This window comes from Solea senegalensis, linkage group LG9 (assembly GCF_019176455.1).
Source record: "Solea senegalensis isolate Sse05_10M linkage group LG9, IFAPA_SoseM_1, whole genome shotgun sequence".
NCBI lineage: Eukaryota > Metazoa > Chordata > Actinopteri > Pleuronectiformes > Soleidae > Solea > Solea senegalensis.
In genome coordinates this window covers 3,942,908-4,006,039 of record NC_058029.1, presented here as the reverse complement: position 1 = coordinate 4,006,039, position 63,132 = coordinate 3,942,908, and the positions used below count along the sequence as shown (strand labels likewise).

The 63,132-nt window shown below is 40.6% G+C and overlaps 3 protein-coding genes and 1 long non-coding RNA gene across 5 annotated transcripts in view; all 4 read left to right on the top strand.

Moving 5' to 3' along the window:
* The first annotated feature begins 4,405 nt into the window (after positions 1–4,405).
* On the top strand, positions 4,406–10,863 carry LOC122774640 (globoside alpha-1,3-N-acetylgalactosaminyltransferase 1-like). The gene is made up of 10 exons (XM_044034098.1): positions 4,406–4,746; positions 5,747–5,773; positions 6,092–6,130; positions 7,267–7,323; positions 7,495–7,527; positions 7,601–7,735; positions 7,834–7,966; positions 8,057–8,252; positions 8,460–8,679; positions 9,093–10,863. Exons 1-10 carry the CDS (start codon positions 4,667–4,669, stop codon positions 9,232–9,234), a joined length of 1,062 nt encoding a protein of 353 aa, XP_043890033.1. The 5' UTR covers positions 4,406–4,666; the 3' UTR covers positions 9,235–10,863.
* Positions 10,864–13,282: 2,419 nt separating this feature from the next.
* Positions 13,283–14,897, top strand: LOC122774994 (type-4 ice-structuring protein-like). Its single transcript, XM_044034653.1, has 4 exons — positions 13,283–13,365; positions 13,477–13,551; positions 14,029–14,179; positions 14,367–14,897. Exons 2-4 carry the CDS (start codon positions 13,500–13,502, stop codon positions 14,593–14,595), a joined length of 432 nt encoding a protein of 143 aa, XP_043890588.1. The 5' UTR covers positions 13,283–13,365; positions 13,477–13,499; the 3' UTR covers positions 14,596–14,897.
* Positions 14,898–16,073: 1,176 nt separating this feature from the next.
* Positions 16,074–22,692, top strand: LOC122775186. Its single transcript, XR_006361071.1, has 3 exons — positions 16,074–16,140; positions 21,368–21,457; positions 21,982–22,692. It is a non-coding gene; the product is annotated as an uncharacterized LOC122775186 (long non-coding RNA).
* Positions 22,693–49,851: 27,159 nt separating this feature from the next.
* ntrk1 (neurotrophic tyrosine kinase, receptor, type 1) overlaps positions 49,852–63,132 on the top strand; it is a 37,259-nt gene continuing 23,978 nt past the window's right edge. For both annotated transcript variants that reach the window (XM_044034983.1, XM_044034982.1), the window contains exons 1-4: positions 49,852–51,873; positions 58,988–59,062; positions 59,740–59,811; positions 62,932–63,000. In XM_044034983.1, coding sequence (XP_043890918.1) covers positions 51,677–51,873; positions 58,988–59,062; positions 59,740–59,811; positions 62,932–63,000 — 413 coding nt within the window. In that variant the 5' untranslated portion in view covers positions 49,852–51,676. The remainder of the gene's footprint in view (positions 51,874–58,987; positions 59,063–59,739; positions 59,812–62,931; positions 63,001–63,132) is intronic.

Genomic DNA, 63,132 nt, shown 5'->3' with positions numbered 1-63,132 from the left:
CACACTCTGAGAGGAGAGTGTGGAGTTCTCCACCTGCAGTTTTGCCGTTTGTGTGAGTAAGCCTGAATTCTGTTCCTGTAGGGTGGTGGTGTGTCGCTGCAGTGCCACCATCTGGTTGTTAAGAGAAGTGTTCTGGTTCTCCAACTGCTTGATCTGGTCCTTCACTTTTACCTCACGGACCCTCGCCTCACTGTTAGACTGAGCACGCTCCTGAAGAGACGCCACTGCCTCAGACAGGTGCTGCTTCTCATTTAACTCATAGCTGTACTGCTTGACCAGCATTTCTTCGAGCTTGCACACAGAGATCCTGTTCACCATCGCCAAGGGCAGCTCCACCTCCGAAGCACCACTGTTTCCATTCAGTGGTCCGTTAACAACCCATCCAAGCACTGTCTTTATAGCATATGGGCCATTCCCGCTACTGTTAATGACCTCCCAGGGTTCTAAAATCCTGGGAGCGTTGGTTCCAATTAACAGGTCGACGTTTGCTTTTATGTTTGGGATGTTTACCTTGGACAAATATGGCCACTTTGCCAGTTCTTCAGATGTTACCATGTTATTAATATTGACTGGCATTTGTGTCTGTGTGAGAACCTCTGGGAGAATATGAAAGTCATTGCTGTCCAGAGTAGATACCTCCAAGCCAATTAATGAATATGCTGGAACCACTTTTTTCTGCCCCATCGTGGTCAACAGGAAGTTGTTTTTTCTCCCTGTGATGTTTAGCTTCCGCATTAGTTGTTCTGAGCAGAATGTGGCTGAACTTCCTGGATCCAAAAAGGCATACGTTTTTATTATGTGATTTCCCTTTGCACTTTTGACCTTCACAGGCAGGATGGATAACACACACCGGTCCTTACCGGCCCCTGTATATCCACATGTTTTAGGTGAAGTTGGCTGGTGAGATGTTTCAGACTTTTCCGGGGCTGGTTGCCTTTTAATATGAAGCACAGTGGGGTGGGTTTGACTACATATTTTACATGTCAAGCGATCCTCACAGTCACGACTCATGTGTCCCACACATAAACATGCAAAACAAACCCCCCTTTGCCTCAGAATCTGAATCTTTTCCTTGTGCTTCCAACCATTGAACTGTTTGCAGTCCTCCAAAGAGTGGCTACGAGCACAGCAAAGGCATTCAGTCTTTTCTGGGCCTGCTGTGGGCTCCTCAACCTTTTCCAGCGCTTCCATAGATGTTATAGTGGTGGCCATGACATTTCCTTTCATATTATATCGAGGTTGTGCTTTAAACCCAGTGACAGACTTTATCCCAGCAACACCAGATGACTCCTGTATCTCACCAAACAAAGGGTCAGAAAGAATACTGACACGACGCTCAATGAACATAACCATATCCATGAAGCAAGCTGGTTGATTGGTTGTCTCCATTATGTCATGGGCTATGGTCCTCCATTGCTCCCTCATTCTGAATGGCAGCTTTGACACAATGGCTCTTATATTTACTGGCATATTCAGTTCCTGCATGTACTGAAGCTCTTCCATTACATTGCAGCATCCACGCAGAAATAATGAATAGGCTTGCAGAGTTCTTACGTCCTCAGATTTAATTGTCTGCCAGGCCAGAGCCTTTTCCATATAAGCACTTGCAATTTTGTACTGATTTCCAAAATGTTTCTGGAGAAGTTCCTTTGCTACTGCATAACCACGCTCTGGAGCCATATGCTGGCAGCTTCGCACCAGTTCACGTGGCTGTCCTCTTGTGAACTGTTCCAGATAGTATAAACAATCCGCTTGTCCTGCCTTTTCCTCTACTCCTTGCTCAAAGGCTTTGATGAACGTCCTGTAATGGAGAGGGTCCCCCTCAAATGTGGGAATATCTCGTGGTGGTAGTGTCATCATATGCTGTTGCTGTACCAGAGCTGCTGTTATTTCATTTTGCCTTTGCATTATGGTAAGTATGTCAGGTGGACTTTGGCCAATGTGGTGTTGTTGCATAGGTTGAGCAGTTGATGACTGGTGTTGAAAATGCAGCGATGTTTCAGATATATTGACCTGTTGCTGCTGTTTTTGGCTGCACTGATGCATTGAAGCAGCTTGGACCCATTGCTCAGTTTCCTTGGGTTGCACATCCTTTAATATGGTTTCCTTGGGTGGTAGTGACCATTTTGACAATCCATTTTGTGTTGATTTCCATCCAACAGGACGGTACATCTTTGCCATAGGGTTCAACGTGGTGACAGAGTTTTCAAGCCTTTTCTTTTTCTCCTTTTCCAAATAGGAATTCATGCCATTGCTGTGTGCTTGAGAAGAACCTCTCCACTCTGAAGCCTGTAATACAGCCAGCTTAGCAGTGGATGCAGCTATTTCAGCTTGTAAATCAAGCTGTTCTCTTTTTCTTTTCAGCTGCTGTTCCTGTTCCTCCAAGTCATGCCTTTCTTTTAAAGCTGCAGCCAGAGCAACAAGCGCTGCCCTTTCTGCTTCAACCTTTATGGCTGCAGAGGATACAGTACTTGATCTTACACTACTACGGCTCCTATGGCTCGAGTGCTTACTAATATTTGAAACACTGTCATTAGGATTAATTTCGTCCACAACATTACCATTTTCATTTGCAACACTGTCATCATTTGATACCCACATTTTTGTGTTAGCAATACACTCATTAATAGGCAACATTTTTGCCTTGAACCATATTTCATGTTTTTCCTTTTCCTCACAAGGCAAAGAATCCAACAAATTATTATGCATGTATTTTGCTTCATGACAGACTTCCAACAATTCATCAAGAGCATCCTGTACCTTTGTTTTATCATGCTTTAGCATCAAATCTTGTATTGATTTTCTTATGATGGCTGTTTGATTTAACTTAGCTTTTCTGCCAGACTGCAACCTGTCTAATTCATTAGCAAGGGCCTTTGCAGTGAGTTTAACCACACGTTTTTGGGTTTGCGTTTCAATACCGCCAGCCATACTACTAGATGTAATAACATTTTGCACATTAGTCCCAGCAGCTTCAATTGTGTCCGACATAGCGCTGCTTCTTCTCATGATGAATAGTCAGTTCATAAACAGCCAGCAGCAATCAACGGATGCGACGCAAAGTTTATTGTCCCCCTCGCTTCGGCGACCAATGCATTGGGTTTATGCCCGGCGATGTGTGCACACAATTTCAATGGCCATTTACCGGTGTAGCGCTACACATACCTCCGTGCGTTGGGCGCCATGCGGTAGTTCCATGGTCTGATGGTCCGATGGTAATGGTCCGATGATCCTATGCTCCACAGTCAGGTTCAGCTCCAGCACCGCTCTCCGGCGTCTCGATATCCACGTCCAGACGCTCTCCAAATCCCTCAAAGTCCAAACCGCTTCCAGCAGCTCCCCCCGTCTTGCGCTCTCGTGAGCGGGTGCGATGACGGCGTTCACGGGATCTGGACCTCCGGCGTTCTCTTCGTTCCGTACCAAACGTGCCTTAAGTGTCCCACAAAGTTCCAACTGGTGCAGGTTTTTGACTAATATTATAGCAGCTCAGCCTCAAACTTCCGCTACTGAGGTTTCTGACTCCGGATGACCTGGTTGACGCGCTTTGCCTTGGCGATCGCTCTTTTGTACTCTGATTGAATGTCCAGGCTGTTTGTTTAGTTGCAATATATTGGTTTATTGCTGTGCGTTTCTTTGCATAATGAAATTCCTTCAAATAATCCACAAACATTCACGAGTAGCGCCTCCGCGGTACAGCGGTCAAAAACCGTTTGCCCTTCCGGTTCACAAACCTGACAAGGACAGTGATATTGCCACCTATATACACACCTGAGCTCCCCCTCTGAGAGCACAGCGACCCCACACACACATTGAGTGAATTACACCAAACCCTCATACCACAATTAAACACATTCGGCTTCTATACTCAGAGTTCTGACTTTTTTCTGGCTAAACTCAGAACTCTGACTTTATTCTCAGAATTCTGACTTTATTCTCAGAATTCTGACTTTATTCTGACTTTAAACTCAGAATTCTGACTTTAAACTCAGAATTCAGACTTTAAACTCAGAATTCTGACTTTATTCTGACTTTAAACTCAGAATTCTGACTTTATTCTGGCTAAACTCAGAATTCTGACTTTATTCTCAGATAACACCTATCAGACAGCTCCTCCAATCATCATGCAGAATGCCAGTGTGACATCAGAAAACCTTTTAAGAACAAAAAAGATAAAGCTTGTATATGCTACGTTTGATTTCCCTGTGGATAAAGTATTGATCTCATGTTTTCTTGTTTCCACAGAATGTTGGAGCCCTCTGAGGTGACTACGTCCCGTGGAAATCACAACCTCAAGTAACAGCAGGTTTGTCTGCTTGACAGCTGCTTGTGGTGTTGTGAAATTTGTGATCAACTATGTTGATTTCTTGAGAGTGAAAACTACCTGAAGTCACTTTTGACTGGAGTATATAACCTCAGCTAATGTTTGTTAATGTTTACTGAGTGTTTTGGCTTAAGGTTGTTAAAACATTTTGTGTGCTGAACATATAGGACAGCTTGCATGTAGCCCTTGTTTGAGTGGTCTGCTTTATGACTCTAACATACATTAACTAGGATAGAATGCAAAGACGCAACAGAGTCGTCATGACTCACCTTTTCACAGTCTCCCAGATGATGAAGCAAGCTCTTTACTGGATCGCTGTCTTTGCTCTAAGTGGATCAGGACTCCATGTCCTGGATTAAGACTGAGATGAGTTTTTTGAAAATTCAAACTGCAGCTGTGATTTTGCAGTTATGTCTACTACTGGAGTGAGTACTAATATTACCGTGGGACTGATACATAAGTACTAATACTACTGTTAGTTACAGCTCTCCTACTACTAAATGTTAATACTAATATTATATCTTATATATTATATTGGAAGAATTTTATTTACTGTAACATTATTGTGATCCGCTTTGATTTCATGTATTCTTTGAATTTGTTGTTGTTATGTACATGTACTTTAAAAAGTACAAGTTCAGCACTTTCCAAGCACCAGCATAGTTTTTCAAATTATCAAAAAAACACAGATTAACACTATTTAATACTGTATTATTACTACCATTACTACCATTGCCTGAATTCTAACACTGTAGCACAGCAGTACAAATGCTTCTTACTTACACCTACGAGGAATTTCACTACAAAATTTGAAATAAAAGTAAAATCCTAAGATATTAAAAAACGTATACAGTAATAGAAACACAAGATATGTACATAAGGTGCAGTGGGTTAAAGGGAATTATAATTTACCTTTTTTTTATATGGTTTGCGTTAATATGTGACACATAAATCTGCATTTGTAAACATGAATATAATGTCAGCTGCATTGTGGACTGCTCATGACACTGACCACAGAGAGAAGGAATCTTCATGCACAGGTTATTGTCTCTGGTTTTATGGTTTTCTGCCCCAGATCTGTGCGTAACCAGGCTCAAAATCCATGGAGGACACAAAGGTGGAAAATGCATACAAAGGATTTATTTATCAGCATTACAATCAAGAAAAAAATAAATACTTTGGATTTAGCTCGATTTATCAGTGGCATCAGTAGTGTAACAGTGCATGTGTGTGGAAATATAGTGTTTTGAAGAGTAAAAGTAACAAACAGAAGGCAAATAGGTGTTGGCTCTGGGGAGGGTGACAGCAGGACTGAGAGTGAAACCAATGTCACACCCTCACAGTACACATACACACCCGTTGTACTGCTATACTGATTGTGCCCTCTGAGACGTTGTTGACTCTGTATTTCTGTTTAATTCATAGAGTGATGTATGTCTTCAAGACCTGCAGGTAACACACACACACACACACTGACCTGGGACCAGTTTAGGAAAAATCTGCAAAAGCTTTGTATTATTTGGGGTTTTTATTCACATGGAACAGTTGTTGTTTTGGGATCCCTACAACCCCACTGGGAAAACAATAATGTCATAGCCCCACCTGTCTGTTGCTCTTGCATGTGCTATCGCTATCTCTGTCAACATTAGTGTCTTATGGTGAAAAAAAGTTTGTTCGAAGACAAACAAAAAAACGATTGTATAGGGAAGGTTTTGTTTCCATGTGGATAAAGCGCTGGTCTCATGTTTGGGTTTGTGTCTTTTTGCACAGAATGTTGGAACCCTCTGAGCAGACTGAGAGCAGTCATGGGTCAGTATCTGAGTGCACACAATTAAAATAGTCTCCTGTGGTGATGCCACAAAGGGACAAGTAACAGCAAGTTTGTCTGGTTGACCCCTCTCGGCTGTGATGGACTATAGGTCCTCCTCTTACCTGCTGTTTGCTATTCCTCATATTCATATTCATCACCAGAAACAATGCTAACATGGCCTCTTCCTTTGTCCTTTATCATTTCTCTGGTCCCACAACCACATGTCACACTGTTCACATTCAAGAAGTGATGATACAGAATGAGTGTTTCCATAAGAAAGTATTTGTTAGCTCGGTACAGGTTCAATTCAATCCAATTCAAGTCAAGTCAAGTCAAGTCAATTCAATTCAATTCAATTCAATTCAATTCAATTCAATTCAATTCAATTCAATTTTATTTGTATAGTGCCAAATCATAACATACATTTTCTCAAGGCACTGTACATAGACAACATCAAGGAGAGCAGAGAAACCCAACAGTTCACACAATGAGCAAGCACTAGGCATCAGTGGAGAGAAAAAAACTCCCTCTTAACAAGAAGAAATCTCTGACAGAACCAGGCTCCGATGTGCAGTCATCTGCCTCGACCGGTTGGGGTGAAAGGTGGGGGAGAGAAAGGACAAGAGGGAGATGAGGTAGAGACAGAGAGAGAGACCAGGAGCAGATACACAACAACTGTATCAAGTTACAAGTTTATACAGTCAATGATGACATGTTTATAGCAATACAATCACATTTATTTAAGCAGCAGCAGAGAGTGTTGATAAAGAAATTTCTGATATCGACTTTTAATTATTGCATAATAATAATGGTGATGATATGTATGATAGCAATAGCCTCGAAAACTGGATCTGGATCCTGCAACCTGCAAGATGAGGATACAGAGAGAAAGAGAGGAAAGGAAACAAAGACACAAACTAGGGAGAGAAAGAGACAAGGTTAATGACATATAAAAAGTCATATTCATACCCTGAGTGTGAGAGAGTGAGTCTGAGTGCACCACAGGAAATTCCCCCCGCAGTCTAGATCTATAGCAGCATAACTAACTACAGGTGACTCCTTAGGAAGACTTAGCAGATCAGAGAGCAGATAGATCATCCACTCTGGTTGATGCTGATGTGTGTGTAATCTGCAGATCTGCTGCTGAAAACATCAATATCACCCACGAAGGCCACCTGGAATCTCCTGACCAGTAAGTGTAGTATGCTCATCTTCATCCTTTTCATCTTCTGTAGAGCAAGGAAATGTTTGCAGTAATAATCATTTCAGACTTTTAGGGTCCTAAAACCAAAACCTGATTCTGGAATCACTAATAGATTTGTGTGTTTTTCCTGATTGGCAAACCTTTGTGTTTGTGTTTCAGTGTAAAGTACAAACAGCCCAGCATCATCCATGGGTGAGTATCACTCACTGTCATCCTGACTGCCTGTTTGCTTGTTGATGACATGAGTTTATGTCTTTCGTCATAGTCGTACCGATGTAGTGACGGTGACGCCTTGGTTGGCTCCTGTTGTCTGGGAAGGATCTTTTAATCTGGATCTCTTGGACGCCATCTACAAACCAAAGAACATCAGCATCGCAGCTACTGTGTTCGCTGTGGGAAAGTGTGATGTCACAATGCTCTGCTCTGCATGCAACCATGAATGCAACGCTTCTAGTTTTACCTTTAACCTGGAGGTGACCCCTCTCATCTTCTCCACAGGTACACCATGTTCCTGAAGGATTTCCTGGAAACAGCAGAAGAGCACTTCTTTGTAGGTTTCACTGTCCACATGCACGTCTTTACCGACAAGCCAAAGGAAGTGCCCCAAGTCAAAATGGCTGCCGGCAGAAAGGTAAAGGACTTTAGTTCTGTTTCCAACAGTCTGAGTCCTGTTTGACTCCTCCCATTTGTTTTTTAAAAACATCACCTTCTCCGCCTTCAGTTGTTGGTGCATACCGTACCCAGTGCCGACCGTTGGCAGGAGATCTCTGCTCGTAGGATGGATATCATCCAGAAATTGATAGAGGAGGAGCTTCAAGATAACACCGACTACATCTTCTGTCTGGATGTGGACTCCAAGTTCCATGGCCACTGGGGGACAGAGTCGTTAGGCAGACTAGTTGCTGTGATTCATCCAGGTCAAAAGAGAATCCTTCCTCCTTGTTGCGACAAAGCCCAGGCTACAACCCAGTGGACTGCACCAACAGACTTGATGGTGCTGTCCGCTGGGTTGTTGTTCACAGCCACTAACCCCCGTGACACAATTGCAGCAGTCTGGTGCTTCTTTTTCTTCATCTTCCTGGTTTTAAGAACGTTCCCCTCTCTTTTTTTACATGAATCTACAGGATACTACAAAACCAATCGTGATGTGTTACCCTATGAGCGGCGGCCGTCCTCCAATGCCTACATCAGTCCTGGGGAGGGTGACTTCTACTACTGTGGAGGGGCATATGGAGGCCAAGTAAAGGACGTACATCAACTCACCAAAACTTGCAGTGAAAACTTCAAGGATGATACGAAAAGAGGCACTGAGGCAACCTGGCAGGAGGAGAGTCACCTGAACAGGTAAGAAGAGCCACCAGGACAGGTGCTGACCCTGGCTGTCTTTATGATGACTCTTTTAAATTGACCACATAGAAATAAAGCTTGTTGGATTGTGTCTGGATGTCCACACTGGCACAGACCATCTGGGTGTCTTCCTATCATTTTCAGCTAGCTGGCTAATCCACAATGCCCCAATTTCAGTTTACTTCATCCCTTATCTTCAACTTCATTGAAAGTCACTTATTTCTAACAGAAGGCTGTCATGCCAATCCTTCTTTTCTGTCTGTCCCCCCTCTTGTCGCTGTCTCACCACATTTTCTTTCAAGACACTGATACATTTAACTTTTACTTGACAAGCCTTTAGATCCATTATTTCCATGGCCTATGCTTCTTTAGCCAGTCCATCAAACATTTGTTTTCCTCTACAATTGTAGGTACATGTGGATCAACAAGCCCACTAAGCTTCTATCACCTGAGTACCTCTGGCAGGACTTCAAAGACAAGGAGCCCGAAATTCACATCATCAGGTTCTCTGGAGTCATCAAGAACTACGCTGCGATTCGTCCCAACGCCTAAGAGTGTTGACAGCATGCCAGAAATGCAACTGTTTTTGTTTCATATTAATAGGTCTGATCCAAAAGGACTTAGGCTGCTTAAAATCACCCAGAACGTGAACATGAAGGAAAAAAAGATTAATAAAGACAAATTATTCATTTAGATTAATTAATTTTTATGAAGTTGTTATGAACTTTGAATACTAGCAGCTCTCTAACCCCTGAAGGCCCTGGTATACTTGTGCGTCAGGGTCCTGTAGTATCTGACTTCACCATCGGCCGTACAAGTTCGTACCAAAGAACTACAGAACAATGCTACAGCTTGGACGCGCCTGGTTCGAGCAGCTCATCAGCTGAAAGGTCCATCGGGCAGGGGAGTCATGGTGTCAGCCAGTTCAAGGGTTGCCACGTTGAGGCTTGGATGACTATCCTTGGCGACTACTTCAAAAATAGTTTCTGCTTGGTGAGCTGGGCTTAATACTCGGAAATTAATTTTTTCCATGCGCTATCCACGCGCATCCAACACGCTCTTGGCAACGTGGTCCCAAACTTTGGGCTGCACGTGCAAATTGCATCATGTGCTCAGCGTTGGGTCCGCTGTGTGCAAAAGTATACCAGGGCCTTAACCCTCAAGATGGCAAGCTACCCTCTGAGTGAATACCCTGTACAGCATTAACCACTACCAGTTCTGCCAAAATTGTAGAACATTTACTGCCCACATACCTATTCATTTCCTTGCAACCTTGCTGCCAATATCTCCAAACTTATAACCTGACACCCTGGCAGTCAATGTGTTTACATACATGTTAAATGTCAGATTTAAGACGGGCTAAGAAAATAATTTGGTTTTCTTAATGTCATGTAAACATGCTAATTCAACTGAAATCAAGCTTGTCTTTGTCATGCTAGCATACATGGATCATGCCATTCATAGTCCAATTACTATATACAATATACGCTTAGTCAGACTTGAGTCAGACTTGGCGTTCTATGCATGCACCACAATTTCTTCCCCGGTAGAAGGAGATGATGTGTACACTGCAGTACTGTCGCCGGACATCACATGGACAACACAGCAACCAAAAGAGCCATGGTCCATCTAATTCAAATCACGATTGACACGATTGACACAGCAAATAAATCCATTTTCTCCTTTGCATTCATACTCGGACTCGGTCATCGGATGACGGCCTTAGCTTGATTAAACTGTCCTTGTAAACATATTGACTCACTCTTGCATCTTCCAGTGTTCCAGGAGTTCAGCACTTTCCAAGCACCAGCATAGTTTTTAAAGTTATCAAAAAAACACAGATTAACGCTAGTTAATACTGTATTATTACGACCATTACTACCATTGCCTGAATACTAATGCTGTAACACAGCAGTACAAATGCTTCTTATTTACATCTACGAGGAATTTGACTTGCTGTGTTGGTGCATTTAAATACAATAAAATAAGAAAATAAAAATAAAACCATAAGATATTAAAAAATCTATACAGTAACACAAACACAAGAAATGTACATAAGGTGCAGTGGGTTTAAAGGAATTATTATTGATCTGTTTTTTTGATATGGTTTGATATGTGACTCATAAATCTGCATTTGTTATACATGAATAAAATGTCGGCTGCATTGTGGACTGCTCATGACACTGACCACAGGTTATTGTCTCTGGTTTTATGGTTTTATGCCCCTAATCTGATGCGTAACCAGGCTCAAAGTCCATGTAGGACACGAAGGTGGAAAATGCATACAAAGGATTTATTTATCAGCATTACCATCGAGAAAACAATAAATACTTTGGAGTTAGCTCGATTTATCAGTGGCATCAGTAGTGGAACAGTGCGTGTGTGTGGAAATATAGTGTTTTGAAGAGTAAAAGTAACAAACAGAAGGCAAATAGGTGTTGGCTCTGGGGAGGGTGACAGCAGGAATGAGAGTGAACCCAATGTCACACCTTCACAGTACACATACACACCCATTGTACTGCTGTACTGATTGTGCCCTCTGAGAAGTTGTTGACTCTGTATTTCTGTTTAATCTATAGGGTGATGTCTATCTTCAAAACCTGCAGGACTGAACTGGGGCCCGTACAAACAAAAAACCTGTAGGTGTGCCTTCAAATAAGTTACATTAACACACCAAGAGCACCAAAATGTGCTCGTAAAAATACAAGCTATACAAATTGTATACATTTCACATTTTTTTTTAGACCAGCATCTTATCATAGATACCAAATTATTATTTGTGCAGTAATGAAGAACTTCCATCGGTGGTACTCACTTCTCCTACAGTGATAATATCTAAAAATGATCTGGGGCTTCTTCCCCAAACACCAAAAAAACACATAAAATCAACACAATAAAAGAGGGAAGTGACGGTAAAAACAGGAAGGTTAGAGGGTTTACAGTTATCCAGCTACCTGCTGCTTGACGCGCCCAGGTCAAAATATTAACAGTGGCTCCTCCCCCCTGAGATTCACATTATCACTGACCTGGGCCTTTTTAAATCCCAACTTCATACATATTTTGATATTTTCATGTTTTGATTTTTGAATTTATGTTGTTTTCACATGCTCAGTAATATTAAAAGGTTTAAGGCCGTACTCGCCTTTAACCTTTACTCCGTTTCCATGTGCTGTAAAGAAGTACACTAAAAACACAGATTATTGGATTAAATTAGAATAAATGATGATAAAAATAATGAATAAGTGTATCAGTTGTCAGAAAGTGGACAGATTTTTGGTGAAATGTGACGTTTCCTGTTCGTTTATTGCTTGAAATGAGAAAAAAAAGTTTGCTTTTGAAACCCCTAGAGGTAAGAGAGGGGACACATGATAACTCCAAACATGACTGTATGTGCTGACGTGACTTTATCACTGTGCTGAATGAAGGAAGTGATTGTGTAGAGCAGCTGCTGATAGGACTGAGTGAATTATGAGGCAAAGCTTTGTCGACACAATTGAGCAACTGGGTCTCATCAACTCCCCCTTCTAATAAAGAAAGGGCTCTTTAATAACATTAAAGCTTCATATTCTCACCTTTTTCCCTTCCTTCAATTTGTCTTGAGCAACAGAAAGTACCATTTACTTTATAAGCAGTGCTGTGTACATTAAGTACGCATACATTCATGCACAAATACTTCAAATTAACATATATGTGTATATATATATATACATACTGTATATATATAGTGCTGAACAAATGTATTAGTATTAATGTAATCATAATATATCAATATGTTTTGATAATATATGTATCATTCTATCTATCTATCTATCTATCTATCTATATATATATATATATGTATATATATATATATACACATATACATATATATATATATATATATATATATATATATATATATATATATATGTATAATTTATATATATTATATATATAATTTCTTTAATGGTGAATATGTAGAAGCTCTTTAACCAAAATGACATGACAGCGGCCAAAACCCACATCTGTACGATTCCTCTCATGACAGATGTAAATCACACAATGGCTATAATCTGGTATATAACTATGTTGATTAATGTGCAATGTGTGCACTCAAATAAAAAAAAAACAAGTTTCAATATTCTTTAGGTTTGATATAATATATATATATATATATATATATATATATATATATATGTATATATATATATATATGCATAAATATACAATACCTGTTATTTTGCATACAATACTCATTCACTCATCCTCTTCTACCACTTTATCCTCCACATGAGGGCGCCGGTGCCAATCCCAGCTGACATAGGGCAAAAGGCAGGGTACACAATACTGAGCTATTAAAATAATGGACACATTCATGTTTTTGTTTTGAATTTGCTACAACATGTTGGATTCAAATGCAGTCCGCCGACCCCGTGTTGAAGACCTCTGTTTTAGGGGCACAGGACAGAGGCTCATGAAGAGAACATCTACTGTGTCTCTGAGGACTTTGTTCGTCCCTTGTGACAGTTATCAAGCATCAAGGTTCAGCCAGCACAATGACCGCACTCGTCAGGTGACCTCTCCTCCTTGTGTTGCGGTTGATGAAGTTGTGATGAGTCATGATTGACTCAGCGTGTGGAGCGTCTGTATAAAAGCCAGCATCTCCCTGACAGAAGCCACCGTTCAAGAACCCCAGGAGTTCAGGTACGGTGTGTGTCTGTCCGTCGTCTTTGCACATTTTGCTCTCATTCTGTTGAAACTTTGACGTTTTTATTCTTCTTCTTTACTTTTCTTTTTTTTTTTTACACCCTTTAGGTTGGACTTGCTCAACTGCAGCCATGAAATTCTCCCTCGTCGCCGCTCTTGTTGTAGCACTGGCCGTTGCTCACGGTAAGACTCGATTTGAATTCCCTCAAAATCTCTGTGTTGCTGTCGCTGTCATCTCACAAAAACTAAACACTCTTAGAATTTGGACGGATGTTGTGATAGCAGTATGATTAGTAATGTTGTTGTTGTTTTTTAAACCCCAACTGTCACTTTAAACTAAACAAAAACTAAAATAATGATCATTTTTTTTGCATTATTGTGGCACTGAAGTCTTGCAGCACTGCTACAGTTCATCACAATGTTATTTTTGTCACACATTTATTATTATTTATTAAGTAAATGCAGGGTCTTGAGATTTGAATTGTGGTTCGGTTCGGTTAAGGTTAGGGTTAGATATTAACCGGTTATGGTTAAGGTTAGGGATAATGCTTTGTTCAGGCGGTGCAGTTTCTTTGCATAGATCGACAGATGGATTAGTGTGTTTCTGATCTAGATTAAGTTCTAATAAATACTTGTGTGTGTGTGTGTGTGGTCTCACAGGCTCTGAGGCCAAGTCACTGCTGAAGCAGGACGTCCAGTCCGAGGTGGACAGGGTGACCAAGCTGATCAGAGACATGTCTGCCAGCATCACTGCTGCAACCCAGGACATGGTGGAGAAGGTGAAGGTTCTTGAGTTGACCAACACTGCACAGTAAGTATAAATTGTGATTCATTTTTTGTCGTCAAAAAATGTCATTATACGCAAATATGCTCTACTTCTCATTTACGTTGTGAATTTGGTTGCCGTAGTTTTACCACTTTTAAAATGAGGGCCTCCATCTGGGAAACCCTGCATTAGACCTGACCCTTTTTAACAGAATGTCCTCCGTCTCCCACAGGACTTACATGGAGGACAGCAGGACCAAGATCCAGCCCCTGGTGGACAAAGTCCAGGCTGAAGCCGCCAAGCTCCAGGAGCAGGTCAAGCCCTACATCGCCAACATTGAGGATCAGATGAAGCCTCTGACTGACGACTTCTACGCCCAGGTGCAGCCTCTGACCACCATGATGGAGAAGTTCTTCCAGCAGGTGATGGATCAGACCAAGGCCCTGCTCCCCCCTCAGTAAAGCCTTCCCTTGGTTCGCTCCAGCTCCACCTTGACATCTGAGGAGAAGGTTCTAGCTGCAGCGGCAGCCACTCAGGAAAACACGTCCACTCTTCAGTCTCTTCTGTGACCCAATGGGCATCAAGTGGGCGTGTCTTGCCATGGGTGCGTTTTCCTAAGCGGCTGCAGTCGGACATAAAGCATTAGTACCTGAAGGCTGCAGTGCTCATGTGTCGCCTCCACTCGTGTTTGTCTTTCGCACTCCTTCATCTTTACGACATCTGACATGTGATGATTTAATGTCATTAAAGGGGTTTGAACGTTGCGGTGTTGAGTTGACTCATTCTTTCTTAATCTCAGCCAGATTACATTTGCATTCTGAGTGCAATGCGTTCATTTATTAAAACAAAAAACAAAACAAAAAAACAATCAACAGACGGCTTCACCTCTGACCGTTCACTGGAGTGTTTCATCATTCATGGTTCAATATTGAGAAGAATGGTGTTGAATTGATTACAGTCAAATTTACTGCGTGGATTATGGATGAGATTAACCTAAATCCATCGCTGTATTGACCCTGAGCCAACAATGAATCACTTAATCTGATTGAAATGTTCACAGTGACATTTGTATAAATGGAAGGTGAGATTTGTATACAAAACAAATGGAGTAGGCAATTTATTAAAGGTCAACATTTATTGGTGAAGTTGCAGCTGAATATCCTTAACCTTTCCCTCCAAGTGTGTCGGAGAAAATGTGTAACTTTGAGCCAGCATCAAAACTCAAATCATGTTTAGTTTGTCCACTGTGGGCTACTGTAAAAACATGGTGGTACAAAGTGGCCCCGATATAAATGTAAAAGGCTCATTCTGGAGTCATTTAAAACAACAGTCATAAGTATAATTATCTTTAATTTGAGCCATATTGAACCTCTTCTGTATTTTCTTCTGAAGTCTGCATTTTTGACAAGAGGACAAACACACCTTCAGTGTGTGAAGAAAGGAAAAGGAAGAAAAGGGGGGAAAAGAAACCACATACACGATGAAAATAATGTACAACGGTCAACATTTAATCACAACAGATATTTGTCTTAAGTTCTTCTTTTACTTAAGACAAAATTTCATGCAGAAAGTACATGCAAGGTCTCATTTGGCACTACTTATTTCACTTTTAATATCAATAAAACAGTTTATGGCTTTGTACCAAAGTTCCAGCAGATTTATATATATTTTCCATTCCAAAAACAAACACCAGATGGCGCGATTGAGCCGTGTCTCCCTTTGCTGGCCTGAATCTCAGCGAGCGGTGGGTCTATATGAATGATCGACATCCCATTGGCTTTCTTACAGCCAATAGAAGGACAAACACTTGATTGACAGCTTGATTGTTAGCCAATGAGAAGCAGCAAAATGGCCGAATGTGACACAATGTTGTAATGCTTCCCCTAGGGTCCTTACGTCAGCTAGAGGCGCCCGGAATGTTTTGAGTGTAACACAGGAAGTCCGTCTGACGTGACCGAGTGTTTTTTTTCCATTGAAAAATCCATTTTCACGGTTAAACATCAAAGGTAAGAGCAATTTTACCGTAGTCATTCGGTGAACCGACTTCTGTTGATCTAACGCGCCGACACTTTTTCCAAAACACACTCCATACGGCGAGTGGGTTGACGTGGCGGTTCCGTACGAAGTTTGACATGTAGTCATTCATTTAGTTGTTATTTGAGCTGTGTTTGTCACATTTAAAATATACAGCCTTGTAGCCCAGAGGCTGCTGTTTAATATGATGTCCAGCGTCGATATATTCAGTTTTCTCGCGATTATTGTTCACAGTTCTTTTAAGCAGAACCTCTCAGCCCCGCCCCATTGGGGGGACCTTCGTGTTTAATGGGAGTATCATGTCCACATGTCAAACGTGGGAGAACACTGTGGAAAATGAGATGACATGAAAGGAAAGGGGGTAATTCAGTCTTTGACTCGTGAAGTGAACGCACCGTCTGCCAATATCAGATGCAGTGTCACTCAATAACAAACGCTGAAACAACACTATGAGCGTGATTGTTTCTATGTCTGTAACATAAAGACTATGTGTTATTGGTGACCTGATACAACGTGACGTAGCTCAGTGGTTAAGACCGGTACCCTGTGTGCAAAAGACATCATGGTCGCAAGTTCAACTCCTTGCGTCTGCTAAATGACATGTAATGTAACGTCTGACAACCAAATTCAGGGTAATTTTCCTTCACAAAAGTCAATTTACACTTTTTACACAATTAACCTGAAAACTAATTGGGTTGAGATGAACCAATAAGCCAATAATTCATTACACTGAAGTGAAATCTGTCCCAAAACCTAGGTTTATTTCATGATGACCTTAAAGAAGCAGCTGTAAACTAAACTATCACATTCTCATGCCACAGATTTCGGTAACTGACCCGAAATCAGGGGGTCTCGCGTGAAACACAAATTTCTTCACAGCCCCAGACCCACAAGGTAGCAGCTATAAGATCAAGGCAACAATTGTATTATTTTAGATCCATGGTTCCCAGCCTGGGGTCCGAGGCCCCCTCAGTAGGCGCCGGAGATCACATGTCTGCTCTGAGGTTGTGAGGTTATTAAAATGATATTTGAGCCTATTATATGTGAAAAATCCTAATCACACTCAATTGGATAATCAGATTGCACCGTTTTGGGTCCACCTTTAAATTTATTAAACTATTCATTACCAACACCTCTGTGACCTCTGAACCTAGCAGCTGTACCTGATCACGTTCCTGTTGTCAGTGTCTGCACAATAAAATATCACGTCTGAGAAATGGAAAACTACTCAAGACTCACTGGAATCCCAAAAGAAAACGAGTTACCACGGTTTAGATTTTACGGAAGCACAGGACAGTTTTCTTTTTCATCCATATTCACTATGAGAATTGGAACAAACTGCTGTTTATTTCAGATCCTGTCACAGTAGTTTCAGTATGCCGGGGTTTAAAACACAAACACAAAGCAGTAGCGCTGTTTTGTTTTTAGATTTTGTTCCTAATATCTTGTGACGTAAAAAAACATTGTAAACATATTTGTATAAAATGCTACGACATAGTCTACTGTACCTGGTGTGAAGACGTGGTTGTTTGTACATTTGAAGATTAGCCTTTTGTTATATATTGTATAATTTTGGGAGTATTCAGAACAGTCGGTTTTATTGATCTCCCTGAACTCTCATTTGTTTTCTGTCCACCTTTAAACAAGTGAAGTAAGGACACACACAAGTACTTGGCTGTGTTATTTATTGATTGTTGTTTAACACACTGAAAACGATAAAAATGTTATTATAAAGAGTAATCACCTTCACCACAATAAAAAAAAAAAGGGAAGCAGATTATGAACACATGCAAATTCATGTTTGAACTCACAAGATTCACCTCAAATACAGTTTCACCCGTCAATACATTCATAGTAATTAACCCTTTAAAACCTAAGCCTCAAAATGTCCATCTGAAAATTTAGACTGTGCTTTTGTCCATTTATCCAGAATAACCTTCAATATCTGGCAGTTTTGAAATTAAGAAAACATTTTTATTAGGAAAAAAACATAACATTTGAGTTTTCATCTCAATGTCCAAAGAAATGGAAACTATGTACAAGTTATGAAGAAGTTAGGATTTTATTGTTTTCATAGTCAAGTTTTTGGGTATAAATTTGCATTTTTTTGTCATTATGCTTCACATTTGAACAGAGCTGTGTGACTTGTTCATATAATAATCCAGATTTTACCTAATCTAATCATCCTATTTGTTTTTTTCTTCAATAACAAAACACGTTTTATAATGTTTCTACATTTTTCTTAAATGTAATTCTTTTCCGGGTTCTTTGCGCCATATAAAAATGTGATGTCATCACAGTCATTTTGGTTTGTGGACAAAACAGGACATTTGCGATCATCAGCGTCATCATTTGGTAACGTTTGGAAACATCTTATGGACCGAACAACTCGTCCACTCTGAAAACTGTTACGTTGAAGCTTGTGTATCAGATCAGTGAGGGAGACAATGACTTGTTGTCTGAGTAAACAAAAAACAACAAAATCACTAGTCTTCCACGCTGCTGTGGACGTCATCATCATCATCATCATCATCATCATCATCATGCAGGCAGTTTAGAACCAAGAGATTTGATTCAGAATATAATATAACATTAATATCATACATACAAACACACCTGTGATCCTTTTGAGGTCGTAAAATAATAAATCATCAGTCACATAGTTTAACATGACATACAACATACAACCAGCCAAACAGACAAAAATCAACCATTTAACGAAAAACTTTGAATTAAATTTAAAACACATGTAATTATAACATATGTAATCTATATCTCATCATCCTCTAAAGGTCTACAGGATATATGGAGTCATTATAGGGTTATATTCTTTACTTTTAAATGAAACATATGTGCACACCAGTCCTCTGTCCTCTTTTATAGTTGTTAAAATTCTTAATCACTTTATTTTGGATGCTTAAATAGTTGTGTTTGCTCTGATTGTGAATCGAGCCAATCCTGATTTTGCTGTATTCTCCCGTGCAATGGCACCTTAATATAAAATAGACTAGTCTAGAATGGAGAGAGCCTTTCTCTCTTTTTATATTGTCGTCGTACAAATGAAACAACAAATTTGGGAGTGCTTCTTCAAATCAATGCAGTAAACAAAACAAAAACGTCTTGGGCAAATGGAACAAACGTAAAACCATGTTGGAACAGAAAGAAGAGAATATTGCACAGAATAATAACCTCTCGTTCTAAGTACAAATCAAAGCATTTGAATATAAACGATCTTCTATCTATCTCCTCCTGTTTCCATCCTCCTCCTTCCTGCTCTGTTGCCAGGCTACGCGCCGAACTCAAGATGGCCTCCTTGAGCTGTAATGTAAGATCTGAACCCTTGTTGTGTGTATAAAGACAAGGGAAGGACGGGGGGGTGGGGTGGGGGGGGTTGCTTTCAGGGGAGAAAAAAAAAAGCTACCTCCACAGCTCTCCTTCAAAACCAAACCTTCTCCGGAAACCTTCGCGCTCCTCGTCTGGAGGCCGCCGTTCGTCCCGAGCGACCTCCTCTTTGTGCTCGCGCGCGTTAAACAAAGCTGTCGAGAGAACATCTGTGGAAAAGAGACTCACTTCAATAAAAAAAGTAAAAGGAGCAAGTCGTCGTCCCCAACCCCACCCCAACCCCACCCCCCTCTTTCCATGCAGGTTATTATTTGAATAACTACAATTATCCCTGTGCGACAACTGCAGCCGCTTTGCTTATTTCAAAACCGGAGTCGCACGTAGCCATCGACTGCGCAACTGGGTTGACGACTAATACATTTTTTCCTTCTCCTTTTGCTTTTTGTGATGAGACATTTTCCTAAAAAGATAAATAAATATTAAAAGGTCAGCGGGCTTTAGTCGCCCAGTTAACCCTTCGTGCTTACGGGGCACAGATCTGTGCCGCAGGTGCACCCTCGGTAAACTGCAGTAGAGATTTTCTTTTATCTTTCTTCATAACAATGAGCCACGGTGAACTTTAAACTGTGAAGCTCTAACGAAACTCAAATTTAATCGGATTTCATACATTTGGTGTGAAACTAAAGTTTTCATGTTTGCCTATAGGTTGTGGTAAAAAAGGATATAAGACGCTGTATATTGCACACTCTGTATATACGTTTTAGCAGCAGCCTAAATTCTCTGTGGAAACCTTCTCCTTGTCCTTGAATTTGTATTCTGTCCTGCATTCACCTAAAATATCATTTTGAAAACCTGGAAATGTTCTGTTGTCTGTCTGAGCTAAGTTTGCCGTATGTTTCTAAAACCAGGAACAAACGTGGAGGTGGATTTCTTTCTTTCTTATTATTTGCCAAAAAAAACCAAAAAAAACCCCTGCAGAGAACGTGTCAGGAACATCTTCACTGATGATTCTGCAGGAAGGACAAGGCTGAGGGACGAAGGACGAAGGCAGAGACTGGACGTGAAGACGGGGGGGGGGTCAGCGGCGTGAGGTGGGGGGGTGCGATTATCTGCCTCGGACGAACTGTGAGATCCAAGGCTCCACCAGTGACAACCCTGAGTCCTGGAACAGAGAGAACACACACCAGCTGATAAGCTGTCAGTCACTGCTGCGCCGTTTTTTCGCTGACATCACTGTGATTCAGCTGTCACTCAGAGGCTCTGCTGGAGGGGACGGGACGGGCGGGGATATTTTAGTTTAGACGTTTCCCACATCTAAAATATCGATCGTTTGTTGCTCCTATTCTGTGGTAAATTGAACATTCGGGACTTTTGGGCTGTGTTGAGGCTTACTTGTCTGTCAGTGTGTTTTAAATTGCGTTCATTTGCACTAAATAAGCGCCCACTGTTAGACAGTCGTCATCAAACAATAGGAACACTGACACTCTGGGAACAGGTTTTAAAGCGGCGTCTGCTGAAAACTGCTGCATTCTTTTCACATTCCTGCTCCGTTAATAATTTAACATTAATATTAGTGTTTTGGCTCAGGTCCGCTTTGGAAGTGAAGACGTGCAGTCGGTTGTGTCTCGCTGGCACTCTGCCGCTGAGTTAATGCTTCAGGCTGGACGCGGGTCACAGTGGCGATGGAAACTTACCGCAGTGGACAAATGAAACATTCCATTAAACGCTTGAGTTATGCTTTTAAGTCGTCACTTTTACGTGCTCGAAATACCACCGACGTGTGTCGCGAATGTGTTTCGATATCGACTGCACGACGTTGAGTGAATTAATACTCTTTTTCTTTTTTTTTCTTTCAAGATTAAAAGAGGGAATTTGGTGTTTTCCAGCCAGAAAGTGACAACTCCACGATCCCGTCACGGACCCCCGGCACAGATGACCCCTGCATTGGTGAGTGAGTGAGTCTGAATATGACACAATGAAGTGCGTGCACACGCTCATACATGTGTCAGTGTGGGTGTGTGTCCGTATTTTTGCGCCTTTCTGCTGCTTTCCATCAATTGTTTTAACCCTTTGTGGTCACGCGGCACAGATCTGTGCCGCAGGTGCCACCCATGGTGAATTGCATTGGAAATAATACACAACGCCTTACATGGACATCCTGGGAGGTTGTCCTTTACATGCTCAAAGTTATGATTCATTTTATGTCACGTTTTTTAGTCGTGATATAATAAAGTGGCGATAATTGTGCAGAAGTCACAAAATGAGACAGTTTCTCTTTCTTTTTTGTTCATAAAAACGAGTTCCACATGAACTTTGAACGGCGACGTGTTTCCACAATTCACAAATTTAAACATTTTGAGTACTTTTTGCTCAGGTGTGTTTATATAATTGGTGGACATGTCATTTTTTCTTTCATCAGGTCACCTATAGGTTGTGCTGAAAAAATAATAAGACACTCTACGTTTTTACAGCCTCGCGGCAATGGAAAAAAAAGCAGCCGAAATGCTCTGGCGTTCGTGTGTGCAGCGATCTGATGTGCAGACCACACGAAAAGAAGAAATCGATAAGAGAAAGCAGGTGATGCAGATGTCAGGTATCATGGGGACATTTCTGTGGCCGAGCAGAGCTGCTGCACAACGGGAGAGGAAATGGCACAAATATACAGAAATGTCCCCCGAGTCAAAATGTTTAAGCATAATAATGAGACACACACACACATTTTTCTGATTGTGAAATCGTTGGCACTTACCATGGCGGCGGGGGCGGGGGGGGTCATCCACACACAAGGGCGTCAATTGAAATGCAGGCGCACAAAAAAAAAAAAGAAGAAGACATTTTCAGTGCACGGCGAGAAAGCAAAAAGGAGTCTTAAAATTGAACTCGCACAAAAAGAAAAGGAATTTGGATTTCGTTTGGAGGCCAGATTCTAACAGGTCGCGCTGAAGAGAGCAGAGTGGACGGTGGCCTCGGGGACAGACAGGACACAGTGTGTCCTCACTGGTCAGTGGAGACTCACTGATAGATATGTTTTTGCTGGCGTGGGTTATATTTTTACTCGGAGCTGACAGACAGCCCCCATGCACACAGGTGCTATTCAAAGAAACTGTGTAAAAGTGACGTCACGCAGAAGAATCTAGCCCACAGACGCTTTTTAACACTCCAGAGCTCCGCCCACTACATGTTGCTCTGTACGTGGTTTTTTTCCCTCCTCTCTCTCCCTCTCTCTCTCTCTCTCTCTCTCTCGCCGTGTCTCCACTTCTTTTCTCTCTTTCCCTCCACTCTTTGTTCACCTGTCTTTGTGGGTCTCTCTCTCTCTCTCCCTCGTCCCTCGGTGTCTTCTCAGTCCATCACTGAGTGCATTTCAGCAAACCAAGACGTGACGGCGCGCACACACACACACACGCGCTGAAGAAGAACCTTCACGGCGTTTCTCACTGCCACTTTTCACCTGTCTCCATCTCACACACACACGGTTAAGGCTATAGGTTGAGAACACTAAAAATGGCTCAGTATTTGCTTCTCAAATTGTCGCCGAGGCACCGTCTTCCTCTGTTTTTTTTTTCAAATGCACACCAAATTAAGCTTTTCACCCACTTTTCATAGGCGCTGGTTCCCCTCTTTTTCTCCCCCCCCCTCCCCCGTCTTCTTCTTTTCTCTCTAATGCTGAAACGCCACTTTGTGAAATTACAGTACAATTTTGTAAAAGTAGAAAACAGAGAAACAGGCGGCAGGCAATTCAGGTGCTCAGCCTCAGCAACAATGGAGCGCTGGCCTTGGTGATGGTTGCTAGGCGATGGAGAAAATACAATGGCTTCCTCTGAAACCAAAGGCCCTTAAGTGGACTGACAGGAGTGAAAGCACACACACACACACACACACACACACACACACAAATTGAGTGATGCAGGGAACAGGAGAGTGCAAGTGCAAGCTGTGCACCTTTGTGTGCAGACGTTGGCCCAAAATATCGCAGGTGCTTGGAAGATACTGTGAGGAGAGACCGCACTGAACACTGTAGGTGTGAGTCAGGTTTCTATTTGGGGGGTTAGTGCAAGCAAGACATTTTTAAAAATAACAACAACAATAATAATCATCATTGTAATAATAATAATAATAATAATAATAATTGTTGTTATTATTATTATTAATGTAATAATAATAATAATTTTAAAAAGAGTGTTATCGTGGATACGCAAAGAGCTCCAGTATGTCTGCGGGGTAAGACTTTGCATTACAGAACATAACATGTTAATATTATGGTACAGCTTGGTAATAAGGGTAATATTGTGGTAATATGGAGATGATGTTACAGTAAAGTCATGTCGTTTCCAAATATTTGGAACCAAACGCAGAAGTGTGATTTTGATTTTAAAAATAAAAGTAAAACAAAAACGGTAAAACAGATAAATACTCATGGGAACAGGGACCAAAGTCAAATTTCTGAGAATAAAAAGGGAAAATAGTTGTGGGATTAAAGTCGGATTTTTTAGGGGAAATGGTGAGAGTTGTATGATTAAAGTCAGAATTCTTAGTTGTGGGATTAAAGTCACATTTCTGAGGATATAGTGATTCTTAGAAATAAAAAGTAAATTGTAGGATTAAAGTTGGAATTCTTAGAAAAAAAAGTAAGAGTTGTGGGATTAAAGTCGGAATTCTTAGAAAAAAAAGTAAGAGTTGTGGGATTAAAGTCGGAATTCTTAGAAAAAAAAGTAAGAGTTGTGGGATTAAATTTAGAATTCTTAGAAAAAAAAGTAAGAGTTATGGGATTAAAGTTTGAATTCTTAGGGAAAAGATAAGAGTTGTGGGACTAAAGTCAGAATTCTTGGGAAACAATTTCTCCTAATTCTGGAAAACGGGACAGGAAGTACACACACAAGGAAAACAAATATGTGAATAACTTAAATCGTGACAGTAATATCCAGGTAATGAGGATCACTGTAGCGTCACATGGAAATAATTGGCAGTTACAGTATTATAGTGTTGAAATTCATCCTCCCTCATGTCCCACACACTTTATATGTCGCTTTACGGTAATATTACATTCCACAATATTATAACCATCCCTGTATTTATTATTATTAGCCTTTAGTTTTTTTTTTGTTATCTTTGTTGTTATTTCAGTCAACCTGATAGTGGCAGATAATGTTTCAGACGGAGCAACGTATTGACCGATCACATGATCAATAGAACAACAATCAGAGGCTGCTCACGTCTGGCGGGCTGTCTGCTGCTCCGTCCGTCTGTCCGTCCAGTTCGTCAGTCAAACCCAGTACATGTGCTCCGACTGAAAAATGAAATTATAGTATAATTAATGACGTGCATTTTTCTCTCTCTCTTTCTCTACACGTACATTATACTGCCCTTCATGCAAATGCGCAACACCTTTTATAATTTTTAACCTATCATTTATTCTGCATATTATTGATATAGTATGTATGTGTGTATATATATGTATACATATATATATGTGTACATACATACTATTTTCTCCCTTTTCCTTTTCATTCTCTGTAGACCCTAGAGATGGTTGTGCATGAAAATCCCAGCAGATCTTTCCAACAACCATGCCAACCTCAAAGTCACTTAAATCAGTGGTTCCCAAAGCCTGGGTTGGGTTCCACAGATGGGTCACAGGAGTTTTTGAGTCAACTCAAATTCAACTTTTTCCCCAATGAAATGTCCGCAGTTTTCATTTGATGAACGTAATCTCCTCTGTAGACATATTGTGTAGTTGTGATGTGAGTAGTTGGTTGTGCTGGATGCTGCGTGCCCTCTGTTTCCGATCGGTGGGGCCCTGTCGAGATAATCTCCCAGAGCCTGCAGTGTTGTGTGCTGCTGAAGTGCTGTGTGTGCATGTGTCTGCAGAAGTTCAGGGACCCAGAGCGCTTCTCATTGGCAGATTTGAAGCAAGGGCGGCACTGGTTTGTGCACAGTCTAATTTATTTTTATTCTGACTTGTAATTGATAATGTAGTTTACATATTATAATTATAGTGGAATTTCTGTAATGCGTGAGTGGCGATACGTGTGTGGTGGCTTTGTACATTTGGCGTGTGCGTCGTTCATGCCATAAGTCGTGCATTGTTGTCAAGTTGTTGTTTCGATCTTGAGTATTTGATATTGTGAGATTTTGAACGCTGCCATTTGGTGGCGCTATTGATAAGATAATATGTGTCATCAGATTGGCATTGTATGTGTGATGGCATTATTCAGCTGCAATTTTCTGTCAAAGTTGCTGTGGTACCCTCTCTCACTTGCTGCTGTGTTTTGGTTGTGAGGGGATGAGAGTAATATGTGGTATTTCTGGATTGCGTTTATAATCTGGGACAAATCAGAGTGTATTTTCAAACAATAAGATACAATGTTTTTCAATGATCGATATTTTTTTTGCTACTTAAAAAGTGTGGTTTGATTCGTGAAAAGTGTTTTTTTGAAAAAAAGTTTAATTCCATATTTACATAGTTGTTTTTTTCATCAGATTGCCTAGGTTGTGCTGCATAAAAGGATTTATATCGCACTCTATATTGCACATTCTTATAACCTCTGTATATACTGCCATGGAAAAAAAGCAGCCGAAATGCTCTGTGTTCTTCGGGTTCATTTTTTTTTTACCTTTAAATTGCTACGTTTTTGACACGACGCATTAAAAATAGTGATTTGAACGGGGTTCAATGAGCACATTCATTTTGTGTGCGTGTTAGGTGTGTAAGAGTGAGTATTTTAGTTAACACGGTTTACAATAGACTAAAAATAAATGAAAAGAACGCTCAAAAAATGCGGCACAGGTCACTAAGGGTTAATAATACGTGGTAGAAGTTGAAAAAAATCTGATAGCAAAACAAACTAGCAAACAAATGCCCCTTAGTTAGAGTTTGTAATTAATTGTAAATAATTTCCCTAAGGGGATTAATAAAGTATAAGATTTAGATTTAGATTTATTTTTTGTAGTTCCTTATTTTCACCAACATTGCTGTTTTATCGTGTATTAGTAACCACTAGCACTTGGGGTTAGCATAGGATGCTAGCAGTTGCCGACCACAGCTAATTACTCACTCATTTCATGAATATATCATTATTATGTGTCCGTTATGCTTCTGGAGGTATTATATATATACCGGAGTGAATTTGAGAATTTGAGTGGTTAATTTTGTATTTCTGTGTGAATAATTGTCTGTGCTGGCAGGTGTCCTACAAAGTGCACGGGTGTGTGTGTGCAGTGCCGTGTCTGGCGTTGTTTGGATAAGAAATGACAGAGCTAGCGGTAGAAATGCGACACAGAACAAAGTAATTAAATCCTGTTTAGTGGGACAATAAGTTATAATAATAATAGGACAATAAGTTCAGATCATTATAAAAAGGGACACCCATATCTTTTTGTTATTTAATATTTCATGTTATTAATATTTTCTGTTTGATCTAAAATAATCACTGTGCTCTAGTTTCTGCAATCAGGCAATACAGGGGTGTAGTGGCGCCTTTACGCCACAAGAGGGAGTATCCCGCAAATGAGCAACTCTGTCAAGGGAAAATACAGCCGATGCACACAGGGTATAACCTGCATCCGGCTGGACAGAAACGTAATGATGTGTATTGCCATGTGTATTTCCAGGTAAGCAGAAGAGAAACGGGTAAATTAGACATATCAAAGAGTAACACCACAGAGTTATAAAGGTGGCGAGGAAGTTGGCCGAGTATTCCTGTCATTTTAAAGTCCGTTTTGTTGTAAGTTATCCCTGTAACTCCGAAGCTGACGCTAATGGTAAAGCTAATGCTAACTGTATGATGGGTATGACTGTATGATGTATGATGAGCCACGTTAGCCGCTAAGCCAAGTTACTGGGATAGGTATAGAGGGTGTTGGGTGTTTATATGTTTATACCGAACCATAGATATGGTGCCAATGTAACAGCCAGTGATATGTGTCTGTATATATGTTCAAACTAACATGGAAAACACAGACGATGCACACAGGGTATAACCTGCATCCGGCTGGACAGAAACGTAATGATGTGTATTGCCATGTGTATTTCCAGACTGTCCAGTAAAGAATGTGAATGAAGCCACACTGCGTCTTTATTGAAGTGTGCAACACTTACGTCCACCGTGAGTACAGATATTTAATTCACTTCTTATCCAAACAATGTCAAAGTCGGCGCCGCACACACTGGTGCCTTTAAAGCGGAACGACGCCCTCATGTAACAGCTTCAGAGTCATTGTGATGGTTAAATGTCTTGTTGCCGTGCAGGGAGATTGGGGGCTGTCTCCACTGTCCCCTACTGTCTGTTAGCGGAAAACCACAAGGAGCCACACACACGAGTACATAGCAGACTGGCTCTTTTTTTTCACATGGAACGCAGATTTGCAAATTTCCGCTTACTGTACATAAGTCGGTCACTTACCAAGTGAACCGTCAGACAGTTATGTGATTAATAAACAGATGAATGGAACATCTGTTGGTGCCTATACATCTGGCATTTCTTAGTGCCCTTCGTCACTCACCCACCAAGCCTGTCAAGCAAACTGCTGGACAGGTATGCGATAGACAGACAGAGAGACGGCAGCCGTTCCTTGCATTGATAGACGGATGAAAATCAATCACAAGCTGAGATGGAAAAAAAAAAACCAAACTCTACAGAGAGGAGAGTTGTTACTCCTTCGAGGTTCGGACGCAGCTTTTGTTTGGAGTCAAATCAGAGCGGTTATATCTGCTCGAAGCTGTTTGAGGAAAAATAAAATAATGTAGCATATGAAAAATACATTATGGTAATTTTTAATCTCTCTGATGCGGCGGCACTCTTGGCGGTCGAAAGCTCATTCTGTGGCACGAGTGTAAGTGCGCCGGTGAACGTCGACCTTATTAAACATGCATTGTCCCCGGGCGTACATCAAACATGGAATCCGTGAAATTAGCTGCGCCAAAGCGACAAAAGGCGACAATGCTGATGGTAATGTCTTTATGTCTGTGACAATGGTTAAATGACAATTTAAAGGTGCAGCTAGGGGTAATTACAGCTTGGTGTTTTCTTGGCAACGGCGTAAACACGGCGCAGTGAAACGAGTGGCCATGCAGGCACATGCTGACCTTTGGAGACATTTTTAACAATGGTGAAAATACTCCGAAGGGCAGTATCTCTCTGAAGTACTCCCCCTTCCCCTTCAATCTCATTTCCTCCCTCCACATCTCCCTCATCTGCTAGAGAGAAACTGAAGCACCACTTCAAGCCGGCGCTATTATTTGCTCCTTTTGGGGCCCGGCCCCTGAAGTACTGCACTCAGTTAGGACCTGTAATGTAGATTCCATTTCAGCTGCTATTATGCCTCATTTGTTATATCAGACCTGCCTGTCCGCTATTTCTTCACTACTCTCTCTCTCCATCCTCTACACGTGGCCCCGTACACCCCCCCGCCCTTCCCCTTCTGTTTTCTGCCATCCCTCCACTCGTCCTCTCATTCCTCCTCACTCCCTCCGTCCATCTGTCCCCCCCTATCCCATCGTGTTCTCTCTCCACTCCACCACTCATCTGACCACCCCGGTTTCTTTCCTCCCTCCTCTCCCTCCTCTCCCTCCATCCACTTCACTCCACTCCACTCCCATCACCAGCCTTGCCCCCAGGGGAGCCCTGCAAACTGCTTATTCAACAATCGGCCGCCATAAAGATATGTAATGACATTTTCGAAGGCAAAGAGGCCTGTGTGGTTTTTAATTCATATTTAATGGCCGTCAGGCTAAATAGCCCACTATCCTAAATGGGAGAATGGCTGCTGCTCTTCCACTTAAGACTGAGAGCCGTCTGCTCTCGCATATCTGCTGGATGTCCAGAGATGCTGCTGCTGCTGCTGCTGCTTGTTTGTTCTCCTTTTTGGAAAATCACTCAGTGCAAAACTCTAACTCGTGCTGCAGCAGTAGTGTGGCCCAAAAAAAATTTAAAATCCATTATTTTGTAGCAAAAAAAGTGAAAGTTAAATTGTTTTTAAAACCAAGAGAGTAAGACTAATGGCAGTTCAATACGGCATGCGTCCTTGCCACATCATGATGAGAATTCTTCACTTAGTATGTATTATGTAAAAGCATGGAAGATGATTTTGGAAAACAAAACCATTATCATTTTAATTTTGCTTGCAAAAGCATGTTCACGAAAAGAAAAGATGAAAAGAAAAGGTAAAAAAAGGAAAAGATTATAACACACGTTTGAACATTTTGTTGCAACTACAAAAGTCAGTTGACAATTAAAAGTCAAACATTACAGAGTATTTTAATTGCTCGTCAACGATTAGATCACATTATTTCCTTATATAACTGGATTACATTCACAATAAAAATTACATTACTTTTTTTTATCTTCCTTGGGTCACAAAATACATTTTCTGAATGTTTCGATAAAAGCTTGGTTTGTATTTAATAGTACACTGTGTCTCTCCCATACTAGAGGATTTTCAAATCCGACTTGATTTTAAAAACGTAGGAGACCACAGATACGACAGACTTTGCTACTGATTTTCAATGTTTTAATCTTGAGAAAGCACAGACTAGACGATATAGTCAAGACTCAGGACCACACACTTGGTGTTTAATTTAACGATTTCAGGGAGGAGGAGATTCCAGGGATTTGGGATCTCACAGAAACTCACAGCGTGATTTAACGACGCAATCAAGTTAATAGCTGTTGTGTGCGCGATGTTTTGTGCTGAGAAGCGCTAAAAACTGCCGATGAAGTCATGGCTGAGAAGACGGAATCAGCTTATCTTGTAGCCTGTTAATAATCTGTTCAAATCAGCCTTGGACAACAATGGATATCCTGTCGTACTGAAGAAGCTCTAAAACAAGCGATTTGGAACATAAACATATCAGGAAGGTGTTTTTGAATGTCGCCCCCTGATGGCCATTCAATAGAAAACAGGCTTTCAGGCTCTTCCTCTTCCTAACTTCCTTCCACATTGGCCTCATCTCTGGACCTTTGCTTTTACATATAGTCAGAAAAATCTGATTAACCAACAGAATGCTAACATGCAAACATCAGCGCGTTTATCGATGCGAACATCGTGACATGTCATTGTTGGCTGCCATGAACAGAAAATGCAGTGAAGACAGAGAGTTCACGTTGAAGGATTTGGATTCTTTATGAGGCTGTGCAGCAGATTCCAGGACAAACGGACAGAAGAACTCTGCCTTCATTGCTCTGCTGAACAACTTGTTTGTGATTGTTTTGTGGTTTGCTGTAATGTGTGGGGTTTTTACCGCCGCTGTATGACAAACTGTCCCCTCGGGGATCATAAAGATAACTTAGAACTTAAAACTTGCACAACCGTACTTTTTTCACTGCAGCATTGACACAAACTGTCTGCCCAAGTTCAATGGCTTCCAGCCTCACCGACTACTGAAGTAAAACTACATGTTTTAACTCGAAAAGGGACCATCATTTTTTGGGCATCAGTTTGTACTGCATGGGTTTAGAATTTTAGCTTGAACTAGATGGATTATTTAAGTTTTAATTAAGTCTGGAATTATTAGTTGGATCTATCTACTAAAATAGATAGTCAAAAACAAAATGGGTTGTAATTCAGACTCTTCTGTTAATTAAATAAATAAATAAATAAATAAATAAATAGTACTAAATGTTGGAGATGAACACGTTTTCAGGATTTTTATGTCTTTTTAACTGATTCTGGAATTGTTCAGTTTGATTCTTGTGTCGGACGTCACACACACGTCACTCTCTGTCCAATCAGTGGCCGGCAGTCTGTTGACGTCACATTTTAGTATCGGATCAGCTCGCTTGGAACCTCGTCAGAGCAGGTTCTAAAAAAAAGCACCAGCTACTATCACTGATGTAAAAGCAACAAGTCCAAGTCTAATCAAGCCGAGTAGTCCTTGAACTGTATAATGGGGAAATGACATACAGTATGCTGTTTCAGGATTCTCTGTTCTCTCTTGCGCAGGTCACAGTCAACCTCAGCCATGTCTTAAGACAAGAATTTGGCTCCTGTAAAGCTGAAGGTGTTCCAGCTTCATCCAAGAGTGTTTGAAACTAGCTGATACATGGACTGTTAAAGGAGCAGTCGACCTGACCTTTGGCCTTTTTATCTCGTCACCCTCTATCAAATATACCCAATTTGTAAAGAAACCTTCCTCATCTAGTGATCTTTCACCTTCCTTCAATCATTTCATGGTTTAAACTGTAGGTGGGAACGGTGGTGCTGGTGAAGAGCTCCCAGACCATCTTGAGTCCGACTGAACATAGTCATGCAGTAGTAATTCCACTCCCAATCACAATATCTGGGTGTTCCTCTGTATTTAGCCGCAGACAACTGGACATGAGTTAAGTTCAAAACGTTTGACCTCTCATCCAAGGTTTAGTTCTTTAGTCCTGGAACTGAAGAACCGAAGAGCCAAAGCCAGCTGTCTCCAGCTAAGTAGTGCAGACGACTATGTCCTGGATGACTGTGAAACTTCTCCGACATTCTCTCCTTACTGACATTCTCTGAGAATTTCAGTTAAGCAACAGTTTCAGTTGGTCTAACACAGTAATTGGAGTGGCGAATAATTCATGTGATCCATTACTCGTCTCTCAGCAAGAAGGTTGCCGGTTCACATCCCACTTCGGCCCTTTCTGTGTAGAGTTTGCATATTCTCCCTGCATGTGCTTGGGTTTTCCCTTGTTTTGTCGCATAGTCCAAACATGTAGAGGTTAATTGGACATTCTAAATTGACCGGTTGTTTGTCTCCATATAGTGGCCCTCAGTGGACTGCCGACTTGTCCCCGCCTTTCGCCCTATGTCAGCTAGGATTGGCTCCAGTGGCCCTGCAACCCTCATGTGGAGCATAGACAATGAATGAATGAGACAGTGGGTTGTGTCATTAGATATACATTTTTTAGGAAACAGTGGATTAAAGTTCACACGTGTTTTCCTGCCTTTGTTTCACACACACTATGTCTGAGCTTCCAGACGCATAAACCTCTCTTGTTTTCTCCACCTGCCAGCCAGAGTTCAGTCAAATGCTGCTCCATCCAGACAGGAGCCCAGATGATTCACAGGTGGGACTCTTTGTGTGGAGTAAATTCCCCCGACCGGCTGGAAAATGCGAGTGAGTTGGGAATCGATCTGCTCCTGATAAAGGGTTAGTGTGGTTGTTCTAAAGCGAGATGGTGGAGGGAAGACTTCTGTGGTCAAAGTCATTCAGATGATACTAAAATAGTGGACTTCACTGGTAAGCCTTCCCAGAGGAGAATTAACACTATGCCATTGGTGATGCAGTGTAAACCCTGAGAGAGGCTGTGATTACAGTAGTAGGTAAAAATTAAAACCATGAGGGCCATTTCTTAATTTTTTTTTGATTGCCCATTTGGTTTCAAAGCAGCATGAGTCTTTGAAAGAAAAACAAAAGTGATACCCTGGCCATTTGGAGTGACTTGAAAGTAATCATAGTGGAACAACAAGTGAGAAGTGCTGTAGTGTACTCAACTACCATAATGCAATCATGCCCACAGCAAAGCCATTGATTAAGTGTTAAAGTTAATTAGAGCCCAAAAAGACTTGAACAAATACAGTGAAATTTACTTAATCTTTAAGAAAAACCTTGACTATTATGTTGATAAGAGAATGGTTAATCAAACTGACCCAAGAGGACCAGGCGGTCTGGGTTTGGACAAAATCCAGGAATGATTGTCTGGCTCGAGCACGTTTGCCGACATTGTGATTTCATGTTTTTTTTTGTGGAGTAAAATAGGATGAACTCAAATGCTGGCATGAAAAAAAAAAATGGTGTGAACATTTAAGAAATTACGACGTCGTAATAGGGCGAGTGAGTTTGGAAAAAAATAATAATATGGACCTGGGGGAGGGGAAAATATTAAGAGGAAAAAGCAGATTTATGAGTTTGAAAGAAGCAAATCTACGAGAAAATAAAGTTTCAGATTTATGATATTAAAAGTAGCAAATCTACGAGAAAAAAGTTGCAGATTTATGAGATTGAAAGTGGCAAATCTACAAGAAAAAAGGTAGTAGATTTATGAGAAACATATTTGGAAAAATAGTGTTTTGTTTTTGTCAAGCAACCTCAACACACCACAGACGCCGCTCGGTAAGCAGGGAATGCCACACGGACACATTAGTGTGGGTAGGCTAATCACAGCCACTCTACTGCAGCGAGCATGTTGGACATTCTCAGGACCACCTATACAACAGTCCTCCGCAACTGGGAACCCACTGATTACTACAATCTCCTTTGTATTTCTGGTTCACAGGTGGCCTGCTTGGTTGCTCTTTCATGTGAGCGCAATCTGACGCTGTCTGTGGTGCTGAAAATGCCAACTGTGACTTTATTTTGTTGTGGTTTTGCCACTTTTAATCTCATAAATCTGCAACTTTTTTCTCGAAATATATATATTTATATATATACATATATATAAATATGTATATATAGATGTATATGTGTGTATATATATATATATATATATGTGTATATATTTATATTATTTATTGGGTTTATAATTCTTTTATTAGTTTATAATTATTAGTTTATAATGGGTTTATAAACTGTTATTAGTGGGTAAGAACTGATTGTCATAATCATGAGTCTGTAAATTGAATCGTAATCACAAGTGCTGGCAGTGACTCATGAGGCGTGCGGCTGACTGTGCTGTGTCCAGGTCAGGCTCGGAACAAAAGAAATACACAATGTGTGCCGGGTTTGTGTTGGATTCAGTCACTCTTCTTGGTTGGGTTTGTACTAAAAAATAATAATAATAATAAGTGTGGCCTACTACACTAGTCTACTGCAGACTATGGAGTGAGCCACTTGTATCAACCAGCCAATGAGTGACCAGTCCCATCGCACGGCATCACCATCAGCATTAAGTCATGAAACAAAAGAGCTGCGCGTTTAGCTGAAGGAGGATCATCACTACTACCAAATATTGATGCCCAGGCTCCCTCGTATCATTTTTTTCTGAGTGGGGTCCAGGCGCTGAAATGTAAATAAATCTATCAGGGCAAGGAGCTGGGGGCTCCAGTTACCACTCCTAACAATCAAGAGGCTTTTCATGCTGCCCTGGAGGGCCATTCCTGTAACGCTAGCACACTGGAGAGAGCCACAAATCATCATCTCTACTCCACTCTCCCTCCCTCTGTCGCTCCCACCGCCTCCTGCTGCTGTTTCCCTTCCCCATGGACACTCTTCTTTCTTTCTTTCTTTCTTGTCCAAATGTTCTCCTCTTGTCTTTCTAGCACCTTCCTTTTCCTCTTAAATCTATAATATGTAGCATTTCAGTATTCACCTCTCCAAAGACAATGGGTCCATTGTTCTATATATTTTTTGATTAGTGTACATGAATTACCCATCATACTCCCACCACTCTTTCTTTCTATAGAAACAAGGTATCTGCCAAATCACAACATAACTATCTCAAGGCACTGTACGTAGTATAAGGCAGACACCTTCCAATATTCTAGAGAGAAGTGAAACCCAACAGTTCACACAATGAGCAAACACAGAAAAAAAAACTTCTCATCCTGTTTCCCCCCCATGGTTTTGGTTTATGTACATTTTTAACTTACCTCTTGTGTGCTTGTGTTATTTTTGCTTGAGTCTGTCTTAGTTTGGTTCTCTAAAAAAGATTTTTACCCTGAGTTGTGTCCGGCACTTGGGTCCTACATCACCATCCTTGATACATATAAAACGATAAAATAGGTTTATAGTTCAGAAAGCCACTTGTGAGTTCAGTCTGATCCTCACCTATTATTTGTGATTTTCACCTTCCTTGACTTTAAAGAGATTGAAGTTTGGGTAGGTTGCAGCACAGAAAAAGAGACTTAGTTGGGTTTTTAGATGTACTGTCTTTTGGGTTGAAATGGCTTCTTTTGTTAGTGTTAGCAGGCCTTTGTTGAAATGGTTAAACCACATGGTTAAAGCTGAACAAGGATAGTGGTGCTGCTAAAAAGAAACCAGCATTTTACAGCCATAAGAAAATGTCCCGGAGTGTGTTTACCTCTGCACTACTCCCTATTGTGGTGGAGAAATGGATTTGCTTTTAACGGCAGCGTACTCTTTTGAGAAATCTTTGAGAGATTGGGCTAAAATAGCACATGAAGGTGAGGCAGGTGAGAAAAGACTCTTTCACAGCCACTAGTATGGAACCACAACCTTGTAAAAATCCTCTGATCACATGTTCATTCATTCATTCATTGTCTACCGCTTTATCCTCCACGAGTGGTGCAGGGAGCTGACATATGGCAGAAGGTGGGGTACACCCTGGACACGTTGCCAGTCCACCGCAGGACAAACACACCTACAGTCAATCTATAGACATTACATTACATTACATTACATGTCATTTAGCAGACGCTTTTATCCAAAGCGACTTACAATAAGTACATTTAAACATTTAGTGGACAATTAACCCCAAAACTCCACACAGAAAGGTTCTAAGCTGAACTGGGTTTTTAATCAGCAACCTTCTTGCTGTGAGGCAACAGTGCAGGCCACTATTCCGTCGTGTGGCGCCATTATTGTCCATTTGGGCATTAAACGTCTTACTTGCTGGACTTTGTTATGTGAAGGCGTTGGCTGGATGATGGATTCCATCTTATTTTCATCTGTGGTTCCACATCTGCAGCCGCTCTACGCTGAGCGACGATGCTTCCCTCTGATCAATGACGGCCTGAGCTTGACATTGATCTGTCTGGCCGAGGCTCTGAGACTCGGCCTGTTCTGACCCACAGAGGTCGGCCGGCTCACACGGGTCATAGCCACAGTTTGTACTCGTGCAGTCAGAGGTTAATACACACAGAGTAAACATGAAAACGTGACACCGGGAGAAGTGGGACACATACTGTATCTCTCCTCTGTGATATTTTCTGAAAATCGATAATGATTAAGAAGCTTTTCTCATTTTTCTGCCATATGAATTCCTCATATGATTCAGGTCATTGGATTCAATGAATGAGGCGCAAGCTTTGGAATTATTTCACAGCATCAGTTTCATTTTTTAAGTGTTTTTTTTTTCTTCTTTCCATATCCGCAGCCAGATTTCGCAAGTGTTTTCCCTCCTTAATCGATAAGTCAGAAGATTTGCTCGCCATCCTCACATTGAGCATGATTCGTCCTTTCATCTAGCCCAGTGCCAACTTACAGTATATGTCTAACAGACAAGAGTAAGATAAAATACTATTATGCTGTTATATATATATACCACTGGGCTGATGACCCTCCCCACAAAAAAGGCCAACATTGCATGTATAAATTGCTTGAAATGTCACTGCCAGTGCTAAGTATTGTCAGGTGACACAAAATGGCTGCAACTTTCCGTGAGGGCATGAGCCGATGTTACATTTAATTTTCCGCCAAACCTCTAAACCGGCTGAGTCTTACTCTGATGATAGAATGGTTGATTCTGCATACACATCCCACATTTTGTTTAAATCTGATGGGTTTTGACAGAGATATTATTTATTTGGAGTTTTGACCATTGTAAGAGGATTTCTTGAATATTAGATATTTTTTATGACTTCAACAGTGGGAAGATTCTTACCAAAATTGAATGGGGACATGCTGAAGATTTTGATCGAGTTGTCAAAAACTATAGACAGGAAGTTGCCAACAGAGGGACGAACTTACAGATAAACCCATGCCGATGAAAACGCAACCTTTTTCCAAGGCTCATATTGAAATTTGACACAGGAGCCATCTACTATCAATCTACTGTAATTAGGACCAGGCTCTGGTGGGCCACCTCTTCCAGCACCAGTTACTGATCCTCATCCATCCTGCCGAAATGGCAGCTTTATAGCCTCCTTCCACTTTTGTCTTCAGTTGGCCAATGGGAGGGGATGAGGCTGGTCTTTAACCTGTAAACTGATGGATGCATCTGGTTGATAAATTACAATGTTGCCCAAAGGGTTGTTGGTAGTCTTCTTGGTCAGAGCACTTACCAATTAAATCACTATCCATCAATGATTTATGCTGCCAAGTGCCAGTCTCCCTCCATTTATTCTACATTGAAAATTTGTGAATTGACTTGATGATAAGACTGTTCTGAATTTATTATGCATTAACATTCTTGTTGCTTTCATGACATATCAAGCAGTTTGCATTCATGGACTTTTGTCAGTGCTTCTCAACAAAAATCTCTCTTGTGATGATTGTACAGTATGAAAATCCCCCCATTTTTTATATTTCACTAAAAGTCAAAGCATCACTGATTTAAAAGCTTGAACTGACTGGATAAAAGGTTATTAAAAAATATGAAAAGCAAATGAATTGTATGGAAAATAATACACCTCATGTGCGAGACTCCTATTTGTGAAATATTTTCGCGACTTTAAAGTAAAACTGCACTTCTGCCGATATTCAAACCTGCCCCGCTGTCAAGGTTTGACTGATTGCGTTGGTCGCGCATTCTCTAAAATCTTTTTCACGTACAAAGCAAATGGGCTACAGATGCGGTTACCTTGCACATGTTAATGGCCCACTTCTGCTGCGAGGGCCAGAGTGACTGACACAAATACAATACAATTGCAGCACTAAATTGGAGCTTTTGCTCCCTGGGTATAATACTGTAATTCTCTCCTACCGCAACCGGTCTAGGCAGGTGGCTGTACATTCTGATTCTGCTTCTGTCAGAGATTGTTCTCCAATGTTTCCAAGCGCTTGCTCATTGTGTTCCTGTTGGGTTTATACCGTGTAAAGTGCCTTGAGATAATGTATGCTAGGGTTCGAGCCCCGGTTGGAACAAGGGCCTTTCTGCATGGAGTTTGCATGTTCTCCCCGTGTGTGCGTTGGTTTTCTCCGGCTTCCTCCCATGAACTGTCCAGTGTGTACCGTGCCTGTCGCCCTATGTCAACTGAGATTGGCACAACAACCCCTGCACCCTCCTGTGGACGATAAAGCGATAGAGAATTGATGGATGGATGTTCAAGTGTAGGGGTCGGCCACACTCAATACTCACTAAAACGTGCAGAAGCCTTTTCTTTGCTGAATTTTCTGTGCAGTACTGTAAGAATGACTGTAAGTCCACTGTAAACATTGCAGTAGCCTCCGAGCAGCATAAAGAAAACATACAATTTTGTCCATCATTCCATCCTACAACGGTGTGTTTGTTTGTGGTGCATTTGCAAAAGAGCCGTGACAAAGGCTGCATACTGGAGATGAAAGCTTGCTTTTGTATATTTTCATGGTCTGTTGGATGAACTTGATCTCTGCCTGCACTCATTTCAATGTTTCCTCACAAAAGGTTTTTTTTTTGTGAATGGGGCTTTATTAGGCAGGGGGACAATTTGATTGGTTCTAGTTATTGACGACTAATGTCAAAATTAGTATCCGACACTGATATTAAGCCAGAAGAAATATAGGTTTAATAATATTTACCTCTTTGTGTCTGTGTCGTACACTCAGGGTATGAATATGACGTCATTAACTTGTTCTTTCTCCCCCTAGTTTGTGTCTTTCCTTCCTTTCCTTTCCTCTCTCTCTGTCTGTCCTCGTCTTGCAGGTTGCAGGATCCAGATCCAGTTTCAAGGCTATTATTATTAACACTCAAATCACATCATCACCATTATTATGCTAAACTAAACTAAAGTTGATATCAGTACATTTTTTATCAACAATCTCTGCTGCTGCTGCTGCTTGTATGAATGACATTGTAGTTGTAGTTGTCATCATTTACTCAGAACTGCTAGTACAAACGTATAACTTTATAGAATTGTTGTGTATCTGCTCTTGGTCTCTCTCTTTTGTCTCTACCTCATCTCCCTCTTGCCCTTTGTCTCCCCCTTTCTGTCCACCACCGCTCCTCTGTCCCCCATTTGTCCTTTCACCCCAACCTGTCTTGGCACATTGCCGCACATCTTTAAGTGTGCTTTCTTCTTCTGTTAAAAGGGAGTTTTTTTTTCTCTCTCCACCGATGTCTAGTGTTTGCTCATGATGTGAGTTGTTGGGTTTCTCTGCTCTCGATGTTGATGTCTGTGTACAGTGCCTTGAGATAATGTACTGTATGTTGGGATTTGTCACTATCCAGAAATAATTGAATTGAATTGAAATTGAATGTGGAGTTAGTTCACTACAAGCACAAGCCAGCCTGTTAAAATATCTTTTCTAGTAGATAGAGGTTTTTATTTCATCTACTCTTACCTAACAGCAAAGTATAGTTCTGTCACTGTACATTATACTCTATCATACCCCACCTTAAATAGTCTCAGACCCATGTATGAGAAGAGGGCTACTGAACGGCCTTAATATCAATAGGATAAGTAGAATCTGGCTTTTTGAAGAAGAGTTTGTCTGAGAGTCCATGCATTGCCTAGTATTTCTGTGTATCCCTTTTTCAAACATTTTGAAGTCTGGTATTTATGTTTCAAAGGAGGAGGAGTGGATTTGTTGCGATAGAAAAGTTTGCAGACATCCGTTCTTTGGCTTGAACAAAGATATTTAATCCACATGCTGTTCCACAACTAATAGCGCCATTTTAAGACCAAAGTGCACTTGAGAAAATGCTGCCAAAGTAGAGGCAGACAGAGCACATTTCTTTTTTTAACTGGTAATGCAGCTCCTGTTGCTTTGCTTGATAAGGCACGCTGACATATCATTAAGTCAAACGGCAGGTCCCTGTGCACTTTTTAAATTCATTTGCTCGTTTGTGCTGAGAATCACATGCTGCAGTGTTTTAAGCCGAATGAAAGTTATACTTTTTCTTTTATATATATTTCTGTGGGTTGAGAGCAACACAAAGCATCAGAAACCAACACAACAGGGTGCTATGCCAGTTGAATTGAAGCTTAGACATAATGGCTTTTTCCTCTTTGTCTCAAGAACTATAAATGCTGGCTGGTGGGGCAGTGTGAGGAAGTGGAGAAATGTTATATTCAAGTAAATTCTAATGGTTCTTATTAATCTTAGGAGAACCACGAGCTAGGGTTGTTTTCACATTTCGTGTTAGTAGCGATACATATATGTGTTTAATCACTCAGTATGTCAATATGATTAAATACTAAATCAAATGTTTTTAAGGTCACTAACACACCGCGATAATGGACTGGGAGTGGAGTTACTGTTGCATTTTTATTCATGTTCTGTCAAACTCAAGCTGGAAATAGTAGAGGAAGTTAGTACAGAGAGGAACGAGACAGCAGCAGTCCCTGCTTTATTTTGGCACTCTCCTGTTTCACACTTCCTGTTCCTGGTCTTTGTTTAATTTTTCCCGCCATTTCTCTGATCACGCCCACTTCCTGTACCTGTTGTTTTCACCTAATCAACCTGTCTATATGTAGATCAGCATATCCTTTTGTTTGCCTGTTTATCTTCGACCTGGTTTGTAAGTTTGGGGATTTTTGCCTGATTTGTTGACCTGGTTTTTGACTTTTCCTGCCATCAGGGTTCAAGTGTTTGGATTTTGGACTGGACTTTGGCTTTTTCACCCACTGGTTTGTGAACTTCTGTTTTAAAAGTGTCTAGTTTTGTGGTTTGACCACCAGCACCCTCTGGGTCTTCTGATAAATTTACAGATAGAACAAGGACCAGCACTTGATTGTGCATGACCCTTTTATAAACCCCTTGTGGAGCTGTTTTGTCGTCTTTGTATTGTTTAGGTTTGTGAGTCTAGGTAATGCTGCCACATACTAAGACACGTTCATATTGTTTTTAAGAAAGAAAAAAATCAGACGGACACAGTGCCAACCGAGCAAATCACTGATTGTTTACTCTTTTCAGCTCCACAGGATAATATATAATAACCAAGGAGACATGTTCTAACAGTAGCATCATAATGTGGATGCTTCAGTAATGACTCAGAAATGCCGTCGATCACCCCGGAGCGCTGTTGTTTTTCTCCATCAGTCGGAGCCGCCGCGCTCAATATTGTTCTATATTTGTACTTTATTTTCCACTAATAACTCGTGGCATCGCAGAATGAGAGTGGTGCATGATTATATTGTTCCCTCTGTGCGTTTCACGGGGGTTATTGACGTTTTCCCAGAGCTGCAGAACACACACACACCACATACTCCATAGACCTCTTTATTGTTATAGGTGGACGATGTTATAGAACATGTTGTGTATCGGGTCACGGAATGTCTCAGTGTTTGTGTTACAAACAACCGTTGTACTTCAGTGAAAAGAGGTGTATGTGTGTGTGTGTGTGTGTGGCCAGTGGGGAAACAAAAATGATTCTAATTGGATAAATCTTGTCTTACATTGCATTCGTTTTGTGTGTGTGTGTGTGTGTGTATGTACAGTATATGTGTATGTATATATATATACATTTATATATGTAATTAGTGGTGTTTAGGTTCTTTCTGACACAGTGGTAAATGAAACCGATTTAAAAACAAACAAGGAAAACTATCCTGTATGTCGTCTGCGTACAGAGACGCTGAAGCTTTGTCTTCACTGCTTTTGGATGAGCTGCAGTAGTCGTATTGGAAGGTTATGGCCATGTATTGAGAATTGAGAATAAAGTGCCACTTGACTCTCATTTTTCAATTAGGGTAATGGAGAGCAGCTCTTTATAAACATGGATATGAGCTGGAGATGTGGCAGCTGAGTCTGTGTGTGTGTGTGTGTGTGTATGGGGCGACAGAGAGACAGAGGAAGTGAGACAGCGAGTAATAAAAAATAAAGAAGGACATTTTCTATTAATTTGGCTTTTTTAATTAACATGGCTACCGAAATTGGTAAGAAAGTTACTTTCAAGAATTGTGTGTTGCTTAGAGCTGTATTTATTTGTAATAATTTAAAGACAACATTAATTGGTGAAGTTGCAGCTGAATATACATAATCCCTCCCTTTCAAGTGAGTTGAGAAACCTATGTTGGCTTCAGTTGGATGTAAGGGACACCTATGTAGAGCTGACCGGGCTCCTGATATAAATATAAAAGGATACTTCTAACAATATATACAATTAGGATATTGAAAGCTTAAAATAAATCATCATTAAAACATAAAAAACATAAAAAACTTGATGAATCTATAATAGTTCATTTGGAGGTGAAAAATCAAGGTCACTGTGACCTTGTAAAACATGTGTTTTGATCTTGTGAATTTCTTCAAACTTGGCAAATATTCGCTTCGGCATAACTGTTTATTTATTACTCAAACCAATTACTCCTGCACATTCAAAGATCAAGGCTAAAAAACAAAGGGGAAAAAAAGACTTTCTATGAAAGCTGCCTAGACCATAGACTAGTTTAAGAACAGACCTTGGGTTTTTTGTTGTTGTGTAGCATATTTTAAATGCATGTCTCATGATTTTGTTAAGTCCATATTTATTTCTGATGTATATGTATTTGTAATGTTTGAAAAGCACCTTAAAATATTGAGATTGATGTTTGTTTTGATGTGAGCTATAGAAATGATCTTTTCTCTGTTTTGTGCCCAACAGTGACACTTAGTCTTGTTAGCGTAACTGTACAACAAGTACAGGAGATATGAATCTTGGACAAAAATCATATAGACTGACACTGCATTAGTCAGAGACACATGTCCACTGGGCAGTGATTCGAACTTCTGATTATTTAGCAGATGTTAAAGCTGAAAAAAGACAACCTTTAAGAATCACTATCGGCTTCATTGACTCTGGTTTTTCAGTGTATTTGTGTACACATAACAGAGCAAGGACAGAGTGACTGAGCTGAGTGTAACACTGTACTGTGAGTAAAAAGGAATCTGCAGATACTTAAGTCAGAGAGTGAATCATTTATTTTCTGCCCACATCCTTTTACAAGGAGGTTGCACCTTGTGAACTACTGTCATTCAACCTTGGCATGTACCTAACGCTATATGTGTTGAGATGCTGCAGCAGCACTAATGGAAACAAGGTAAGAGACTTTCTTTCAGTGCCTCAAATTAAATGACAACAACAAAAAAATATCTGCCTAACTGACACTTGCTGTGGAAGCATTTTCTGATGATCTGTTAGAGAGGAATTCTGGTATTTTTCGATCTGGGCCCCATATTTATAAATGTGGGTGTGTACATGAATAGCACTTCGGAATTATCTCCAGGAAAAGTGCTTATTTTTGCCGATAAATGGCTCCATTTGTGATTGTAAGAGTCTGGCAAACATTAGCAAGGGCGTAGGTTTGGGTACAAGACTGGTGGGGACCAGGGTTTTGCGTTAGCTCATGAACACTGACGCAAACTGACACCGACGGAGAGTCGTGACATTTGGACCAGTTTACAATTTTACAGTTTGTGGAATGTTTGTTTTCTCAAATTCAATGAAAACTTGTTAAATTTTTTCTCTGTGTGTGTGTGTGTGTGTGTGTGTGTGTGTGTCCAGCATTAAATAACCGTGGTCGGAATCTTGAAATATTAGCAGCCACATGGGCCGTCAAAAATATTTTCTAGTGCAAACTTTGTTGGGAACACTGCGGCACAAGGAGGAGGCACAGGTTGCATTGACAGAGGAATACCCGACCTGGGGCCACACGGTTGGTGTAGTGGTTAGCACTCTCGTCTTTGCAGCAGTTCGAGCCCCAGTTGGAGGGTTAGTGCCTCCAACTGGGCACTGCATGTTTTAGATGTTTCAGGTGTTTTGGAGCAGGGAAAATCTAAAGCATGCAGGGCAGGATTGAGAAACAGCTCCACTCTACTCAATTTTGGTATCATGCAGATTGTTTTCCATGACTTCATAGTGCTGCCATAGTGGACGGGGTCTGCCGTGACATTGTTTTATAGGCGTCATACGTGTTTGATACGTGGCGGGTTTAGTGACGACACTCCCTGACCAATCAGTGGCCGGCTCACATTTAAGTGGCAGCTTAAAAAAAAAAAAAAGAAGAAGCACTGGGTATCAGGTACTATCACTAATGGAAAAGCAAAAATAAACCAAGTAGAATCACCATGGAGAGCTATAACTGTATAATGGAAAAGCACCAAAAGAGAAAGGAACAGGCTGAGGAAGCAAGAAGAGATGAAGAGACGAAAGACATTGCTGTTCATTAGCTTGTGAGCTAACTGCTGCCGTCTCACTCGCTCACACCCCCACGACAGCCCCACCACAGCTCCTCATGTTTCTGCTCATCTGCATGGCTCTCTGCCTCTGGTGTCCACAGCCCAGCTACTAATGAGGGGCTCAGACTGTCCGATCTGGTTACACACACACACATTCTTTTACTAACGCCCCCACTCCATCCCATTGATTCTGGGTTTACCCCTGTGATCTGTATCTGTGCGCACACACATTTATGCCTCTACAGTTGTGAAGACACTCACAGCCCCTTACCCAACCATAACTATCTCAACTAAATGCGTAAGCCTTACCACTTTCCAGGTGGTGGCGCACTCTTGTTTTGGTCAAAAGAGACGACAAAGAAGACGTTAGCCATGGAAACTTGCTTGAGGTTAGACGAGGAAGGCTCCAAACATGTGCAACTTTGGTATGTTGGTATGTGCCATCAAGTGCATGGAACACTAGACTAATGTGTGCCCCTGTCTAAGTGTTTAACCCTTGTTTGATTTGAACCGCAGGAGGATGTGGAAACACGTGGCAGACCTCCATGGAGGCAGAGTGTATGAAGTATGACGTAGTCCTAAGAGTCTCGGGTCTCTGTAGTTGGGCTTATTTTTTATCTTTTGTCCATTTACTACAATAATAGATGACACACATTTCACAAATAAAAACCCCCCCCACAATGATGTGTGCCATTGATGCCAAGGGCTGGGTTGCGGTGCACTATGGCAACAGATGCTGATGCTCTCATCACATGGGACCAAAGTGGTGTGACCATCTACGGTAAGGTCCATACACCTCCCTGCTCCTCTAGGTGGCAGGCTCAGCCCTTCATCCTTAACTTTTACACTAGCCTAGCCCCAGACTGTCACTTAATTCTAACCCTAGCCTTGAAACCATGTCCAAACCCTCAAAAATGCATTTCAAGTTGAAATGTCCTCCCAACATCCCCATGTCCTCACAACCTACTAAAGACTGTCTGATGTTATTTCACACACACACATAGGGAGCGAGAGATCCAACACAAGAGCTTATTGTGCTTGTGCTCTTTATACACACATGACGACCACACACACACACTGCTCTGGGCATCACTTGTTGGGTGTTAATGATCCAGATGCAACTGCAAAATGAGGGCGAGGGATGGGCCAAGTGAAAAAAAAGACGAGTGGAGAAGTGACGACGAACTTGAGATGGCTACACCCAACACCGTTGTTTTTCTCGGTGATGTATCGATCAGGGAGGAGAGGTTTTGGTTGGAGTGGTGGCTTTGTTGTCCAGATCTGTAAGATAAAGACACTGCAGCATGCCACGCTTTACTCATGAGTCCCCGCCTCTGTATCTTGTTCCATCAGCGTGTACTGAACTGCACATCATCTGATAAGAGGCAGAGGACACATGCTCCATACAGCTCACTGGATAACGTATGGTGTTTACATGAGTGGGGCTGAGGCTCTGATTTCGAATTTCTCAGGCCACCCACTGGCTTCAAAATACTAAATACCAAATACCACAGTCTTTGTTGGTAAAATTTTAACCCACGATCAAACTCAACTAATGCAACTGGTTTTATATGGTATCCTTCTTATTATTTTTAACCCTTTTTTCCATTACTATGTTTTATTATACAGTACATACAGAGGCTATACGAATGTGCAATATCCTTTTTTTCAAAAGTATTGAATTTATGAAATTTGGAAACACGTCACAGTTCAAAGTTCTCTTTCCCTCGTTTTTATGAACAAAAAGAAGAGGAAAAACACTTTATTTTGTGACTCCTGCACAATGATTGCAACTTTATATCACAATTAAAAAAATTCTAATTCTGTTTCTTGAGTACATTAAAAACAAAAACATTAAATAAGATGTTTGAGAGTGAAGAAATATTTGTGTCCTACACATTTATTTGAGGGCAAACCTTAACAAAAGCCCTCCAGATATTAAATGCATCGCACAAATGTAACCATTCATTTGGAGTGATATGTACACGCAGGTTAAATGTCTATGGCAGTGGAAGACCAAATAGCACTTTGAGGGTTCTTGTGATTATATACAAAAGATGTACTCCAAATACTGGGGACAAAATTGTTATATTCAGTATAAATGCACATTAATTAGCAGAGATACAGACCTTTAAACACAATACAGTCAAAAAAAAAGAGAGAGAGACATTTCAACAACCCACTAAGAGGGTACGAGAAGGTCAGTGTTTGATATTTCTAAAGAACTATGTACCTTATTTGACAAACTTAAACTCTTAATCCAACCAAGGCCTCTTCCACAATGTGAAGAGGTTTATATATTTATAGCTACACAATTTCAATTTTGCATTCCCATTGAAACCATGGCGCATTCATTGCATTCATAGACATCTACCGATTATGTTTTATCATTATTATTATTATTATTATTTTTATTTTTTTATTTCTTCTTTTATACTTGGTCACTGAGAAAAAAAATAATCTAAAAAAGTAAAAACCCTTAAGAACAACACGACAGATGACGAATACCACTTTGTCAGAGGATGTTAAGTAAGTATGAATATTGAAACTGGGAAATGCAGCTGTGACCACAGGTGACATTGAAAACGGTTAACCCTTAGAACACTGAGAATTTAAACGTACAGAGCGTATAAGAATATGCAATATAGAGTTTCTGATATCATTTTTTTCAGCACAACTTCGGCAAACTGTACAAAACGCACCTGAGCAAAAAGTACTCGACTGAAATTGTGAACACAAGCAAAACGACAGCCGGGACAAAATAAAATAAGCTCCATGTTTTGCTCTAATGTGGCGGAAAACAGAAGTTATCTATTAACCAATAGATGAGCGAGTTTCCTTCAGTAATTCTTGACGCAGCGCCACCTCAGGCGAGGAGGGGAATATACCTTATTCAAAAGGTTCGAGTCCCCAATCGTACAGAGTCTGGCGGAGACTATTAGGTGTGAAGACGACCTTAATCTCTAATGACAACATCACGGTCATGCGATGTAAATGAATTGTGCGGACTGAAACAAAGAGGACGGACAGAAATGGCACAATACGTTACACGTTTACACATTTGTGCAAGCTGCATCAGTTTGAAAGGAGACAAAAGATTGGATGCACAATTATAGATTTTCTTGCTACGGTTAATTTTCTTGCTAGTATTATTCACGGTATTGCAATGATCCCGATTATTATGCGTTAATTGATTTCACGACACTATGAATGTGTAAAATCACATGAACACTGCTTATAGGTCTTAAAGTCTCATTTATTTATATCTTTTGATGCAAACATAACAAAGTAATATAGCAAATACACTACACTGTTATATAGGAACAATTCTTAATCCCCCATGGGAAATGTTTAAATTATTTAAGTCATCAATTGTCATCTATACCAAATGTTTAAGTTTAATTTAATTGTTTTAATATAAAATGTATCTATTATTGCGGTTTGTTTATTTCATATTTAAATTACAGTGACACGAATACACTTGTAATAAATAAAACGGACATCACATTACGTATAACGTTTCGTATAGCAAACACTGAAAGCCAAACACGTGTCGTACACAATTAATTGGAAACGACACGCTAACATTTCGTTTCCCACCAATTCAATGTTACGTTAGTTGAACTTTAACGTAATTTAACCCAGTTACTGTGCGTTTACCTTTACTCTGGCGTACAGAGCCAGGTGATTATCCCGCAGATGGTGAAACATATCATTTTGAAGCTGAAAAACTACCACGCGGCTGATTTGATGCGCTTTGTTGGAGGGAATAACTCTTCCTCTGCCATACTTTAACCATCAGGAACGGCTCTATTCTGCAACTCGCATGGAACATAAACAAAGCAACAGAAGCGGTAACATATGATTGTTGGGTGAGTTTGTTTTTGTTCCGTTTGAGTTGCTACCTATATGATAATCATGACATCCCTAGTCTCCAACTAACCCAATCAATGGCTCAGAGGTACCCGAGCCGTTAAAACCTGTCAGGTTTCTAACCGGCAACCAGCCAAGTTCCCTTTCCACTAGGCCATGTGTTGCTCAAAAGACAGGATGTAATAATGTCACACTGCTAAAAAAACAAACAAACAACCTCTTCCTGTATGATGTTTTATAGACTTTGATTGTTTGAGTGTTTTCTTCAACTTTATAAAGTTAAGAAGGCAGGTGAAGCTGATGATGTGCGTGAAGGTGGTGAATGGAAATGACTTGATTTGGTTATTGTTTTACAAGGACGCGTTGTGGCCCGCCTACAGTAACTATGATTTATGATTGTGTTCATGGGAATATAAATGCATTTAAACAAAAGACGAAGAACCTGCTTAATCCTTTGCTTCAGCTGAACCGCTGCTCACTTACGTCATGCATTGTCGAGTGGGGTAAAGTTTATCAGAAAGTTGATGATGTCGTAATGCTGCGGGGTCTGGAATAATCCATACAGGTGAAGAGCTGTAGGTCACTCAACGCACAGATAGCATATTCACTGTTGTCAGATTCTGTGATGTATTGCTCGGTCCGTGGAGATTTAAAGAGTGCCGTGAACTCTTAAAGGTTGATACTGGCACTGGTACCATTCATTTTTCAGGAGCTTTGCCAGCCCACATGGCGCTTGTGAGCAAACTGAGTCACGTGACGTCTGGAGCGCTCGTGATATTTGAGCTGGCCTTTGTATTTCACTGGTTAAAAAAAATGGAAATCTGTATAGATTATGCATCGAACAACCCGTTGGTTGGTTTCGTTTGCTTGTTTTGGAAGATCGTGTTGTAAGTTGTCAATAACGCCGCCCAGGAAATGCAGCTTAACGTCCTTTAACTCCTCTGCCTGACGAGCTGAAACACATTTCCTGTGAATAAGCGCCTTGTGCCTGCGCACTATTTGCTGAGCTAAGCCCAAGAAAAAGAGGCGTAAAAGGAAGAGTAATTAAGCCACGAGATAATCCTGACGACGGCAGCAAAAATGGCTACTCAGCTTAAGGCCAGTAATTGTGGTCGGGACACTATGACCTTACTCATCCAGAGTGACTAAGAGGAATGGGGGTGGGGCATAGTATTTGTCCCATGGGTATAACATGGCTATGCTCATGTAAAGAACATATGTGGGATGGACGGTGCTGGGTCTCTGCAGCAGTTACAGGATTAGACGCACTGTTGGTGAGGATGCATGGAGTTCACCTGCTGGCGTGGTTTTACTTTATAAAGAGGGCACATGAAGTCAGACGTTAATATTTAAGGTTTTTTCCTCCGTTAACGTATTTCATTTCAGCTAATAAATAACATTTATGTCAAAGCGATGTTCATGGTTTCCGTAAAGATTAAAAATAAAGGTTTTTGTCCCACAATTACTTAACACAGACACACGCTTTCTTTTCTTTTTTTGGAGGAATACTTGTTAATATACACTCACTGACCACTTTATTAGGTATACAGGACACCGAATAAAGTGTCTGGAGTGCCTTCTGGTGTGGTTTTCAGTCGTGGCTCTTTCATCTTAAACCAGTCCAGCCATTTTCCTCTGATCTCTGGGAACAACAAGACACTGTTTGTCCATGGATCTGCTGTGCACTGGATCGTTTCTCTTCAATTCTGCGTTGTGCATGAAGTTCCCAGTAGAACATCAGTTTCAATATACTAGCTGAACTGGCATCAACGACCATGCCGTGGTCAAAGTCATGTGAATCACTTTCTTTTCCGTTCTGGTGCTCGGTTTGAACGTCAGCGACTTGTTTTGATCATGTCTACATGCCTAAATCAATAAATACAGGTAGCCAGTGGGCATATATATGAGATAACAGAACATTTATGGTCCTGTATAAGTGCCTTCAGGTACAACCTTGCATCTTGTGCTAACTTTGTAATTGCTGTACTTGGCCCTTCTGTAAAATCCACCGAGTTATTATTCCACATCTTTTCAGGTGCAACTATTTTGACGTCTTATTTTTTGTACCGCTCCATCAGTAGATGAGAGGTGAGCTTCAGAGTTCTGGTAAGCTCACGTCAACTCAAATTAAATGAGAGGCAGAATTCAGTTAGACATTTAGCCCGGGTTTTCACGACTGACACTAGCACGGTTTTGGATATGCACAGACTGTGTGATGTGGCAGTGCAGTAAGTCATTCTGACAATGGCTCTTTTGGGGGACCAAAAATATTGTGCAGTCAAACCAGATTCATAAACCAAATTATTTCTCGTCAATATCATGAGAAGTTAATTTTTTTTTTTTTAAGATGAAATACTGCAGCTAATTAACGTCTTTGAAGCCTTGAGTCTTTGAATTATTGTAACTATAAAGTGAACTGTTGTGAGGTCACACAGTATTAAAATGGTGTGAACAAGAAAAACAACAAAGTGCACACTTTGCAGCTTGCACAACTTGCTACTATATATAGACCTGTTGTTCATGCTCTTGTCCTTCCCTTCATAGAATTGGTACATATGCACTTATTCCACGAAACCCAAATTAACTCGCAAGAATCAAAGACCTCTTTTCTGTGAGGTTGAGGTTATACTCAACTATAAGACCTCATAACATCCTGTTTTCAGGTTGAACTTGTTTGTTCATCTGCAGAATAAAAATACAAAGACAATTCTCTACCTCTTCATTTCTCCTCTCACCCGGGGAACACACGAACATTTCACCAACAATCAATGATCAGTCCTGGGTAGAGAGCTCTATCCATCCATGTTGCTGCAGTGGTTTTATAACCTGTGCGAGAGCGGTGCTTCATGCAAACACGGGCACCCAGGAGCCCGGACTTCTTGGCTCTGCTTGCATCTCAAGCCTCTTGCGGGACATCAGACCTCTCTCCCAGAGGGACAGATAAGATCTCCATCACCGTTTCACCATCTCCTCCTCTCATCATCATCAACCCACACTCCTCACCCCCCCCCTCTCTCTTGCTCTCTGAGGTGTCTGGTGACTCTGGCCCCTGCTATCTTGCCCCTCCCTTCATCGTGGAGGAGAGAGGGAGAATGAGAGAGGCAGCAGCCCACTACCACCATGTCCCCAGAGGCCCCTTGCCTGCCTGCCCCTCCTGCTGCTCAGTACAGCTGTGCCTCAGTACCAGACCCTGACCAGCTGGGATCTCATCCCTGCCAGGGAGCCACGAGAAGAGTGTGTGAGAGCACCTCTCTACTCTCACTCTTCATTAAGTGAACCACTCAGACACTTAACTCCAGCTACAGCTGTCAAACCTCTCCTGCTGCTGTTGAGAAGAACCTCTTTCGAGCATGGCTGTGGCACCCCGGGCCCTGGCACTTCACCTGTCCCTGGTGCTCGCCCTGCTCAGCCTGGCCCCGCCGCCAACCTCGGGAGGATGCCCATCCACTTGTCGCTGCTCTTTTGCCATGCTGCAGTGCCTGGAACCTGATGGTATCGCCAGCATCCCGATTCTGCCGGCACAAGAGAGCGAGAACGTGACGGAGATGTGAGTAAGACGCGTCACCTGCTCTTTCACTAGATGCACTAGCATGCCTTGATGTTAAATGTTTGTAAAGCTTGATTTTCACTTGTGTTCTCTTGGGTTGATGTTGAGCTTGTTTCAGCTTGTGTCTCACAGATTATTTCACATCTGAATATGAAGATCTAAAGTTTGGTTTGGAAAAAAAAACTGGTCATTTGTGGCTTTGTGCGCTTGATCAGGAGTGTGTCCTCGAAGAGCAGTTGTTCTCTCGTTGATATGGTACAGAAGCGAAAGTGTCTGCTGGATGAAGATGGAGCAGTTACACTGACCGTATCAGCTTTGGTTGCACAAACACATGGTTGCCTTCCATTAGTAGTGCTTTTCCCCTTGTTGGAATGGAGATATGACTCATGAGGTGTGTTTGTCTTGTCATTGCTTGGTAGTAAATAACATAAATGTCTTACTTAAGTTCTATAACAGAGCATCGGGTGATAACTTATGAGACTGCTCTCAAGGCTTTGCTTTGCTTGTTTTCACCTTCAGCCAAACAATAGAGCTGAGTAAATCTGCTGTTTGAGATGGTAATTTAGTCATTTCAAGTTATTGGTAATCAATTATGGATTGGTGCTTTCAGAAATGATAAATTTTGTATCAGTTTGCATCAGTTTGCTTCAGAGAGTCGCCTCGTGGTCTTCAAATGCTCAGATATTTTATCATTTATTTGTTTGTATTTATAAGTGGAAATGTATGTCAAGAACTGTTTTAAATGTGCCTTTTTGTTATCATCACAGTTCTGTTGTGTGCATGCTGATCCCCTAGATTCAAACTTGTCTTTCCCTCTGTACGGATCACTTCTCTATACTGAGTAAATAGGCCACAGTCAACAATCAGCTGATGTGGTCTGACCAATGTTCAGTCCTAAAGTTTGGGGGAAACAACTTTTTTAGAATATTAGCAGACTCAAAGTAAACATAACACTTAAGCACTGATAACTTAACTAAATAGTGACTCCCACATGGGGTTCCATTAGTCTTTTTTGTGTTTCAGAAAGTGATACACATGCTCCTGAGATTGATTAAATCATCAAATCCTTTGTTCACCGTTGTTGAAGCGCACATGCTCTAATATGAGAGGAAACCATTTAGGATTTTCTCAAATCTAAACTCAATGCCCAATGTTGGAACAGCTGATCTGCACACACCACTTGACCTGACCTTAGTTTGCTGGAGCTCAACTGGTGCTCAAATGATGAAAAAAACCTAAATTCTGATTCATGCATCATGTGGTTTGGCAGTTTTAAAGTAGATGCTGCAATTCTTCATGCGCAGCAAGCGTCATTTATTTATATATTTTCCATAATGTACGCAGCTGACGGCCGGCGTGTGAGAGAGTCTTTGATTAAAACTCGTCCAAGTCTCTGCCTCGTTGCGATGGGGCTTCTTTTTTTTTTTTGTTGTCACTTGCCTGTGGCAGATGACTGTTATTTGTCATTGGCTTTTTAAAACTTTGAAGGAGAAAAAAAAGAAAGAAATAAGTAGAAGCTTGACCACCTGTGATTTAAAAAAGGGGCTGCTGTATTATTATGCAACCCACCATCAGCTCCAGCATGGAAAACTAAATGTCACTCTCTGCACTGCCACGCTGTTCCCTCTTTGTTCTGTTCCCTGGATCAGAGCAATTAGCACTAGTTAAGACTGAATTTTTTTTTATGAAATGCTATTTCGATTCTCTCCACTTTTTCTTTCTCTCTCTCTCTCTCTTTTTTTCCTGTATTCTCCTCCTGCTTCTCTCTCTCTCTTACTCCTTGTATTTCCTTGTACCTGCAGTGAAGCGTACTTGGTTGCGCTCAGGGTGATGCTTGACATTCTCTCTCTCTCACTCTCTCGCAACCACTCAGTCAATAAGTGAGAGAGTCTTCCTCTGCTTCCATTTATTGCGGCGCTCTACATGCCAGCAAACAACAACACTCACAGTATTGGCCGTGCATACGAATACAGCCGGTGTGCAGGACAAACAAGGAGCCATTAACTGCAGAACAGGAGCTGAAATTCATCATACGCCGAGTTATAAATTCAATTTCGTGAATTGCCAGTCAATGCCCCCACCCGGGAACAATACATGATATACAACCCACTTGGCTCAATCAAATAAGTGAGGGCGCTGGGTGATCCTGGGCCCACCTGCCCTGTAATCACATTATTGCTGCGTGGGTCAATCAGACATGAATAAAAAGGTTTTGTGTGTCGCAGCTGACAAACGGAGAACTGGAGTTTCAAACAATGGCACGCACGGAGAAAGTGCTGTCATCATGTCGAAATTACTGTATGTATTATTTTCCCGCCGATCCATCCATCCATAAGGGTTAAACAATTAAATATCTATTTGCAGTTTTTCATACCTATATTGCGATTGCGAGTTACGGAGCACGGGAGGTGACGTCTGTGCAGGGGAAACAACTGTCCTGGGACTTTGTAACGCATTGATGACGCCTGTTATTGTTACTGATCGCCACATGTTGTGGATTTTTTCCAACCAAAATAAGTCGGACAATCAGCTACAACCTCATATTCATCTAAAAACTGTCAGCTGGCTGTGAGCTGAGTGTGTAGGGACTGTCTACTAAAATGATTTTATAGGCACTACATTTTATTGCTGATATTCTGCTTAATAAATTCCCATAAATTATAATAGATGCTGTAGTATAATCTAGAGGATACTAATGAAGCGTGCAGACATTACACTGTATTATGGGGAAGATATTGAACATTTGCTTTGTCGGTGATGCAATTTGTAGACAGTCCCTGCGCACAGCGAACAGCTTGTTTGATGAAAACGAGGTTGTAGCTGATTGTCCACCTTATGTTTGGTAGGAAAGATCCACCACTTGACTCACAACAATAAACACTTAACAACAACAACATATGACAAACAATGACAGTAACACGCGTAATTAATACGTCATTTTTGTTCAATGAAAGACCATTCCTGTCTGTTATTTCTCTTCTCATCAATATTTCCCACCACATTTCCAAATCATCGACGCATATTTGCACTTCATCATTTCCAACTGGTTCATTTCTTAGTAAAGGGAATGTCGCTAAAGTGATAACTGTACCTCTGCACAAAAATGGGAACAAACTAACATACGTTTTTCTAGAAAAGCAATACTTAGAGAAAATCAGTATGTATTTAGATCGAATAGATCAACTTCAATGGCATTACTAGAGGCCATAGAAGAAATTACAAACACTATATATCTCAAACACTATGCTGTTGGAATATTTATTGATTTGAAAAAAGCTTTTGAGATAATCTACCATTGCATACTAATCAATAAATTGGTCATTTAAGTGGGAGAAGTTTGTGAAGTTAGGTGTCCCCCATGGAACAGTATTAGGCCCAAAATGTTTTACCCAATGATATATCATGTTAAGTTTAAATTTTTACAGTTTGTAACACTAATGGGTTTTTTTTTTATTGTTTAGTGTTGTTTACATCATTAATTGGTAACATTAACAGCTTCTATCACTGATTTGGAATAAAACAAAAAATAATGTTAGAACAAATGCACAGGTTAAACTAAAGATTGATGGGGTCAAATCAAAAGAGTTCATGAAATAATCACATATTAAACGTGTACATACAAAGATTGTATTCCTGTAATATATAAAGCAAAGACAGAATTAATACTCCTCTTGTCTTATAATATTTACGATGCTGAGATTTGGGCTAACAGCTACATTACCACGATTTATTCTTCAAAAACGTGCAGTAGGGATTATTCACAATGCTGGTCATCTGGAAAATACAAACCCATTGTTTTTACAGTTAGAATTACTGTATGCAATGGTACAAATAATGTTCAAAGCCAGAAATGATCTTTTACCCGATAATATCCAGAAACTGTTCACTGCCAACTAAAGGAACAATCTGAACTTCAAAATGCGTTGCCTTCACACGATTTGAAATGGAAAAAAAGCAGTGTCCAAGTTTGAAACTGTTTAAAAGGGAATGTAAAGATTTAATGTAAAGTTACCAGGTGGTGTAGGGGCTCTCACTTATTTGCTGCACTCTTGACGAAACATATGTACAAGCAGACTATTTGTGGGAGCTAATAAGTTCTACTTGTTTGCATTATCGTTTGGATATGTTGTCTGGCATTTCCTTGTGGTACTTCCTTTGTTATCAGATACATTTGTGTTTGCATATATGCTTGCATATTTGAAATTCTTTTCATTTTTCTTTGTCCACAGATGTCACCTCCTGGACTCTGTAGTGACCTGATTTGCAGCACAACTTGTAACTAAATCTTCAGTTCAATAGTTACTGTGTTATGGATTTAAAATTAGATGGAGCCTTTTCTGTGGAACAGTCTGCCAGGTCACATAAGAACTGCCCAGACACATGACACTTTTAAGTCAAGATCTAAGATTTTTATTAGATGCCCTTTTATTTATTTATTTATTTATTCTGTGTGCTTTTATTGCTGTGCTTTATATATTGTATTTGTTTCATTCCATTTTTTTATTTGTATCGTTTTATTGGGCGTTTTATTGGTGCTTGTCTTTAAAAATGTGCTATATGAATAAGGTTGAGCTTGACCATACCAACAAGTGTACTCTAATACAAAATGAGAATATAATATATGGAATACAAAATATACCAATATACAGCCTTTGCCATTTTCTGACTCCTTTAACACTCACTTAAATTTTCACTCTCACCTCATCAGTCTAACAACAGAAATCTCTGCTCTTACTTTTCACCAAACTGTGGCTGGATGGTCATATCATTTTTTTGTCCTAAAATGGCGTTTCCAAATGAAAATGTAGTCGAGTTAATGAGAGCCTCAGTCAAATTTTCAATATCCCACATCCAATCATATGCCAGAACTCCAGAAAAAAGGCACAGTCCTCTTTACTTCCTTACTTCAACCCTTTGTCAGTGAATAAATGCCTCGACCCCTCACCAAGGACGGAGGTAGGGAAATGGTAACGACTGCAACTGTCAAGAAGTTGGCCCAAAATTAGCCAATGTTGCTAACAATAGCTTTAAAGAACAATTCTCACCTGATGGCTTGTCATGCAAAAGCTGGTGCCCTTTATGTAAATCCGATCCACTTGTTTTAAAAGTTTCAGTTAGTCTAAGGCTGTCCTCATAATAGTAAATAGTCACTAGTCACACACCAAAACATGCTAAAGGGTGTTTATGAAGCTTCTGTTCCTGTTATGAGGTGTGGCCTCATATCACTTATTACAAGTTTGATAAAGTGTCATTTGGAGTGAGTGTGTGCATGATTTAGTAAACAGCCCATTGATTGTCATCAGATTTGTAGTAAATGTTGTATCGTCCAGTTCTTTGTACCCTAATCTCCTGTCTGTCACTTGTCGCATAGAATTGTTTTGGATGAGACATATTTATTGCATATTAATGCAGACTTTAACAGACTTTAGACTTCCATCTATCTATCTATCTATCTATCTATCTATCTATCTACCTACCTACCTACCTACCTACCTACCTACCTACCTACCAACCAATCGATCAGGCTAGCTATCGGGCTAGCTATCGGGCTATCTATTGAGCTAGCTATCTATCGATCCAGAACATATTGCAAAAGAAGATCCTTGTTACGTACCCGAATTGACAGTCTAAAAACAAATTATGTGAAATTAAGTGAAAGTGAATTTGGGCTTTACAAAAAGTTTGACCAAGGGTCTTGGTCCCCCAAAAACTGAGGATTAGGTTAACTGGACAATCTGCATTGACCATAGGTGTGAATGTGAGAGTGAATGTTTGTTTGTCTCTGGTGTCTAGTGACCTGTCCAGGTATGAGTATGAGTTAATATGATACTTTATTTTTATTAATGGAATGTACTGTATACAGGTTTGTAGCCTGCAGGTCTTCAGCTCTTTACATTAAACATTACCTATACTCAGATAATCATCAATGCATGTTCGGTAAGACTTCTGCACATTCATATTTTATATATTTATTCTTCATCTTTTATAGTGGTTGCAACAAGGCACTGTCCTGGAAATAACACGATAAATATTTTTTCAATAACGTGGTTCATTTTATGTGGAGAAGAAAGCTTTCTCAAGGATATTTTGTGTTGTGGACAAAATCCCTCAACGTTTGAATCGAGTGAATCTAGTCTTTTCAAACCAGCTTCACAATGAAGTGTCCTCCTGAGCTAAATGGACAACATTCATGTATGAGTGAGTGCGGGGAGTGCAGTGAGAGGTGTAGGACGGTTTACTCGGGCTGGATCCTTGGTGGGTCGGATCAAACGGTCCAAGTAAACATCCCCTGAAAAGAGCCGAAGCCGTCCTTGCGCTGAGTGCTGAATTGATCCACAGCTTGGGAGTTATTCTGAGCGATGGCTGTGTCTGGAAAAGTGGAAAATGACTCACTGAGAAGAATTTCCCATCAGCCTCATCTACCTCACATCTCTTAAGGCATTATCATTTTCCACATGAGTAGTAGATTAAGTTCTGATTGGAGCTTTGTGGTTCATGGGTCCCTGGACATCTTGGCAGGTTTTGTTATCCATTGATGGTTTGTTCAGTGCATGTCAGGAAGGTCAGACACTTGTCAGTGGGGGTTGAATCCGTCTTTTAGTCTATCACCATAGCTCTGACTGTCGTGTACTTAGCCTCAGGGTTGCACAGTTTCTTCTCATGCTGTTCCTTCTCTGTTGTTCCTCTGCTTTCTGAATAAAGACGCCTGTAAAAGTGGGTGAAGTAATTAGCTGAGTATTGACACAAAGGTTACGGGGGTGACTCATTTCAGTCCAGCCTTTTTTTTTTGCTTTGTTGAGATAGTTAATAGATGGTCATTTTGGGAAAATGTTCCTCTTTTGTTCTCTTCATCTTAACAAATCAGTATTTTCTTGGATCATCTGTCCAACGTTTTAATTTCCTACAATTCAAACACATAACTCTACATTAATGCCCGGTTAAGAAATGTATTCACTTTGTATAATTTCAAGCGCCTTGTGTCTTGTGTGTTATTGTCATTCAGCTTTACAGTTGAAGTGAACATTGTCTACCCAGCGAACTAAAAGGTCAAGTTAAAATGTGTGTATTTTAATGCTCTTTCTGTGTCTCTCTTCCTCTCTCTTCTATGAAACAGTTACATAGAAAACCAAGTTGGTCTGGAGAATATCACAGAGTTGGATCTTGTTAACTACAGAGAGTTGAAGAACCTGTAAGTAATTCTACTTTGGCACACAGGAGACTGACATTGTGTAATACAGTTGTAATGTTCTATACCGAGACCTGTTTGCTCCACACGACTCTCTGCTTGTCTCAGTATAGCATTTATATTCAGGTGCTGCACACAGGAAATCATTTTTTTGAGGGACACATCTGCAAAGAAGTATCCACGTTAAATTTCAGAAGTGAATTCTACTGCACTGCTGCTGTATTCACTCAAACGCTCCCTGTCAGGTCTGATAGTTTTGCTTGACAGAGCCTGTTTTCACATGAAGGGCGCAGCATAGACATACTATTGCACTGTTTCTGTTCATAATAAGAACAGAAACAGTGGATAATAGAATAATAACGACAACAACAACAATTACAAAAATCACCAAAGGTTACGCACTGCACCTTTAACAAAAACTGGCTGGACTCCACATTATTCATAATATCTGTCATGCGCATGGTAGTAAATAAAGTGAATATAGGCAAGATGGTTCCCAGTTGCTTATATCAAACAAACTTACATCTGAAAAGTGTTGGTGTTTGTTCATTTGAGGCGGGAAACAAACAATCGAGTACCTGTTAAAAATATGCTTTTATGTGTCTCGTGTTTTTTTTGTTTTTTTAAATCTGTCCCTGAGCTTTGTTTTGACATGCATCCGTGTTTTCTCTTCTCTCCAGCACTGTCACATCATGTAAGCTGAGGCTCATCTCTGCCAATGCCTTCCAGTACAACCCCAAGCTCCAGTATGTGTAAGTGTCCTTGTCAATACACAGCGATTGTCTTCCCTTTTGTCTTGTTGTGACCGTGGGTGCGTCGGCATATTTGTTGCTGTCAGTCAGAGCTCGCTGGCTCTTTGATGCTGAACTTGGCTTGTCATCGTGTTTATTGTTATTAGAAGTACAGAAAAAATTCAGACAAAATGTGTGTACTACAGTTGAAAATCAGGATTTGCAGCTTCTTTTCTTTAGACAGAAAATTTCCGATGAACATATTTTTTAACTTTTTTTTAATAGGAAATGACCCTTAGAATTTAAACATGCAGGATATACAGATGCTATAAGAATGTGCAGTATAGAGTTTGTTATATCATTTTTTTTCACCACAACATATAGGCAGACTTTTTTTTTCATTTTCACCAACTATAAAAACACACCTAAACAAAAAAAGTACACAAAATGTTTAAAATCGAATTGAATTTGGAAACACGTCACAGTTCAAAGTTCACTTGGCTCGTTTTTATGAACAAAAAGAAAATGAAAAAAAAAAGGTCTAATTTGTGACTTCTGCGCAATCATTGCTACTGTACATCATGACCAAAATATATAAAAGCGATATAAAATGAATTGTAACTCAACGGCACATAAGAAGACAAAATGTGACCTATAAACACACATGATGTCCATATAAGGAGTTGTGCCTGTGTGAGTACTCAGGCTTAAATAAGAGCGTAAAGAAGCTGTAGAGTGAACTTTTAAGTATAAACGAATGTCCGTTACGTTCAAACAATTGGCAAAAGAGTTCACACAATACTGATAATCAGCTGCACAGGATTCTGTGTTTCTCAGTATGGCATTATTTTTGATTTCGTCTTTGGCTGTGAAGACACAGATTTTACATCACGACTGTTGGAGGGAACGCAGAATCAGACATACGTATATATATACACTAGTAAAAGTGAAACGGCAGTGACCTTTAGGTTAAGGGAGTAACCTCGATTCTCCAAGAGAGGCAAAATCTAACATACACAGAACGCAGGCACATGGTGAACAGGTACTGGCACTAGTGAATGTTCCAGAGCCATTATATGTTATGAGGACATATCAAGTGGAACCATCAAATCTGTCTATTCATTAGCAGCTGACTGTTATCTCCACCATCTTGTCCCTGTGCCACTTTACTTTGAGTGTGTACAACATGTCTGATGTTTGTTTTTTTTTTATCTGAAAGACAAGTGGGTTTTGAGGACGAGGGTTGGGTTGGAGGCGGCGGTGGCTGTGACGGGTGAGCTTGAGAAATTGGAGAAGACATCCACCAGTCACCTTTTACTCGCTCGCTTTGGCGGATTATCGACAACTGATGCATAATAAATACACTCCACTAAGGGTCCATTATCACTTAATCAATATTTTCACTGTGGAGAAGGAGGAGGAGGGTGGGCTGGGGTCGGGTGCTGTATATGGAGGGGGGACGCTTACGTGTGACAGATGTGTGTCTGAGAAAAAAGAGGCACTGGCAATAACCAAATCGAGCACATGAACATGGCGGCAGCTCAGGCTTCTTTTCTTTTTCCTTCTCCCCGTCGTCTTCAGCCACAATCCTCCTCAACCTCAGTCATCTTTCATTAAAATGCGTTCATGGCTAAGGGAGAACGACCCGCTCTTCCCGGCTCTGCTCTTCCCCTGTGGACCCGTGGAGGAATCGAGCTGGTAATGGATAAGCCCCAATGGCTAACCCATCTGACATGAACTTTTGGGAGCAAGGAAAACAAATAATTGAACCCTTGGCCCTGCCAGAGTGAATATGTATTGGCTTTCATGTTTGTGTTCCCCAGTGTAGCTTTTTTGTCATCTTCAGAGGGAGGTTTATTTACAGCCTGGCTTCTTCGCTGTCTGAGGGACATTTGAGAGCAACTGTGATCATATTTTAGTAGCCTGAGAGGATTGATAGCAGCTACTGTAGCCTCATTATGGCAGCGTGGCGTACATTACAAGGGATGAGCCGATACCATATGACAGTATTGGTATCAGTCCAATACTGACCAAAATCACTGGATTGGATGTTGGAAAAAGAAGAAAGAAGTGAAATCCGACTCAATCCAGTAATATTACATAAACACCATATATACATGGTTATATCAGTACAAATGAAGTTGTTTGAAGGAGGCAAAAGACTGATATCTGTTGCTATACAAGTATCCAATGTGGTGTGGAGCCCTCCCGATACCAATCCAATCCAATCTACACATTGTGTAGACTTAATTTAAGAGTGTTTACTGGCTCACGTGTGATATATTACCCATAGGCATGTACGTGAAACAGTATAATCGCTTAAAACTACAAATCATTTGGTCTTAAAATAAGACTTTTATAGGCACTTGACAGAGGCAAATTCTACACATAATACTTTTTAAAACACAACTGCTGTCTCATATCAAGTCAAGTTACTTCGTTTTTGCCCGCAGGCATATTTAAGACAGAAAGTACAACTTAAATGCAATTATGAACGAGATGGACGAGTTGATGTAACCGTCAAAATAATCCCGCAGACATTATTTGAAGGTTGAAATCCTACACATACACATATAGCAGGTAAATCTCTGATTTCAACAGTGCACTGACAAGAAACTGATGTTTCTCTACTGTGTTGACGCGCGTCCTTCCTCTGATGAAGTGTTTGCGACCAATCACCTAATGTACTGAGCACCATGTAAACCTCAGGGATTGTTCTCGAGGTGTTTATGAGCGCAGCTCCTGGCTGTTGTGAAATACTTGCCGAGTTGATTGATCAGAGCCCATTTGGATGCATTAACGTTTTCCACCGAGAGTAATTCAAAGCAGGTAAGGATTGTTCTGAAAGGGAGCAATCAAATCACAGTGGGATGCAACAGCAGAGCAAGGCGGGATTACAATAAAGAAAAGAACATGCCAACTTTGTTTTTTTTCTCCCTTTTTAAAACTGTGTGGGTTATTTTTGAAAGGTTTATACTTTTTCTGAGATCATTAAGACACTCTGCAAGACGCTGTGATACTTACTGTTGCCTCAATTTGTTTATTGTGTATAATATTGGAAAATCAAAGGTAATTCACAAGCTAACTGCAAATGAATGTATTTCATATACAGTGAAACGTGTTTTTTCTCTGTTTTTACAGGAACCTGGCATCAAACTCTCTGGAGCACATTTCCTGGAGGGTGTTTCATTATCTACCTTTGCTCAACCTGTGAGTCACTTCCTTTAGTTGGAAACCAAGTGATTATAGCTGTTTTTTGAGTGAAATGAGCAGCAAATGCCTTGGCTGACTATTTTCACCATGTACTGTAATAATCTGAAACCGTCTGGTACAAATCACAGG

Coding starts and splice junctions, on each gene's coding strand:
- LOC122774640 (XM_044034098.1), top strand. CDS start 4,667: ATGTCCTGGATTAAGACTGAGATGAGTTTTTTGAAAATTCAAACTGCA. Junction 7,736..7,833: donor ACTGTGTTCGCTGTGGGAAA/GTGTGATGTCAC, acceptor TCTTCTCCACAG/GTACACCATGTTCCTGAAGG. Junction 8,680..9,092: donor GAGGAGAGTCACCTGAACAG/GTAAGAAGAGCC, acceptor CTACAATTGTAG/GTACATGTGGATCAACAAGC.
- LOC122774994 (XM_044034653.1), top strand. CDS start 13,500: ATGAAATTCTCCCTCGTCGCCGCTCTTGTTGTAGCACTGGCCGTTGCT. Junction 13,552..14,028: donor AGCACTGGCCGTTGCTCACG/GTAAGACTCGAT, acceptor GTGGTCTCACAG/GCTCTGAGGCCAAGTCACTG. Junction 14,180..14,366: donor GAGTTGACCAACACTGCACA/GTAAGTATAAAT, acceptor CGTCTCCCACAG/GACTTACATGGAGGACAGCA.